This window comes from Hemitrygon akajei, chromosome 3 (assembly GCF_048418815.1).
Source record: "Hemitrygon akajei chromosome 3, sHemAka1.3, whole genome shotgun sequence".
Taxonomy (NCBI): domain Eukaryota; kingdom Metazoa; phylum Chordata; class Chondrichthyes; order Myliobatiformes; family Dasyatidae; genus Hemitrygon; species Hemitrygon akajei.
Window position 1 is genome coordinate 57,733,879 of NC_133126.1, and position 72,089 is coordinate 57,805,967.

Below are 72,089 nucleotides of genomic sequence, written 5' to 3' on the forward strand. Positions count from 1 at the left end.
GAAACAAATATAGAGATATAAAATTATCTGAATTACAGAAAACAGTTGTAGTAAACTGCTACATTTAAACATAATGGAAGTAAAATAAGATAGAGCATTCAGCTTAGGCCACTCAGTGCCCTGATATATTGTAAAATCTCTCCCAACCAGGCTGACTCTACAAAGTCTTCCGTAGAAGTACCTGGGAACTGGGTGCAAAATAAAAGAGTGTCTCACAAGTTTCACCAAACAACTACCTAATGCAGTCTACTCATAGGATAATAGTTAAAGGGGCCCAATACTGCTTGCTCATAATGCACCAAGTGAGGCCTCTCCAGTGCTTTAAAAGCCTCAGTATTGCATCTTTGCTTTTTATTCTAGTCCTCTTGAAACAAATGATAACATTACATTTGCCTTACTCATCACCAACTCAACCTGCAAATTAACCTTTAGAGAATCCTGCACATGGACTCTTAAGTCCTTTTGTACCTAAGATTTTTGATTTTTCTCTCTATTTAGAAAATTGTCTACACTTTTATTTTTTCTCATGAAGTATATGACCATACATTTCCCGACACTGTATTCCATCTGCCACTTCTTTGCCCATTGTCTTAATCTGTCTAAGTCCTTCTGTAGCCTCTCTGCTTCCTCAAAACTACCTGCCCCTCCACCTATCTTCATATTGTCTGCAAACTTGGCCACAAAGCGTTCAATTCCATCGTCCAAATCATTGACATATAATGTAAAAAGAAGCAGTCCAAACTCAGACTCATGTGGAACACCACTGCTCACCTGAAGTTAAGCAGAAAAGGCTCACTTTATTCCTACTTACTGCTTCCTGCTAAATAGCCAACGCTCTATCCATGCTGGTATCTTTCCTGTAATGCCATGGGCTCTTGTTCAGTAGCTTCATGTGCGGTACTTTGTCGAGCACCTTCTGAAAATCCAAGTACATAGCATCCACTGATTCTCTTTTGTCTATCCCACTTGTTATTTCTTCAAAGAATTCCAATAGGTTTTTCAGGCACAATTTTCCCTTAAGGAAACAATGCTGACTTCGGCCTATTTTATTATGTGCCTCCAAGTATCCAAAACCATATCCTTAACAATTGACTCTAACATCACCCCAGCCACTGAGGTCAGAGTAACTGCCCTATAATTTCCTTTCTTCTGCCTCTCTTCATTCTTGAAGAGTGGAATGACAGTTGCAATTTTTCAGTCCTTCGGAACCATGTCAGAATCTATTGATTCTTGAAAGATCATTATTAAAGCTTAAACAATCTCTTCAGCCACCTATTTCAGAAACTTTGATTGGAGACCATCTGGTCCAGGTGACTTATCTACCTTTGGACCTTTCAGTTTCCCAATGACCTTCACTCATCTCTGCCTAGTTTCTTCCATAATGAAGACTGATGCAATATACTTACTCAGTTCATCCACTATATCCTTATCTCCCATTACTACCTCTCCTGAGCCATCTCGCAGTGGTCCGATATCTACTCTCACCTCTCTTTTACACTTCAGATATCTGCAGAAACTTTCATCATTTTATTTAATATTATTGCTTTTGTATTCCACCTTTTCCCTCTTTATAACTTTTTTAGTTGCCTTGTGTTTTTTATAAGCTCCCCACCCTCTAACTTCCCATTATTTTTTTCATTACTATATGCCCTCTCTTTAGCTTTCATGTTAGCTCTGACTTTCCTTTTCAGCCATAGTTGCATCATCCTGCCTTTAGAATACTTTTTCTTTGGGATGGACCTACCCTCCACCTTCCGGATTGCTCACAGATATTCCAGCTATTGCAGTTCGACCATTATCCCTGCTAGTGTCTCCTTACAATCAAGTTTGGCCAGCTCCTCTCTCTTGCCTCTGTAATTCCCTTTACTCTACGGCAATACTGATACATCTGACTTTAGCTTCTCCATCTCAAATTGCAGGGTGAATTCTATCATATTATGATCACATGAGGATCCCTTACCTCAAACTCTCTCATCATTACTGGTTCTTTGCACAACACTGAATCTGGAATAGAAGACCCTCTAGTGGGCTCAACCACAAGCTGCTCTAAAAAGCTATCTGGTAGGCACTCTACAAATTCTCTCTCCTGGAATCCAGCAACAACCTGATTTTCCCAATCTACCTGCATATTGAAATCCTTCATGACTATCATAACATTGTTTTTTTAACATCTTCAGTCCCTTATTCATCACCATTTTCTATCTCCTGTTTTAATTTGTAGCCCACACCTTTGCTGTTGTTTGAAGGCCTGTATATAACTTCCATCATGGTAATTTTACTCTTGCAGTTCATTAGCTCTACCCACGAGGATTTTATATCTTCCAATCCCATGTCAGCTCTTTCTAAGGAGTTGTTTTCATTTTTTACCAACAGAGTCACCAGATCCCCTCTGCCTGCCTGCCTGTCCTTTCAATAAAATGAGTATCCTTGGATGTTAAGCACCCAGCTATAATCTTCCCTCAGCCATGATTCACAGATGCCCACAATGTCATAACAGCCAATCTCTAATTCATCTGCTTTATTCCATATACTGTGTGTATTCACATTGAACACCTTCAGTCCTATATTTATCACCCTTTTCGAATTTGTCCATCTTTTACTTTGCAACTCAACACGCTGACTGCAATTTTGCCCTGTCATCGGCCTGTCCTTGCTAGCAGTCTCACTACACACTGCTTATGCTTGTATACCAACTGCCCCACCCTCAGCCCAATCACTCCAGTTCCCATCCCCCTGCCAAATTAATTTAAGCCCTTCTGAACAGCTCGAGCAAACCTGCCTGCAAAGATATTGGTCTACCTCGGGTAAAGGTATAAATTGTCCCTTTTGTACAAGAACATGAAGAGGTTCCAATGATCCAGGGATCTGGACCCCTGCTCCCTGAACCAGTTCCTCAGCCACACATTTATCTGCCAAATGTTCCTATTCTTACCCTCACTGGTGCGTGGTACAGGCAGTGATCCCAGAGATTACTATTCTGGCAGTCCTGCCTTTCAGCTTTCTACCTAGCTCCCTAAAATCTCTCTTCAGCACCTCCCCAACTTTCCTACCTACAACACAAGTGCCAATATTTACCAAGATTTCTCTTTGTTCACCCTCCCCCTTTAGAATGCCATGGACCTGATCCAAAACATTTCTAACTATGGTACTGGGGAGGCAACATACCATCCAGGTGTCTCTATTGAATCCACAGAATATCTTCTCTATTCCTCCAACTATGGAACTACATGTCACTACTGGAAACCTCTTCAGCTCACTTCTCTTCTGAGCCAAAACTCCAGACTCTTTGACAGAGACCCAGCCGCTGTGGCTCCCCCCAGTAGGTTGTCCCCCTCAGCAGTATCCAAAACGGTATACTTATTATTGAGGGGAATGGTCACAGGGTACTCTGTAGTGGCTGCCCATTTCCCCTTCTTCTCTGACAGTTACCCAATTACCTGTCTCTTGCAAGCTAGGGGTGACTACTTCCCTGTAGTTGTTATCTATCACTTTCTCAGTTTACTGTATGATCCAGTTCCTTAACACGTTCTCTCAGGAGCTCAGCTCAATGCACCTGGTGCATATGTGGTTATCTGAGGGGCTGAGGCTTTTCCAGAGTTCTCACATTTAACACAAAGAACATAACACACCCCTTGGAGTTATTCTCATTATTCTCTAACATACATGGAATGAAAAATAAAAAGGACAAAGTTTACCAGAGCCAAGATTTATCTCAAACAAGCTTAAGTGCACCTAAGCCTGATGAGCCAAAACCAAAGCCTCTTTACTCTAAGAGTGGCCCACTCCAACAATGGACACTTCACTTGCCCCTGCCTTATGCTTATTTGCACTTGCTAATGAATCCCTTTCACTGATTGGCACCGTTCAAGCTCTGTAAACTGCCCTGAAACACTGCTTTTTTAATCTTCCATTGCAAACCTGAGAGAAGCTGTGTCTTCTTCTCGTGCTTCTGTTCAGTGGCTGCAGTTCAAGCTCCTGTATGTCCTGTACCATCAGCAGGACAGATGCAAGAAAGGTTTCAGTCCCCTGGTGTACAATCAAGTTGCTGGAGTCAGAGACCAAATCTCAGATTCCTATGATATCTCCTGGCAGAAGTACAAACATGTGTGAGGGAATAGCCAACTGATTGCTTTCTACAGTGCTATCATTTTAAGGACTGGGTACACCTCCAATTTGAACATTACTTGGAAAAAATACTCATGAAGCCTGACAAACAAACTATATGAAATGGATCTCATTGACCATATTAAAGTTCATGTTCTCCTCTATCTATACATTATGAATACAATCTCAGACATTTACAAAATGGATGGCAGCGATTTGCAAAGTTTTCTACAACAATCCCTCCTACCAAAGTTAACTGCAGGCAATACATGAAAACATCACTTCCTGCAAGTTCCCCTCTAATTTACACATTAAAGTTGACATAAAAATACATTGCCATTTACTTTAGAGAATGTAAAACAGTACGGCACAAAAACAGGCCCTTCAGCCCACAATATTGGCTAAACTAATTAAATTAGTAATTAAATGCCCAACTATACTAATCTCTCTGCCTAGACTTAAGGTCCATATCCTTCTATTTCCAGTGCATTCATGTCCTTACCTAAGATCTTCTTGAATGCCTCTATATATTTCCCTCCACCATCATCCTATGCAGTACAGTCCAGGAACCCACCGCTCTCTGTGTAAAATACTTGCTCCACAAATCTCCTCCGAAGTTACCACTTCACATCTTAAATGCATGCCCTCTGGTATTGGACATTTCAACACTGGGAAAAAGATATTGGCTGTCTATTCTTTCAATGCATCTCATAATCATATAAAATGTCCCAGCCACTCAAATCAATCTAAGTCTGTCCAACCTTTTATTATAGTACATGCTCTCTAATCCAGGCAGTATCCTGGTAAACTTCTCCTGCACCACCTTCAAGACTCATCATCCTTCCTACAATGGATTTGGAATTGCAATTGGATAAAGAGCTAAAGAGAAAGTGTACATAAACAATTATAACAAGATAGCTTGTTAGGTTAAGAATACATTTTTTGTAGTAGGGAATCATTTGATAGCTTATACGTCAGGTAGATACTGTCCTTGAGCCTGGTGGTACATGCTTTCAGGCTTTTGTATCCCCTGCCTCGTGGCAGCGGGGCAAAGACTGAATGTTTGATATGGGTGAGGTTTTTTGTTATGTTGGCTGCTTTACTGAAGTAGTGAGAAGTACAGACAGAGTCTATAGAAGGGATGTTGTGTTCTGTAATGTGTTGAGCTATGCTCATAACTCTGCAGTTTCTTGTGGCCATGAGCTCAGCATCCAGTTAGGATTCTCTCTCTGTGGTGCATTGATAAAAATTGTTAAGCATTGACGGATACATGCCATATTTCTTTAGCCTTCTGAGGAAGTAGAGGCATTGATGAACTTCGTAGGTCATTGCAGCTACATGGTTGGACCAGGATAGGCTATTGATGATGTTCACGTGTGACCCTCTGAAGCTCAAAACCATTGATGTAGACAAGAGCTGTACAGTACACTGTCCTCCTTCTTGAAGACAATGACAGGCTCTTTTGTTTTGTTGACATAAAGGGAAAGGATCCTTTCATGTTTGAATTCTAAAACTCATGAATCAGCATACTTTGTCACCTCCACATGAAATTAGATTTTGTCCTTGCTGATAATGTGCATGCTCTGTAAATGATGCAAACTGATGCTCTGTTATATTATGGACAGGAAAGGAATGGAGGGTTATGGGCTGAGTGCGGGCCAGTGGGACTAGGTGAGAGTAAGTGTTCGGCATGGACTAGAAGGGCCGAGATGGCCTGTTTCCGTGCTGTAATTGTTATAGGGTATACATTTGGAATACTTTACCATATTTCCTGATGACTGCTTTATATTGGTGGTTATTGTTTTTATAACATTTCCCCTGGCTTCAAGCTGTCAAAGATTCTCTTGATTTCATAGCATTCTACTAGATCAGTGTTCAACCTTCTTTCTTGAAGAGAAGGGAAAACACATATTCAACTTCCTTCATGGGTGTTTTGTCTTCAATCAGTTTTCATATCTGCATATCTTTCTTGTACCCTTTCCAGTGTCTCTATATTCATTATAAATATTGTAACCAGAATTGCTCATGGTATTCCTTAATATCTAAAGAAGATTCAATATAATTTTATATAAACTTTTCATCATTTCAGTGTATTTCAGTATTTTAAAAAAGTGTTGTGACGGTCCGTTATAAAAACTTATTAGTGAGTACTTCTATCATTATTCTTGGCTTCTGCAAACTCTTAACCAATTAATGAAGCAGTTGGATGAGGGTGTGGAGATCTGTGTTTGTGTTCTCACCTAAGCTGCATCTACAATATAAATCTGGCCATTGTGCTTGACAGCTACCTGCAACACATTGGTAGTACACTATAATTGCAGTGCTTGTCTGCAGCAACTGCTGTACTGTCAGTATGTGCCTGCCATACAATGAAAGTGAATTTCTTCCACTTGGACAGACCTAACAAATATTGGATACATATTATAGAAGTGTCCACCCATGGATTGTGATTATCCTTTATAAAAAATGCATTTAAAATCTCTCTAACTTTCTCTGAGACATATTTCTGGCATTATATATTGGGAAGACCATGGGAAAACTCCTCTCCTGGAATATCACCTTTGCATATTCTATTCAGTGCTCTTAGGAATTAATAATAATTTCCTGAATGAAGCAGGGAAACATTGATTTTACTCCCTGTGTAATTTTACAATTAAACAGAGGAACAGGAGTGGACTATTTAACCCCTTGGTTTGCCAGTTAATGAGACATGGGTGATTACTAATCAAACTCTACATCCAATTACGCTTCTGCTAGACAAAAATCCATCAATTTCTGATTAAAATTAACAAGTATGCTACCATCAATGGAATTGGCATCCTAAATTGGGAACCATGGTAACGTAATGGTTCGTGCAGCAGTATTCCAGAGCTCAATTCTGATGCCGTCTGTAAAGAGTCTGTACGTCCTCTCTGTGGGACACATGGGTTTTCTCTAGGTGCTCCAGTTTCCTCCCATAGATCAAAGTTGCACTGGGTAGGTTAATTGGTCATTGTAAATGGTCCCTGTATAACTTAGACTAAATTAGGTTTGCCAGGGGTTTCTGAGACAGCATGACCCAAAGAGATTTAAAGAGCAGCTCTGTACTTATAACCATATCACAATTACAGCACAGAAACAGGCCATCTCAGCCCTTCTAGTCCATGCCAAATGCTTACTCTCACCTAATCCCACTGACCTGCACTCAGCCCATAACTCTCCATTCCTTTCCTGTCGATATACCTATCCAGTTTTACTTTAAATGACAATATTGAACCTGCCTCTACCACTTCTACTGGAAGCTCGTTCCACACAGCTATCACTCTGAGTAAAGAAGTTCCCCCTCGTGTTACCACTAAACTTTTGCCCCCTAACTCTCAACTCATGTCCTCTTTTTTGAATCTCCCCTACTCTCAATGGAAAAAGCCTATCCAAGTCAACTCTATCTATCCCGCTCATAATTTTAAATACCTCTATCAAGTCCCCCCTCAAACTTCTACACTCATTGTTCTGCTTCTGCTCATTCAGCCACAACTTTCTAAGTTTGATTGAATATTACCCTTTGTGTAATCTCGCTATGTAATTTAACCATTAGAATCCTGGTACAGACAGAGCCATAATAAAAGCTGCAGTATCCTGTTACAAAGATATTATAACTGAAATAGGAATTCATCGTATTTATGTTTAACTATTACATTAAATCTAAATGACAGAGTTAATAGGAAATCCTTGATACTTTGAATTTTCTTTAATAAATTTTTAAAAATGTCACTGTATGGTTAGGAAACAAAATGCACTTACGGTACTTAAAGTTTATGGTGCCTCAGAAATCTAATGGCATTACATAGTAACTCTGGCAATACATTGATATGTGTTGGCAGCTTTGTGCAACAAGGCCAAACTGATGACATCCTGAGAGAGTCAATGCACGATCTAATTTTCCTGGAAGTCTGCTAACTTTATATTTTTTTAATTCAACACAGTACTTCGTGCTAAGGGTACTAAAACCTAATGAAATGTTTGCAATATTTACAAATTCTGCCATGATTCATTCCCTTTGAGCTCATTAAAGTGAAGCAGAGAAAGTACGCTGAATACATAATATTTATTCTGTTATATGTTTTCTGACAGACTAATATGGTTGATCATTCTGTGTTTGGAAAGTCACAAACAAAACTGAATTTCAGTTATTTGGTGGATGAAACTTTCAACACCAAGCACCCTTGTTTCCAATATCATACAGGGAACTCTTCTACCTGATAAATGTGAGTTCAGATTCATTTGGTGGTCCCATCAAAACATAAAATAGTAAAATCAAATTGCAAGTACCTTTATAATTACATCCAATAACCATCCAAACAGCTTCAAAAGATTATCTCGCTCTTTGTGCACAGGGCATTTCTAGAAAATTTCTGAGAAGGGATATCCAACATGGAGTAATTTGTTAAAGACAGAGGTAAGTAGAGTTGTTTCAGACTGGAATATGTGGAATCAGGCAACCCCAGTGACAGTCTTACAAAGTAATGAGTGATTACATTCCACCTTTGCATTGATCTTACTGCTTATCAAAATAATCTCTTTGAGGAATTATAATACATGGGCTTGTTCTTTATAATGTAAAGATAACTATCTCACATTAAGCATCATTGGTAGAAAGAATCATTGGGATGTGACATGTATCAATGGCTAAAAAAATTACATTGGTCATATCTCAATATTCTATTATTGACATGCTTCATAGTTAACCTACTGCAGATGAGATCATATATGAAATAATGGTTACGTTTTCTGATATCCATTTGGTTTCAGATCCATTTATATCTAAAGTAGTTCTTACTGGCAATGGACAGCACTATGATTTGAAGTCAAGGACAATACATTAACGACCAACAAGCCTACAATTAAAAACAAAGATTTAGTGCTGTTAGTGACATAGAGAACATGGGGAAAGATTTGCAGTGTGCTGCATACATTTTTGTGTAGTAGGATAGGTGTAACATTTCACAGTGGGAAATTCTGCATCTTTCGTGTAAGCATTAGTTCTATTTTAAAATTTGTGTGTTAGCTCTATTAATTAGGTTAATGTCAGAGCACTTCATGATGATGGAATCCTTATGAACAGGGCAGGCATTGGGTCTGGATCTTCAGAAGTCTCCACAGTTACTGTCACAAATTTGGAAGTTGGGATTTTTGAAATAATAGTCATAGTCATAGAGCTCAACAGCAAAGAAGAGAGCCCTTTGGCCCATCGAGTCCATGCTAAACCATTACTCTGCCTAGTTCCATCAACCTGCACCTGGAGCAAAGCCCTCACAGCCCTCCCGTCCATGTACTTTTCCAAATTTCTCTTAAGTGTTAAAATCGAACACACATCCACCAATTCCGCTGGCACTTTGTTCCACACTCTCACTGCCTCTGAGTGAAGAAGATCCCCCTCATGTTCCCCATAAACATTTTATCTTCTACTCTTAACCCATGAGCTCTAGTTCTAGTCTCACCCAATTTCAGTGGAAATAGCCCACTTGCACTTACCTATTCATGCCCTACATAAATCTGCTTGAAGGAGTAAAGTACTAACTTATTCAACCTTTCCCTATAACGCAGGTTGTGAAATCCTGGAAACACCCTTGTAAGTTTTTATTTTCATTCTTTCAATTTTATTATTATCTTTCCTGTAGGTAAGTGAGCAGAACAGGACACAATACTCCAAATTAGGCCTCACCAACATCTTATACAACTTCACATAACATCCCATCTCCTGCAGTCAATTCATTGATTTATGAAGGCCAATATGCCAGAAGCTTTCTTTATGACTCTATCTACCTGTGCTGCTACTTTCAAAGGCTTATGAATCTGTGTTCTCAGATCCCTCTGTTCTACCACACTCCTCAGTACCCAATCATTCGCAATGTAAATCCTACCCTATTTTGTCCTCCCAAAATGCAACACCTCAGACTTGACTGCATTAAATTCCATCTGCCAGTTTTAGTCCATTTCTTTAGCTGGCCCAGATCCCGCTGCAAGATTTGAAAGCCTTCCTTGAAATCCACTACACCCCCAATCTTAGCGTCATCCACAAATTTGCTGATTCAGTTAACTACATTAAAATCCAGATCATTGATATAATAATGGCTGGCTCTCGGGGTCCGAGGAGGACTACATTGTGCAGGGTGGCAGTGTTTTTTACGAGGCCAAATTGTGAGCTCAATATCAACCCAGCACGGATGGAGATCACGCTTGGAGGCAGCCTGTCACTGGATCGAACTCGGATACCTCCATTCTCAAGCCCGGCGCTGATCTCACTGCACCACCAGCTGACCTTTTGCATGATCTAACCAGTGCGTGAAAGCTATTAAAGTGGAAAAGCCTTGAACAGAGACGGTCCCACTCTCTCAGCCTCAAGAGTCAGGATCCAGTGGCACGAAAAATCATTACGTCTGGCAACTTCCTTGGCTGCATTGGATGGTCACATCTTCTTAAGTGCTCTGCCGCATCCTACGCACTCCACAATGCGCTGCAGCAACGCCTTCTGAGCCGTTGAACCCCTGGAGTTTCCTCCGTCTGATCCACCGAAGCAGTCTTCGCATGCTGGGATGAGCAAGTTCCCATCTCACCAAGGGTTTCAGACCCGTTGGCTACCCTCACCTGGTTTAGCCAGCCTGACAAAGCCATTGACCGGGGTGTGGCTGCTGTCGCATGCAAACAGCTACGAGGAGCTACAGGTGAGAGCTGGGCGTTGGTGGGGACCAATAGATGACATGTCACTCCAAGGAGTGCCACAAGCCCCTCATCTAGAGGTGCTACCCCCCCATGCACCTCATTGATATAGATAGCCAACAACAACACACCCAGCACTGATCCCTGTGGCACCCCAGAAGTCACAAGCCTCCAGTCAGAGACAGAACCATCTACTACAACTCCCTGGCTTCTCCCACTAGCCAGTGTCTGATCCAATTTACTACCACATCTTCAATGCCAAGCAACAGAACCTTTTCAACCAACCTCCCATGCGGGAGGGACCTCGTTTAAGGCTTTGCTAAAGTCTATGTACATAACATCCTCTGCCTCACCTTCATCCACTTTCCTGGTAACTTACTCGAAAAACATTAAGATCGGTTGGACACAACCTACCATGCACAAAATTATGTCAGCTATCCTGAATTCTCCTTGTCTATCCAAATACGTATATAACCAGTCCTTCAGAATATCACCCAATAACTTACCCACTACAGACTTCAGGTTACCACCTATAATTTCCTGGCTTATTCATGGAGCCTTTCTGAAACAACAAAACAATATTAGGTATCCTCCAATCCTCTGACACCTTAAACATTCCTAAGTATGTTGTAAATACTTCTGCTACAAGGACCCACAAGGTCTGATGGAACTACATGTAAGACCAAGGGGTTTATCCACCCTAATTTTTCTTAAGATAGCATAAGATTATAAAATCATAAGATTTAGGAGCATAATTTGGCCAAAACGATCCAAAGATATAAAGCCGTCCCTCCTGAACATATTCCTTAGCCACACGTTGAACTGTATGATCTTCCTATTTTACTAGCATGTGGCATAGGTAGCAATCCTGAGATCGCAACCCTGGAAATCCCGTCCTTTAACTTAGCAGCTATCTCCTTAAACTCACAGAGGTCCTTGTTACCTTCCTACCCACGTCATTGGTACCTACATCCTATGGCTGCTCACTCATTCTCATGCTTGATCCGAGATGTCCATAACCCTAGCACTCAGGAGGCAACATACCATTTGGGAATCCCATTTCTGTCCACAGAACCTCCTATCCATTCCCTTAACCACTGAATCCCCTCTCACTACAGCTCAACTCTGCATTCCCACTGCTCTAATTGTGCAATAAGATAGAAAAATTAAAGAAAAAAATCTTCCTACAGTCTTTCTCTCTCCTCTCTAAAGCCTCCAAACACCAAAGCCTCAACTACCCACCCTAATTATGGCCCACTCCCAGAATGGCCACTCTGCTTAAAACAAACCTTGTTTCATTGACCCTTGCCAAGTGCCTAATTTTGCAAAATCCAACACCTCCTTGTCATGGTGATACACAAAGTGTCCTGACTACTCCTACTTGCTTCTTTTCTCTCTCCCACTATGCAAAATTCAATGTCACCAAGAAATATATGGCACACAGAGTCTATTATGTGTAAGTTAAACAAAGGAAATCCTTCTCCTGCCTTCCTGTTCTGAAGGTCAACAGTCTGAAACTTTAGTGCCATTTTTCTCTCTCCACAGATTGTGCCTAACCTGTTGAATACATCCAGCTGTTTCTGTATTCTTCAGTTAATAAATCAAATTTATTGTCATATACACATGTAAGCACAAGTGCAATAGAAAACGCACTTTAACAACAGCATCACATTTGCATAGCATCACAGGTTCAGCATTCACATGAAAAGTATCAGTTATGCAAAATCTTCACAGAAACATAATTAGAGCAAAAATAAAACAAAGTCCATTTTAGTGTAAAGTAGTCACAGTGTTGTCAAATTAGTGTTTAGTATTTTGCTGGTTGGTTCATGAACTCCTAGTTATTAGTTTGAAGGTCAGACCAGAGCAGAACTGTGTTTGCTACACCAATATTGTCCTTATTTGGAGGCACTTGATGCCGGATATGTGGGTTCAGCCTATCTCTAGGTTCCTGTCATTATATATGTCAGATTGGTGGTCAGCAACAGTTGACAAACAGGGAAATTAAATTAACTTGCTTTCAATGCCGTGATAGTCTCTGTTCTTTTCCCATCAATTCATACTTCTTTTAATGATTACCTCCTACTGGACCAAAAATCTTGACCTATCTATCCAGAGCTTGTGCTTCTGAACTTGTGTGTTACCTACCTCAAACGTAACCTCTGTAGCAATGTCCGTTACGGTCATAATCCAGTCAACCTGTTGCTGAAATACTTAATCATATCGTGCTCAAGTTTTCCAAAGTCCATTGGACTTCTATACTCCAAGAACTGAGCTCTAAGTAAAGTTCAAAGTTCAAAGTAAATTTATTATCAAAGTACATACACAATGTGTCACTATATGCTACCCTGGGATTCATTTTCTTGTGGGCATTCACAGTAAACACAAATGAATCAATGAAAAACTGCACACAAGATGAATAAACAACCAATGTACAAAAGACAAAAAAACTGCAAATACAAAAAAAACAATAATAATAATAATAATAATAATAAATAAAGGCAATAGAACACAAATCAAGGGAGTTTGACAGACAGACATTTATTCCTCATCACCAAGATGAAATTTTGCTCCCACTTTGAAAAATTGAAGGTTAATATGGTTTATTTGTTATGTATTGTGTTACATGACCAGGAGTATTCGTGACAATCTTTTCTATAAAAGTGGCATCTTATAAAGACACTGCCTTCTTCTGGGCAGTGTCTTTACAAGATGCATGACCCCAACCATTAACAACCATTATCTGTCTGGCATCAGAAGTTGCATAACCAGGACTTGCAATATGCACCAGCCGGTCATATGACTATGTCCCCATGGCTTCACGTGACTCTGATCGGGGTGCTAAACAGATGCTACACATCACCCAAGGGTGACCTGTAGAGAAGGAGCACTTTACACCTCCTTTGGTAAAGACTTATCTGCACCCCACCAACCAGAAGGTTAATATATTGCAGTAAATAAATATTCAATATAAAGAATGGAAAGGTTTACCATATATATTAATATATTAATAATTTACAGCAACTCTACATTATAGCAGGTACTTGTCTCAGTGCACAGTGAATAAGGTACTCTGTAGGTGAAGTGGAAGGCACAGAGTTAACTTACACTGCTTCCTGACATTCATCCCCTTGAATAACTTTAAGAAATGTCAAAAGCAGCATTGCCACTTCCTAAAGTTCTCTAAATAGCACCAATTATTTTTATCATTCTTGATAAGGTTAGAGGATTGCTGACATTCCTACAATGTTACAAATGGAGCATAATGTACATAGATTAATGAGTCTTCTGTGTAACTTAGTGTGCTGCCTTAATTGGCCATTGGTAGGATCCACTAAAATGGTTATAGTTGGTTCTGCTTTGTCTTCTGACATTTGGAAAGAGTTAAAACCCCCTTTAATTTTTCTAAACATTTATTTATCTACTTACCATCTAGTGCATATTTGGTCTGTGTTCTTCTTGAAAGACATCAATTTACATTTCTGTTATGAATTTCACTTGGCATCCATTTGCTTCAGTCATTCATCTGGCTGTATCTTTCCGTGATCACAAATAATTGTTTTCAGGTTCAGGTGCATCTTATTTTAATTTTGTCTGTAAACATAGCTAAGGTAACTTCTTTATCAAAGTCTATATCACTTATCTTAAGAAAAAGACATCTATCACTCATCACAGGGATATAGAGGTCTGAATCTCTTTAGCTTCAATAATATTAATCAATCACAACTTTCTCTTTGTTCTCATTAAAACTCATTTTGGTGGTAATAGATTAATACTTGCAAGAGGAGCAGTTTTTTTTTCACTGTTCTTCTTTTACTTAAATATCCAGATCTGTGGTATGCAATTGAAAAGTTAAGCAGGACCTTGGATTAATCTGCATCAAAAAGTGTCTCATTCTGAATGTCAAATTGATAATGATCTTGAAATCTAAGTGCAGGATTGTTTCTCATAAACTACTGATCTGGAAGTCACACACACGTTAAATGTTTCAGGTAACAATTACATCTTCAAATATATGCCCAGGAAGCAGGCAACGCTCTCCATGCACTACTCTCATGGTCCCAGATGGAGTATTTGGATCATTAGTGCAGAGTCTTCATTCAAGGGAGGCAGGCAGACAGAATATCTACAATACTCATTGGCTGCAGTTATCTTTGCACGGGACATTGGATGTCCATTAACTGACACACCCTAAAGGTGACATAAGTGCTTAAAGAGGAGATGAAACCTGGCATAGACTGGAGGAAAACAGCAGTAAGGAGTATACCAGACTCATAATCTGCATGGAAAACAAAGAAGCATCAGGGCTGATGAAGCACCTTTGACTTGAAAGATTTTTCCACAGACGTTGTGTGACAGGCTGAGTTTTTTTTTGTAATTTATTTTTTATTGAAGTTCATCATCAAACAAAGGTTTCCATAAGATGTATTTCAGATACTATACATATATATCATATAGTCATATTTGCCACAAATCTCCAATTAATATTTATCTGAGGTATACACTTACTGAAAGAAGAGGAAAGAAAGGACAAGCAAAAGGAGAAAACTATGTACAAGTAGGGAGTGAAGGCTGAGTTCTTTTAACGTTACTGCTTGCGCTGAAACTGTACATAATGAGCTTGCCACCCTTCAGATGCTATTTGTGCCTGATCTCATCTTTGCCCAAAAGAATATAGAAGATAGAGACCTACAGCACATTACAGGGTCTTTGGCCAGCGATGTTTTGCCGACCATGTAACCTACTCTGGAAATTGCCCAGAATTACCCTACCGCATAGCCCTCTAATTTTCTAAGCTCCATGTACCTATCTAAGAGTCTCTTAAAAGATCCTATTATATCCACGTCTACCACTGTTGCCAGCAGTGCATTCCTCACACTCACCACAATCGGTGTAAAAAACTTACCCCTGACATCTCCTCTGTACCTACTTCCAAGCACCTTAAAATTATGCTCCCTCATGTCAGCCATTTCAGCCCTGGGAAAAAAGCCTCTGGCTATCCACATGATCAATGCCTCTCATCATCTTCCATACCTCTATCAGGTCACCTCTCATCCTCTGTCGCTCCAAGGAGAAAGGCCAAGTTCACTCAATCTATTCTCGTAACACCCACTCTTCAATCCAGGCAAAAAGAGTTTCATGAATTTCACTAGTCTCAGCTCTGTGATTGACACAACATGCAGGATAGGCTTGGAGACAGATAGACCCAGTTTAAATTCCATGTGTCTTAATAGAATGAAAATGTTGTTGGTTGTCAACAGGTAAGTGATCCACTGAAAATGGAATTGGAACTGGTTTATTATTGTCACATGTACTGAGATACAGTGAAAATTTTGTCTTACTATTCATTCAAATCAAATCATTACACACTGCATTGAAGTAGAATGCATAGTAGACTGTAACAGTAACAGAGAAAAAGGCAGGTAGTTAATAACAAGATGGTCTGTGAGGTTAAGCGTTCATCTTATCGTACTAGGAACCATTCAATAATCTTACATCAGCAAGGTGGAAGCTGTCATTGAGTCTGTTTGTTAAGTGTTTTCAGGGTTTTGTATCTTCTGCCAACAGGAAAATGGGAGAAGAGACAATGACAAGGGTGCGTGGAATATTTGTTTTTGCCATCTGCTTTACCGAGAGAAATTTAGAGAGACTCCATTGTCGGAGGTTGGCTTCGATGATGTGCTGAACTGTGTCTACAACTCTCTCCAGTTTCTTGTGGTCACATGCAGAGCAGCTGCCATGCCAAGCTATTATGCATCCAGATAGAATGCTTTCTATGGTGCATTGATAAAAATCGGGAGGGTCAGAAGTAAAGGAGTTGGTGAGTTTTCTTGTCCAAGATATCAATGTAGCTGAACCTGGACAGGCTATTGAGAACGTCAAGCTCTCAAACATCTCAAACTTTTATATAAAGAAGAGTGAGCTCTGCTTCTCTTCCTGAAGTTAATGACCAGCTCTTTTATCTTCCTGTCATTGAGACAGATGTTGTTGTCATGGCACCACATTATTAAGCTATTTCCTTCATGTACTCTAACTCGTCATTATTTAAGATACAACCCACTATGGTGGTATCATCTGTAAGCTTGCAGATGGAGTTCGAACATAATCTGGCCACACAGTCTTTAAGGTGTACAGTAGGGGGGCTAAGGATGCAACCTTGTGGAGCCCCAGTGTTTAGAATATTTGTGCCAGAGATGTTGCTGCCTCTTCTTCTCTCCTTACTTATTGTTGCTCTGTTGGTCAAGGCCCTAATTATAGAGGGGGGAGTTGACTTTCAGGGTCCAGAGTTTGCTGATGAGCTTGCTCAGAGTTAAAGTATGAAGGTGGATCTGTGTTCAATAAACAACCATCTGACAGAGGTTTCTTTGCTGTTTAGATTATTTACTTGCTTCGAAGGTGAAAATTTATTCTGGTACTTCAAAACCTCTCTTCGCATTTCTACTGAAATAATTCCTTGAACAGCTTATCTAGTTACTTACATTCCACCTCAATCTGCCATACTTATTTCTAATAGACTTAATTTGCACATAATTTACTTCATACTACATTTTCTTGACACCGTTCATGCCTTACTTTGTTGTTTTTTTTGTTCTCATTTTAAATTTTCCAGTTATTCTTTACTTTAGGAAGTGAATTTCTTCTTCAGTGTCACTCTGTAGCAAATTTATGCATCAGTACACATCGTAATTGGTGAATTGTCATCATAATAAAGGACTTTTAGGTGTGGCAGAAAAAACTTGTACAAAGTAAGAATGGTGGGGCATAATGCTCCCAAATAGCTTCAGTTCATTTAATTCAAGAAGTATTTCAATACCTATGCACCACAGGGAGAAGGCATTAGCTTTTCTATTGTATGTATACAGGCAATGTTCTTTAAACTGATTTCGCAGGAGGTACCATGAGCAATTGCAGAACAAAAATCATGCCTGGATCTCCTCAGTGAGGATGCAAATATGAAATTAAAGACAAGAATTTGATGTTTTTGTTGGACTTGCAGGAATAGTTTAACTCTATATAATCACTTCATTATACCATAGTGGTGTAATACAAGTTATCTGTCTCTGCAAGTAAAGCTTGCAGGAAACAAAAAATAATAGTCTTTCAGTTTTCTTACATTAGTGAATTTATTACCCCTTCTCACTTCGGAGATGGTATCAAAAACAACATCAGAAACCTAAAAAAAAATCCCCTTTAAATCTTTGTCAACAACATTAGGAATTTGAAAAAAAATATTCTAATTAGGAATCCGGTTCGATGACTTTGATTTTAGAAGACATATGTGGATTAATAACAGATTGTCTAAAATTCCTTTCTAATTTTCCTACCAGCAACATAGTAATATTACAGTGCTATCTAGTGCATGTACATTAATTGTATTAGATATATTGTACTTAATGCATTCATTCCTGATATAGTGAAAATGAGCATTAAGGCTATGATTGTAAAAGCACAACTTTGGTGTACAGGGAATGCCATATGTCTGCTGAGTGGGAGATCGCAGAGAGAGTTGAAGACAGTTCCTGTGGAGTTTATGCACTTGTTTTAAAACGTGAACAGAGCCTGTCGGGAGTTGTCCACTGAGCATGAAACTGCTCGTGTTATTCATAACTTAGCAAGCACCACTCAAGAGAAGTGAGGTGTAAGCAGAGTGGCCATTGTGGGAGTGGATCAGGGTTAGAGTGGGAGGATTTGTCTGAACAGGCTTTGATGAGAACAGGCGGAGGCTCTGAGTAATTTATGAGCAAATTCTTTTTCTCTCTTTCTTTGTTTAGTTGTACATAGCTAATGCATTGACAATGGATTCAGAGGTAGTGGCATGTTCTATATGTGAGATATGTGAACTCTGGGAGATCTCCAATCTCCCTGATAATTACATCTACACAAAGTGCATTGAGATGAGCTCCTTAGAGACCATGCTAAGTTACTGAAGTTGCTGCTCGATAACCTTCAGCTCATACGGGAGAATGAGGAGGTAACAGAAAAGCACTATAGGGAGATAGTCACCCCTAAGTTGCAGAAGGCATGCAGCTGAGTGACTGTCAAGAGAGGGAGAGTGAATAGGTATCCAGTGCAGAGTAGCTATGTTTTCGTTCCACTCAAGTACATAACTTTGAATACAGCTGAGAGGGACAAACTACCAAAAGAAAGATGGAGCGAGTGGGTCCCTGGAACTGAGTCTGGCACTGTGGCTCAGAAGAGAAGGGGGAAAAGAAGACTGCAGCAGTGACAGGGGAATCCATAGTTAGATTCTACTCCTCTAACTGTAGATTCCGTGGACGTGAAAGAGTACCCAAATAGTATCTTGCCTTCCAGTTTTCTAAGGTCAGGGATTGGGTCGACAGCATTCTCAAGGAGGACAGTAGGCATCTGAAAGTCAAGTTATGTATTTGTGCCAATGACAGAAGGAGGAAAAGGGATGAGGTCCTGAAGAGCCAATATAGGTAGTTGGGTAGAAAGCTGAAGAGTAGGACATCAAAGGTAGTAATCTCTGGATTGCTGCCTGTGTCACACACCACTGTGAGTAAAAATAGGATGATCTGGCAAACAAATGCGTGCCTGAGAAATTGGTGCAGGTGGCAGGGTTTCAGATTGCTGGATGACTGGGATCTCCTCTGGGGAAATAATGACCTGTACAAAAAGGATGGGTTACACCCGAACTTGAGGGGCATCAAACTCCTTGTGGCAAGGTTTTCTCAAACCTGTTGTTGGGGAGAATTTAAGCAAATTTGACAGGGGGATGGGAACTGGAGTGACAGAGCTGAGGCTGGGCTAGTCGGTGTCCAAATCAACGAAGTGTGTATTGAAACTATGAGGGAAGAGAGGCAGATGACAGGGCAAAATTGCAGTCAACTGTTTGAGTTGCAATGTAAAATACGGACAAAATCGATAAGGGTGAAGGTGTTATATTTGAATGCGTGCAGTATACGGAATAAGGTATCTTGTAGTGCAGTTATAGATGGGCAATTATTTATTGTGGGCATCACTGAATAGTGACAGAGGTGCATTTGATGGTGTTGAAACTGTACTCACTGGAGTTTATAAGATGAGGGGGAGCTCATTGAAATCTACTGAATATTGAAAGACCGAGATAGAATGAAAGTAGAGAGAATATTTGCTATAGTAGGGGAGTCCAGCATCAGAAACCACAATCTCATAATAGAGGGATGTTAATTTAGAACAGTGATGAGGAGGATTTTCTTTTACTGGAGGGTGGTGAATCTGTGGAATTCATTGTCACAAATACCTATAGAGATCCCCCAGGTCATTGAAATCATTCTTATGAACATTCTCTGGACCCTCTCCAATGCCAGCACATCTTTTCAGATAACTGGCCTATAATTTCCTTCCTTCCACCTCCCTCCCTTCTTAAAGATTGCAAATTTTCGGTCTTCTGGAACTATTCCAGAATCTACTGATGCTTGAAAGGACTCAACTAATGCCTTCACAATCTCTTCAGTTACCTCTTCCATTTCCCTGAGGTATAGTCCATCTGGTCCAGTTGACTAAATTACCTTCAAACCATTCAGCTTCCCAAACACCTTTTCCTTAGTAATAGTAACTGCAGTCACTTTGGCCCTTTGACACTCTGCTGGCATAGTAGTGGTATCTTCCATGGCGAATAATAATGCAAAATACTTTTTAAGTTTGTCCATCATTTTATTGTCCTCCATTACTACCAATCCAGCAACATTTTCCAGTGGTCCAATATCCACTCTCTCCTCTCTTTTACTCTATAAATCTGTAAAAAAGATAGTTTCATGGATGATGGTTGAAGGGTAATAACTATTCTTGAACCTGGTAGTGTGGGACCTAAGGCTCCTGTATCTCTTTATGGCTATAACTACCACAACCAGCATAGTTTCCATATCCTTACTGCAGCCACCTTTGAATGCACAACGGAAGTATTGCACAAATCCCACTGTCATCGTTGGATAAGACAGACAACCAATCACAATCAATCAGGTAAAAACCTAGACTAAGGAGAATTTTCCTAATGACTGCTTTGCATTGTAGTTCATTCTCTGTTATACTTGCTCTCTTATGTTGGCCTGAATCCATCTGGCTAGGGTAAAACCAGCCAAGATTAACACAGCAAAAAAAAACTTATTAAAATATGTAAGAAAAAACAATTATATACATCTCTGCACATCTAGTATAGAATATTGCAAGAAACTATAGCAGAATTTTTCAATGAAATACTACAGTATACCATGCACCAATAGCCTGTCTGCTCTAACAGTATCACACAGCTGTAGCTCTTAAATTATATCTGTAACTTTACCTTGCATGCATTTCTCCTGAAGTAAGAAAACAATTCATTCCAGAAATTATGTGCAGCATCTTGTTCCTACATGTACAGATGATCAATTCTGTCCACAGTCACTTTGAATACTCTGAGCTTGCACCTGTAAAGCTATTTTTACACTACAAGAAACACACACGTGGCAGTTGATTGATGCAAATGCTTCCCTTATTGGAACCATCTACATCCAAGTAAGTGTACTTAAGCCCTCAGTTGTTTGATTTAATTAGACGATGTCATCTTTTTTTTCCTGATAAGTTGTCTATAGAGGAAGATCTCTGAAGTTATTTTGGAAAGTTCTTACTTGCTCAAGTGACTGTTAAAAGTTGAACATTATCTCACAGAAGCAGTTCAGAGAAAGCACATACACTTAGCAGACACATTAATAGGTATCTGTGGAACCTAATTAGGAGGGCACAGTGTGTATATTCATGTTCTTAGGCTGCTGTAACCCATCCACTTCAAGGTTCAACATTCTGTGCATTCAGATTTGCTTCTCTGTATACCACTGTTGTAATGCATGGTTATTTGAGTTCAAAAAGTTCAAAGTAAATACATTATCAAAGTATTTATACAATGTGCAGATTCATTTTCTTGTGGGCGATCACAGTAAATACAAGAAATATAACAGCATCAATGAAGGACCACATCCAACAGGATGGACAACAACCAATGTGCAAAAAATACAAGCTGTAAAAATATAAAAAGAGAAACTAATTATAATAATAAAGCAATAAATATCAAGAACATGGTGACAAAGATGACAAGTCCATGTAAGTGAGCCCATTGGTAGTGGGGAGAGTTCAGTGATGGAGTCAATGAAGCTAACTGAACTTATCCCCTCTGGTTCAAGAGCCTAATGATTGAGGGGTAATAACTGCTCCTGAATCTGATAGCATAGGTTCTGAGGATCCTGTACCTTCTTTCTGATCCAGCAATGAGAAAAGAGAATGAACTGGGTGGTGGGCGTCCTTGGTGATGGATGCAGCTTTTGTCATAGGTAGACTGGAGGCTGGACCCAAGTGCAGGCCGCAGGCACTGAAGTACTAGAGGCAGGACAGGAACATCTAAACGAGAGACAAGATATGGAGACCATGGTGTGCGTGAGGGACGTGACATTCAAGGTGATGCTGGGGATCCGGGAGAGTCTTAGAGTTCAGGCAGGCAGAAAGATCCCAGAGTTCAGGCAAGGCAGGATCCCAGAGTTTACTGGGCAGGCCGCATAACTCCTAGGTGGGGCCCAGACATCCCAGTCAGGAACACAGGGGCCTGAGCAGGTCACAGGACACCTGGGTAGGTTGTAGGGCACAACCCATCAGCAGCAAGGGATAGGTAGGGGCAGAGACCTCTGCGCAGGTCACAAAACTCCTAGGCAGGGCCCAGCCCTCCCAGGAAGGAACACAGGGGCCTGAGCAGGTCACAGGGCACCTGGGTAGATTGCAGGGCACAACCCATCAGCAGCAAGGGATGGAAAGGGGCAGAGTCCCCCACCAGGCAACAGCGGTCCAGCCAGGCTTGTCCAACAAAGGCAAGGGATAGGAAGGGACTAGGTCCAGGGTGACTGCCAGATTTACTCAAAGAACTCATCTTTAAGAAGGGGAACTCCAACCCAGGGCCACCAGAGGAACAGAATAAGCAGGACAACCCCCCAACTCCACTCAGTCCCAGAGGCCCCTATTTACACCGCCAGCCGATGGGCATCAGGTGTGCCTCCTCGAGCCCCAACAAGCCACGATGATCCACAGATGTGACTAATTGGGCTCAAGGGTGAAAGGAGGGACGGCTACAGGACCCAGAGTCCGGATTCCGTGAACCGGATCAAGACTCGGAATGCGGGCTCCGGACCGGACCGTAATAGCTTTCCTGTGACAGCATTCTGTGCAGATGTGCTCAGTGGTACAGAGGGACCCACAATGGACAGGGCTGTACCACCATTTTTGTAGGCTTTTCCATACCAGGGCATGATGCAACCAGTCTATATATCCTCCATCACACACCTATAGAAATTTGTTAAAATGTTAAATGACATGCTAAATCTTTGATAACTTCTAAGAAAGTAGAGGCACTGCCATACTTCCTTCATAATAACACTCACATACTGGACCCAGGATCCTCTGAAATAATAACACAGAGGAACTTACAGTGGCTCACACTCTCCGCCTTTGATTCCCCAATGAGGACTGGCTCAAGTACCTCTGGTCTCCTTCTCTTGAAGTCAATAATCATCTCCTTGGTCTTCCTGACAATGAGTGAGAGTTTGTTGTTGTGGCACCATAGAACCATAGAGCATTACAGCACAGAAACAGGCCTTTTGGCCCTTCTTGGCTGTGCCGAACCATTTTTCTGCCTAGTCCCACTGACCTGCACCTGACCCATATCCCTCCATACACCTCTCATCCATGTATCTGTCCAAGTTTTTCTTAAACGTTAAAAGTGAGCCTGCATTTAACACTTCATCTGGCAGCTCATTCCACACTCCCACCACTCTCTGTGTGAAGAAGCCCCCCCCAATTTTCCCTTTAAACTTTCCCCCCTTCCCCCATAACCCATGTCCTCTGTTTTTTTTTTCTCCCCTAGCCTCAGTGGAAAAAGCCTGCTTGCATTCACTCTATTGATACCCATCATAATTTTATATACCTCTATCAAGTCTCCCCTCATTCTTTTACGCTCCAATGAATAAGGTCCAAACTTACTGAACCTTTCTCTGTAACTCAGTTTCTCAGGTCCCAGTAACATCCTTGTAAACCTTCTCTACACTATTTCAACTTTATTAATATCCTTCCTGTAATTTGGTGACCAAAACTGCTCACAATACTCCAAATTTGTCCTCACCAATGACTCATACAATCTCACTATAACATTCCAACTCTTATACTCAATACTTTGATTTATAAAGGCCAATGTACCAAAAGCTCTCTTTACAACCTTATCGACCTGTGACGCCACTTTTAGGGAATTTTGTATCTGTATTCCCAGATTCCTCTGTTCTACTGTACTCCTCAGTGCCCTACCATTTACCTTGTATGTTCTACCTTGGTTTTTCCTTCCAAACTGCAATACCTCACACTTGTCTGTATTTGACTCCATCTGCCAATTTTCAGCCCATTTTTCCAGCTGGTCCAAATCCCTCTGCAAGCTTTGAAAGCCTTCCTCACTGTCCACCACGCCTCCAATCTTTGTATCATCAGCAAACTTGCTGATCCAATTTACCACATTATCATCCAGATCATTGATATAGATGACAAATAACAATGGACCCAGCACTGCTCCCTGTGGCACACCACTAGTCACAGGCCTCCACTCAGAAAAGCAATCCTCCACTACCATTCTCTGACTTCTCCCATTGAGTCAATGTCTAATCCAATTTACTATCTCACCTTGTATACTTGGCGACTGAATCTTCCTAACTAACCTCCCATGTGGGACCTTGTCAAAGGCCTTACTGAAGTCCATGAAGACAATATCCACTGCCTTCCCTTCATCCACTTTTCTTGTAACCTCCTCGAAAAACTCTAATAGATTTGTTAAACATGATCTACCACTCACAAAGCCGTGTTGACTCTCCCTAATATGTCCCTGTCTATCTAAATACTTGAAGATCCTACCTCTTAGTAGTTCTTCCAATAATTTACCTACTACGGACGTCAAACTTACCGGCCTATAATTTCCTGGATTACTTTTAGAGCCCTTTTGAAACAATGGAACAACATGAGCTATCCTCCAATCCTCCAGCTTTGCACCTGCAGTTACCAACATTTTAAATATATCTGCCAGGGCCCCTGCACTTTCAATGCTAGTCTCCTTCAAGGTCCGAGGGAATACCCTGTCAGGTCCTGGGGATTTATCTACTCTGATTTGCCTCAAGATAGCAAGCACCTCCTCCTCTTCAATCTGTATAGGTTCCATGACCTCACTACTTGTTTGCCTTATTTCCATTGACTCCATGCCAGTTTCCTTAGTAAATACAGATGCAAACATCCCATTTAAGATCTCCCCCATTTCTTTTGGTTCCATACATAGCTGACCACTCTGATCTTCAAGAGGACCAATTTTATCCCTTACTATCCTTTTGCTATTAATATACCCATGGAAGCTCTTTGGATTATCCTTCACTTTGATTGCCAAAGCTACCCCTCATGTCTTCTTTTAGCCCTCCTGATTTCTTTCTTAAGTATTTTTTGCACTTTTTATACTCCTCAAGTACCTTATTTGCTCCCTGTTGCCTATACATGTTATACATCTCTCTCTTCTTCTTTATCAGAATTCTAGTATCCCTAGAGAACCAAGGTTCCTTATTCTTATTCTCTTTGCCTTTAATCCTGACAGGAACATACAAACTCTGCACTCTCAAAATTTCTCCTTTGAAGGCCTCCCACTTACCAACGACATCCTTGCCAGAGAACAACCTGTCCCAATCTACACTTTTTAGATCCTTTCTCATTTCTTCAAATTTGGCCTTTTTCCAGTTTAGAACCTCAACCTGTGGACCAGATCTATCTTTATCCATGATCAAGTTGAAACTAATAGTGTTATGATCACTGGAACCAAAGTGTTCTCTTACACACACTTCCGTCACCTATCCTAACTCGTTTCCTAATAGGAGATCTAATATTGCATCCTCTCTAGTCGGTACCTTTGTATATTGATTTACTAAACTGTCCTGAACTCATTTTACAAACTCTAATCCACCTAGACCTTTAACAGTATGGAAGTCCCAATCAATATGTGGAAAATTAAAATCCCCTACTATCACAGCTTTATGTTCCCTGCAGTTGTCTGATATCTCTCTGCAGATTTGCTCCTCCATTTCTCACTGACTATTGGGTGGTCTATAATACAACCCCATTAATGTGGTCATACCTTTCCAGTTTCTCAGCTCCAGCCATATGACCTCAGTAAACAATCCCTCTAATCTGTCCTGCCTGAGCACTGCTGTAACATTTTCCCTGACTAGCAATGCCATCTCCCCATGCCACTCTACATCCCTCTCCCTCTATCACGTCTGAAACATTGGAACCCTGGAATATTAAGCTGCCAGTCCTGCCCCTCCTGTAGCCAAGTTTCACCAATGTCATAATTCCAAGTGTCAATCCACACCCTCAGACAGACATACTTTATTGATCCCAAGGGAAATTGGGTTTTGTTACAGCCACACCAACCAAGAGTAGTGAAGAAATATAGCAATATAAAACCATAAATAATAATAAGTTAATCATAACCAGTGGAAATAAGTCCAGGACCAGCCTATTGGCTCAGGGTGTCTGACACTCCTAGGGAGGAGTTATAAAGTTTGATGGCCACAGGTAAGAATGACTTCCTATGACGCTCAGTGTTGCATCTCGGTGGAGTGAGTCTCTGGCTGAATGTACTCCTGTGCCTAACCAGTACATTATGGAGTGAATGGGAGTCATTGTCCAAGATGGCAAGCAACTTGGACAGCATCCTCTGTCCAGCCTTCCCCACAATACTCCTTGCATTGAAATAGACACACCTCAGTATATTATTACCACCACTCAGCAAGATTTTCAATCTCACTCCTATATGCTGATTCGTCACCACCTTTGATTCGGCCAGTGACGGTGGTGTCATCAGCAAACTCAAATATGGCATTGGGGCTGTGCTTAGCCTCACAGTCATATGTATAAAGCAAGAAGAGGAAATGGCTAAGTACACAGTCTTGTGGTGCATTGTGCTGAGTGAGATTGTAGAGGAATCTGAACTGCCTGGGGTTTGCAAATAAGGAATTTGAGGATCTAGGTGCACAAGGAGGTATTGAGGATTGGATTTGAACCTTATTGAAAAGTTTTGAGGCCTTGATAGCATTGAATGCCATGACCTAGTCAATGAAGTACATTCTGATGTATGCACTTTTGCTGTCTAGATGTTACAGGATTGAGTGAGGAACTAATAAAATGGCATTTGTTAACTGAGCTGTCACCTTCTCTGTCAGCTTGAACCAGTCTAGCCATTCTTTTCTAACTTCTCTCATTAACAAGGCCCTTTGACTCATGGAACTGCCTTTCACTGGATCTTTTTTTTTCGCATCATTCTCTGTAAAATCTAGAGACTATTATGGGTGAAAATCCCAAGAAATCAGCAGTTTCAGAGATGCTCATACCACCTCATTAGGCACCAACAAACATTCTGTGGTCTAAATAACTTACTTAGATCACAGTTGTTCCCCATTCTGATGTTTGGTCTGAACAACTATTGAACGTTATGACACTCTCCCCTTTCCCTCTTCTTCCATTCCCCACTCTGACTCCCCTCTTACCTCTTTTCTTCTCACCTGTCTATCACTTCACTGAGATGCCCCTCCTCCTTCTCTTTCTCACAATCCGCTCTTCTTCAGCTGTTCACCTTTTCCACCAATCACCTCCCAGCTTCTCACTTCATCCCATCTCCCCCATCCACCTGGCTTCCCCTATCACCATCTAACTCGTACTCTTTTCCCTCCCCTCACCTTCTTATAATGGCTTCTTCACCCTTCCATTCCAGTCTTGATAAAAAGTTTCAGCCTGAAATGTTGACTGTTTATTCTTTTCCATTGATGCTGTCTGATCCGCTGAGTTCCTCTGGTATTTTGTATGTGTTGCTCTGAATTTCCAGCATCTACAGAATCTCTTGTGTTTAGAATATTTTGTTCTTTATTTCGTCATCAATAGTTAATGCTGATTCCCAATGAGTTAAGTGCCTTTGTGCTGCATGGTTTGCTACATACTGCATCTCCAAAGTATTTGACAAGAATGTAATATGTTTAAGTTCTGCAGTTGATTTGCACCCAGCTTTGTGCTAAAGACAACAATGAGATAAATAAACAGTTGTCTGAATTAAAGTATGTTAGATAAGTGTTAAGAGTAGTCCATTAACTTGGAAGAAATCCCAGCTTTTCTTTCCCTCAAACTATTTACAGGATCTGTTGTGACTGCTGAACTGAGCCACGGAGACTGTAGCTAGAAGATACAAAAGGTTTTTTATTCGACACAGCAGATCTTCTGGAGAGAATCTAGTTCTCCTTTTGCAATACAATGTTTTATACCTTTGGAACACAAAAACAATAAACAGTTTCAATGGCTATAATTACCTACTTAACTTCTACATTTTGAATGAAGGCAGGTGACTTTGCAGAATTACATATTTACAGTAGTTGCACATCCCAATTAATAGAAATTATTTAAATATTCAATACTGATGGCTGGCACCAAAGCTTCAGAAGACAAACTCCAAACACTCAAAATATATCCTTTTTATTATCTCTATGAATATTCAGATAGACAGAATATTTTGTGACAAAACTGCGCATTAAGTATCAGGGATATGTCTTTAACAGTATGTTACTACAGGAGATGGCAACTTCATGCCATCCCCATTATTCTTAACGATTTCTCTTTCAGCTCCTTCCATTTTCTGCAAACCAAATGTGTAGTCATGGGCATCCGCATGGGTGCCAGCTATACCTGCCTTTCCACTGACTATGTTGAGCAGTACATGTTCCAAGCCTACATTGGTAATGTTGTTTAGCTTTTTCTCATTGATGACTATATCAGTGCTACTTCATGTGCACCCATGCTGAGCTTGTCAATTTCATCAATTTAGCCTCCAGCTTCCACCCTACCATTAAATTTACTTGGTCTATCTCTAACACCTCTCTCTCCTTTTCTCGATTTCTCTGTCTCCATCTCTGAAGACCGAGTATCTACTGATATATTTTATAAACCTACTGACTATCACAGCTATCTTGACTATATCACTTCCCACCCAATCACTTGTAAAAATGTTGATGCCTTCTTTCAGTTCCTTCATCCATCCATTCTCAGGATGACGCTTTCTATTCTTGAACATCTAAAAGGTCCTCTTTTAGTCAGAAAACAGTTTCCCTTTCACTGTCATCAATGCTGTCCTCACTCACATCTTCTCCATTTGTCCATAATCCTCCCCTCATCTGCACCAACATAACAGGCATAGAGTTCCCCTTGATCTAACCTACCACCCAATGGGCCTCTGCATCCAGTATGTTATTCTGTGTAACTTCTGCTAACAATGGGATCCCACCATCAGGTGCACCTTTCCCTCCCTTTCCCCTCTCTATTTTCTGCAGGGATTACTCTCTGCACAACTCCCTTGTCCACCTGCCCCTCCACAGATCTCCCTCCTGAACTTACCCTTGCAACCAAGACAAGTGCTACGTTTGCTCCTTCATCTCCTCTCTTACCACTATTCAGGGCCCCAAACAGTTTTCCAGGTGAGGCAGCGAATCTGATAGGAGTTCTCTGGTGTCATTTATTGTATCTGGTGCCCACAGTGCGGTCCTCTGTACACTGGTGAGATGTAACACAGACTGGAGGAATTGTTTCATTGAACACCATTGCTCTGTCTGCCACAGCAGCCAGGATCTCCCTGTGGCCACTCATTTTCATTTACTTTCCTGTTTCCACACAGACATGCCTGTCCGTGGCCTCCTCAACTGCCATGATAAGGCCAAATGCAGTTTGGAGAAAGAATACCTCATATTACATTTGGTATGAACATTGATTTTTCTAACTTCCGCAACTACTCCACTCTGTCTCCCCCCCCCCCAATTCCTTTTGTTTTCCCCCATTCTGGTGGCCCTCTCAACCCTTTTCTTTTCCCCAACCCCACATGATCTGCCCATCACCTCCTTCTGGTTGCCCTCCTCCTTCCCTTTCTTTCATGGTCCACCGTCCTTTAGCATCAGTGTCCTTCTCCTTCATCCCTTTACCTCTTCCACCTATCACCCACCCCGGCTCACCAATCACCTGTTGCCTTGTACACCTCCCCCACTCCCACCTTCTTATTCTGTTTTATGTCCTCTTCCTTTCCAGTCCCTGACATAACTCAGCCCAAAACATAGACTATTTATTTCCCTCCATTGATGCTGCCCGATCTGCAGAGTTCCTCCAACATTTTATGTACGCTGTACTTAATGTCTTCTCTGATCTCATCATGAAAGTTTCAATGACTGACTAACAGTTAACCCACAGCATATCCTCAGCTTGTGTTGGTTGTTGCGCAAACGATCCATTTCACAGTATGCATTTGTGATAAATAAATGAATCTGAACCTTCTGTTTTCTTCTTTATGTAGTTTCCATAAGATCATAAGACATAGGAGCAGATTTAGACCATCTGGTCTATCGAGTGTTTCAATGGTACAGAATCAGAGCATCCTGTGTACGATTGAGTTAAAGTTGAATTGTAAATTGATTTTATTACCTGGAGACTGTTTCTCATTTTAATCAGTATCTGCTGTCTTTAATTTCTTAACTCTGGAATAATTCCTAACAGGATCATTCATATCCACATGGAAAGGAAGCTAGGACACTGTTTTAATACTGATCTTCAGGCCATCAACATTAACATTACCATGCTCCCTCAATACAAGATCGAAACATCACTCTAATTACACAATCAGGTACCCACAGAAAGTCATGAAGGTGAGACTTTCCACTGATGACTTAAGAGTGCTAATGTTAAGTGAGAACTGACATTCTTGCCATAATTTGGCACATATTTTAGCATACAGTAAAATTAGTTGTGTACCTGTTTACAATTAGTTTCTGAAATAAAATTTCTTATTAACATTAATTTCTCTTAAAATTAAAAGTCAAATTTAAATTTATTATCATATGCACCTGTACATTTCCACAGTTACAATGAAAAATTGCTTGCAGAAGCATCGCAGGCATCAGACACAAAACCTTCAAAGGAAGAACATGAATTATATATAAATTATAGCAAAATTATACATTAAACTACAGATTTCTTCACTGAGAGATCACAGTCAGTGCAGATCGGAAATAATATCTCCTCCTCATTGGCAATCAATACAAGCACACCTCAGGGGTGTGCACTTTGCCCACTGCTCTACTCTCTCTATACTCATGACTGTGTGGTTAGGTACAGCTCAAACACCATCTATAAATTCACTGATGACACAACTATTGTTGGCAGAAACTCAAATGGTTATGAGGAGGCATATAGGAGTGAGAGAGATTGGCCAGTTGAGTGGTGTTGCAACAACAACCTTTCACTCACTGTCAGTAAGACAAAGGAGTTGATTGTGGTCTTCAGCAAGGGGAAATAGAAGAACACACTGCAGTTCTTGACAATTGGTCCACAATGCTCAAGGTACAGTAATTTGAAGACACACACTCAACACTTTACCAACAACTTCTTCCCCTCTTCCATCAGATTTCTGAATGGTCCATGAACCCATGAACACTACCTCACTATTTTGCTCTCTTTTTTGCAAAACTGATCTATTTCTTTAAAAATATATTCTTATTGTAATTTATAGTAATGTTTATATTTTGCACTGTACTGCTGCTGCTGTTGAAAAAAACTAATTTCATGAATCAGTGATAATTAACCTGTTTCTGTTTTTGAGAATTAGAACAAAAGTCTAAAGTAGTCAAAGTAGGCAATTGTAGTGCAATGTGCAAAATATCATCAAGCATGTGATATTAATAATCTAGAACAAGTTTTAAAATTCCATGATGTGTTTCTGTATTAGCTATCAGGGAGTATAATAACAACATTTAGTTCTTTCATGTTAATTCCTTTCAGCTTTGTGGATTGCACTGTATGAAAAAGTAAGGCACTCTCAACATAAACAGAGGAAAATTCAGTCCTTGCTAGTTTCTCAGTACAAGATGTGAAAACAGTCTCAAGAAGATTAAATTATGTGTTATATTAGTTAAGGAACTCTACTTAATTACTCTTGGCTCCAACAACTGCAATAGAATTTAAATTTGATATAGGAAAGTGCACTTTTTCGGGTGTACATTTTTAACATCTGGAAAGCATACGTATTTATTCATCTACAATATTATTGTCTATTTTATTCTGAATTGATTCCTAGTTCATTGCAGAGGAATTTAGAAGTATAACTCTTATCATATAATCTAGAGAATACATATAGAGTTACTAATTTGGTACTGCAGTCATTCATTTGAAATATTAAACAGAGAGATGTAAAGGAGAGCATTGCACTACCCCAATGAACAGCAGGATCCGTGATAAAATGGAATTACTCCTCAAACAATATCATTAAAACAATTTCCCTGGTCATAATGATATTTTAGATTTGTTGATGGTGTAGAACTATTTCTTCAGCTTGTAGAATCAATAAGAAAATAAGATAATTGTATGCAACAAAAGCAACTCTTGGACTGGCACATTTTATGTAGCAATAGTCAGTGCACTTTAATATTACTGACATCAGTTGTAGCATGTTCTAAAATATACCAAGGACTTAGAGAAAGCTGCACAAATGTAATTACTCATTTAAAATCATGATTTATGGTCCATGTCTTCTGCAGAAAAGCTGGGCGTTCCATGTAGAAATGACAGCATTTACTACTGAATCATGAAAAAGAATTGGAATGTCTGCTCAAACAAGCTGAAACCTATGAATTTATTGCAGGAGAAATAGGGTTAAGCCAGCAGGAGACAGGCAAGCTTGGATAGCTTGTCATTCAGTGAAAGGTTCAACAGGATTTTTATTTCAGTTCCATCCCTCACTGTGCCTGGAGAGTATTCATTGCACACAGCATTGCTTCACCCAGGGAAATGAGCGACTGAGCCATAGCTTTGTTTCTGACTTGCAACTTGAAGGCTATGATAATGATACCACCCATGATTAATTGATAAAAAAAACAAAATGGATTCAGTGAAAATATCATCAGCCCAACTTGATGCATTCCACTTGATACCCACATCTAACAAAAATCTGTCTCACTGGTGAAAGGTCAAATTGTCCTAGCATCCACAATCTTTTAGATGAAGAGCAACATATTTCCCAGGCTTTGCTGGCAGAAGTGTCATAGATTCATAGGGATGTATAGCACAGACACAAGCCTTGCAGCCCAACCCATACATGTTGACCATTATGCCCATCTATGAATACCCTATTTCCCCAAACCACACCTATATCCCTCTAGCCTTTTCCCATCCAAGTACCTGTGCAAATGCCTTTTAAATGTATAATTGTATTTGCCACCACCATTTCTTCTGGCATCTTCTGTGTGTAGAATAGGAAGTGCTCCTTGACCTTACCACTGAGTGGCTCTGGTTTGAGTATATAATTATGTAATTCCTTTTTATTTATTCCACTAGCTAAGGAAATACCTTAATGCTTTAAACCCCATCAAATACATTAGCATTTAGACACCTTAATCAGCTTATTATTTAATGGCTTAACTGCCCTACTCTGAATATCACCCTGATGACTCTCCATGATGCCCCTTCCAAAAATCAACATCCTTGTTAACCCATTGTGGCCAAAACAAAATGCTTGGCTCCAGATATCTCTCACTAAAGTCCTCTAATATTCAGGTTCAGCTTCCTGTCTTTAGCAATCTAGTTGTTAAGGACAACAACATTTTGCCCTTTTCATTTATTTCTGTACCTGTCAAGTAACAAACTTATTACTTTTAACACATTGGAAATGGAATCAGCCAATGATACCACTGTTGTTGGCAGAATCTCAGGTGGCAACAAGGAGGCGTACAAGAGTGCGATAGCTCAGCTGGCTGAGTAGTGCTGCAATAACAACCTCACACTAGCATCAGCAAGAACAAGGATTTGACTGTAGACTTCAGGAGGAAAAACTGGGAGAAGACACACCAGTCCTCATTGAGGGGCCAGCGGTGAAAGGGTGAGCAGCTTTAAGTACTTGGATGTCAACACCTCGGAAGACCTATCCTGGCCCTAACACATTGAGGCAATCATGAAGAAGGGACACCAGTAGCTCTATTTTGCTAAGAGCTTGAGGTGATTTGGTATGTCACCAAAGACTGTTGCAAATGTTTACAGATATACTGTGGAGAGTATTCTAACTGGTTACATCATAGCTTGGTATGGAGCCCCCAATGCACAGGATTGCAAGAGGCTGCAGAGGGCTGTAGACTCAGTCAGTTCCATCATGGGCAAAATACACTCCACAATGAAGGACATCTTCAAGAAGTGGTGCCTCAAAAAGGCAGCATCCATCATTAAAGAACCTCACCACCTAGTACATGCCCTCTCCACCACAGGGGAGGAGCCAAAGACTCACACTTAATATTTTAAGAACAGCTGCTTCCCCTCCGCTATCAGGTTTCCAAATGTTCCATGAAACTATAACTACCTGGCTATTGATCTTTTTCACTATTTATTTATTTTCTAACTCATAGTATTCTTTATGTCTTGCACTGTGCTGCTGCCGTAAAACAAATTTCATGCCACATGTCAATGTTAGTAAACCAGCTTTGGATTGCCCAACCCCACAGTCGGAATTCTGTCTGCAAGCTTCTTGTGATTAAGAAATAATTCTTTGATCCTTCAATGAGAGAACAGAAACCTAATCTCCCCACTCCATACACTGTAGAATAATCTAACTGACCCACATAGACTGTTTGAAAGATGCCAGCATATTCCACTTGGAATTATCTACAAAAGGGATGTTAGGCATTTTTGCCTGATTATAAATTTTAAAATAAATTACAAAGTAAATTTTCAAAGTAAATTTAAATACATGTATGTTTTCATTTTCTGGTTCATTTTCTTGCAGGCATTTACAAAAAATATACAACAGAATGTATAAGAAGCCATATATAAAAAAAAGATTGATGAACAACCTTGGTACAAAAGAAGAGAAACTGCAAGTAAAAAAATAACACTGAGAACATGTGTTGTAAAGAATCCTTGAAAGTGAGTCTCTAGGTCATAGAATTAGTTCACACTAGTGGTGAGTGAAGTTACCCACTGTCATTTGGAGCCTGATAGTTGTATGATAATAACTGTTCCTGATCTTAATGTTGTGGGACCAAAGGCTTCTGTACCTCTTGCCTAATGTTAGTAGTGAGATGAGGGGATGACCTATATAGTGTCTGATAATGGATGCCCTAAAACAGGGGTGTCAAACTCATTTTAGGTCACGGGCCGGATTGAGTAAAATGCAGCTTCATGCGGGCCGGATCAGTCGGACGCGTGTGAACGCAGCTTTTGTTGCCTCCGTTTTTTCAACCTGCTCTCATGTGTCTCAGTCTCTGCTATAACTACAAAGTGTTTCACTTTACAAATTCTGTTTCTTATGACTGCCGAATAAACACTAAAAACCCTGAAAACCTGGTACCTGAATAAACTCAGCATTAGCCATATCATACGCCATAGGCGCTTCGATTACTGGGGCCAGCTTTAATAGTAATTAGATATTATCTCGCAGGCCAAAGATAATTCCACCGCGGGCCGGATTTGGCCCGCGGGCCTTGAGTTTGACATATATGCCCTAAAATAAATAGATCTATACATTACACTTCCTCCCCCTCTAGATTAATGCAACATAAAACTATACATGTACAAAGCATTCAATTTCCCTTTCTCAACCCATATTCCAAATAAACATGTTTTCACAATAACAGTCCATCACTAACTTCACAGTTCTAAAGTTACAACTCTGATTCTTTCAGGATAACGCCTCTGGACCTGCGGAGTGGTATCAGGTTTGGCAGGTGGCTTGTCCAAGACAATTGTCTTGGTTTCCGGTGTCACATTTCTGTCAGTGATATCATCACTGAGAGTTAAGTCTGGTGACTGTAATATGTCCATCTTGTTGGATGCCATTGACTCAGGTGTGTTCTTCAGTTGAGCATCCAGTATCTAGTCCACATGACATCTCCATGTCTGATCTCCAATATCCACTGTGTGTATCAGTAGTCTAGTTCTTAAAGCTATCCAACCGGGTGTCCATTTGTTTTCTTGGTAATAACGCACTAGGACTTCCTGTCCAATCTCGAAGCTCCTTGCTGCTTCCCTTGCCAACTGGATGAACTGCTTATTCTGCACTTCCCTCCATAGGTCTGGTTTCAGGAGGTCTATGCGAGATCTCAGATTCCTGCTCATGATCAGCATTTCAGGTATTTGATTTGTTGTTGCATGAACAGAGTTATTATATACAAAATGGAAGTTGTCCATCTTGAGCTGTAGAGGAATGTCCTCCTTGTCTATAGCTTTAATGACTTCTTGAAGGTTTGGATGAACCTTTCAGCTAACCCATTCATTGCTGGGTAGCGAGGAGCTGACTTGAAATATCTGATGCCATTTGTCTTCATGAACAGTTGAAATTCTTCTGATATGTATTCTGGTCTGTTGTTACTCACAATTTGCTCTGGTAAGCCATTTCTGGTGAAGATAGTGCTCAGAGCGGAAACAGACTTTGTTCACGTGTCTGTCCCTCCTGATTGGTTAGTCTTGAACCGATCAGGTTCCTGCTGTTCCACCTTGTTTATGATCTAATTCCAGGTCTTTCTTAGAGCGATGCCATCATCCTTGTTAAAATTCCTTTTCTCTACTTTTACTTCAATGGCTTCCTTCACCAGACAGTCCCAAAAGCCATTGATGAGGCACAGTAGTTTTGTGCTGTCAAACTCAATCCTATGGCCATTGTGAATGCAATGTTCTGCTAATGTCAATTTCTCCGGGTAACTGAAATGAGTACAACTCCTATGCTCCTTAGCAGTAGACAAAGAAAATGTGATGGTCCTGACTTCCTTGGAGGAATACCACAGGAAAGTCCAGCAGTTTCTGGAAGATACTACCTACTGAGTTCTATAGCAGGATTGCACACATTCTATTGTTAGGCTGATCTCCACTTCAGTGAAGAAATCTGGTCTGCCATTAGACATATGCAAGACACTTCTACCTCATGCTCAGTTACCACCAAGACTTTAAGAGCTCCCTAAGATACACAAGGAGGGATCCCCTGAGGCCCATCATCAGTGCAATAGATTCTCCAACTTACTAGCTTGCACAGCATTTAACAACCATGCTGTCTCCCTTTGTTGGGGCATCACAATTCAACTGACTTCATAAAAATTATAAAGAACATCCAGCTGACCCCAGAGGACATATTGTTTCACTGTTCACGAGAGTTTCCATTGAGGACTGCTTTGTCCTCTTGTGGTCAAAGTTTGATAAGGGTACCATTGACCTTTTTGAACACTCCCTTACATTGATGTACTTCCTCTATAAGAGGAACTATGAACAAAAGGATGTAGTGGCCATGGGATTACCCTCATTGCTAGCTATTGATTATTTTTACATGAAAGACTTTGAGGAGATGGTGGAGATCTCATCGCCCTTATGTACCAAATGCTTCTTCGGACACATTGATGACACCTTCTTAGTGTGGCCTCATGGACTCCATCCAGGCTCTCCAACATTTCCATGACCATCTGAACTGTATACATCCAAACATTCAGTTTACAATGGAAATGGAGAAGAATGGTTGTCTCCCATTCCTGGACAGTCTAATACAATGGAAACCAGATGGTAGCCTTGAGCAAGATGTCTATCAGAAACCCATTCACATGGACTTGTACCTCAACAATAACAGCCACTATCATGCCTCCCAAAAAAGAATGGTTCTTGCTACTTTCATTAACTGGGCAAAAACTATTTAGGACCCGGAGAGCTTCCAAAAGGAAATAAGATGATTACACATGACATTCTTACAGAACGGCTACAAGGTAAAATAAATCAATCGAGCCCTTTAAAGGGCCGATGGAAAAAAAACAAGAAACCTAACAACAAAGATGAACCCTTTGCTACCGCCTGTCTTCCCTGTCTTTCCACTGTTTCTGGAAGGATCACCAGGATCCTGAAGAAATAATGGATTAATACCATCCACAAACCTGTAAGAAAGTTCGAATCACAATTTATGTAGATCAAAAATGCCCTGAGACTCAGGAAGGTTGGTGTGTTTACAGAGCAGCGTATATTGGCCAGATGGGTTGCATGGTGGAATCTTTCATCAAGGGCACAGGATGTGTATCTGTCTGGGTTACTTGGAGAATCGGCAGTAGCAGAACATTGCTTTCGCAGTGGTGATAGGATTGACTTCAGTGGCAAAAAACTACTGTGTTGTGCCAATGGCTTTTGGGACTTCCTGGTGAAGGAAGCCATTGAAATAAAACCAAATAAAAAGAATTTTAATAAAGATGAAGTAAGAACTAAGTAAGAACTGGAATTTGATAGTAAAAAAGGTGGGACAATGGAACCCTGATGGTTGAGGACTAACCAGTCTGAAGGGTCAGATGATGGGGTGTATATACCTCCAGACTAGACATGCTTAGGCATCATCCGTGATGAAGATGATGAAGTTTGTCATGGAATCATCAGTTAAAATTGATATCTGTACCCAAATGGAAGCCTGAGAAGTATTTATTAATCTGCTCTTTTATTTTACTGATATTGAGTGAGAAATTGTGGTGCCACTCAATGAGATTTTCAATCTTCCTCCTTTATACTGATTCATTACCACTTTTGATTTGGACAACAAAGTGGAGTGTCAGCAACCTTAAATATGACATTCTAATTGCCACACAATGATAGGTATAAAGCAAAAAGGAAGCGTGGATAACCACGTAGATTTATGATGCATCTGGCATGCTGATAATGTGGATATGTTGTTGCCAATCTGTACTTACAGGGGTCTGTCAGTGAGGTAATCAAGGATCCAGTTTCACAGAGATACCGAGGCCCAGTTCTTGGTGCTTAGTGATGAGTTTTGAGGTTATGATAGCATTGAATGTTGAGCTGTGTTAATAAAGAATACCCTGATGTATGCATCTTCACTGTCTAGATGTTCCAGAGGTAAGTGAAGAGCCAATGAAGTGGCATCTATGGTTGATAGATAGGCAAATTGGATTAGATACACATCGCTCCTCAGACAGGAGTTGATATGCTTCATGACCAACTTGTCAAAGCACTTCATCACAGTGGATGCATGTGCTACTGGACAAAAGTTATTGAGACAAGTTATCATGTTCTTCTTGGGAAGCAATATGATTGAAGCCTGCTTGAAGCAGAGGGATACCTCAGACTGCCGACATGAAAGTTTGAAGATACACTTAAACACTCCTGCTGGCTGATTAGTGCAGATTTTCAGTACTTGGCCAGATACACCATCTGGATCAGGTGTTCTCTCTGGATTCACCGTCCTGTAGGATACTCTCATGCCAGCCTCAGAGGCTGAAATCACAGAGCTAATGTTGGCTGTGGAGGTTTGTGAAGCTGCCTCCATATTCTGTTGGTCAAAGTGCTCATAAAATGAGATGAATTCATCTGGGAGGTACAATCTACAGAACTAAGTTCAAATCCCATCACAACAGCTGTGAAACTAAAATTAAGTTCATTAAATAACCTGATAACCATGAGTGTATGAAACTCCTACAAAGTGTCAGTGAGTGCACTCCAGAGAAGGAAATTTGCCTCCGGATCTGGCCTGTGTTACTCAGGATCTCCACTAATACAGTTTAAGTATTGACTGCCACTAAAATGACCTGGTAAGTGTATTATGTAACTATACTTGAAAACCAGATGGAGTCCTGCTGAAGGGTCTCAGCCAGAAACATCAACGGTACTCTTTTCCCTCAATACTGTCTGGCCTGATGAGTTCCTCCAGAATTTTGTGCATTTTGCTTGAATTTCCAGCACCTGCAGATTTTCTCTTGTTTGCAACGGTATCTTTCTGTTGTCTCAGGGTAATCCGATTCTCAGAAGTATATTGTCCAGTTGAATGAGAGCACAGTTTTAGGGTGAGAAGTAGGAGATTCAAAGGAAGTTTACGGGTAAATTATTTTTAAACACCGAGGTTCATATCTGGTATTCACTACCACAGGTGGTGGTTGAATCAGGTGCTATTGCAATATTTGATTGTAATTTAGATAGGCACTTAAATAGGCAAAACATAGAATGATACATTTGTAATGTGGGCAAATGGGATCAGTGTAGATGGGTCAAATATTTGGCACAGACTTTGTCAGCCAAAGGCCATTTCTGTTTTGCTCAGCTCCATGATTCCACGACCTTTTGATGCTTGAAAGAAACCTATGTCTTGAGGGATTCTTCAGTCATTTGATTTTCCCTTAACACTGTGCAAGTCCTGAAGTGGGAAATGTTCAAAGTCTGCCACAACGATCAAAGCACAGGTATCGAATGTGCCATGTACACTTTTAAAAGAATCTCAAAACTCACAGGGAATAGTAACTCGAGTGAACCATTGAATGTAGTATGAATTATTCAAATCCCTCACTGTAACAATGAACTCAGGCTAGCGAATCCAGGCACGGAGTAACTGGGGATTGAGTATAAACACTGACGAGAGTTTAGTCAGGAAGAATCAATGAAGATACACAGGTCACTTGGAATGAACGTCACTATGGAAAGACTAGGTCAAGACTGAGTGATGAGTGCTCAGCACCCAAAAGTTAAATAAACAGCACGATAAAACTTCAGGGAGTAATTAACAGGTAAAACAAGCCACAATTAGGTAAATTAATGATATTAAGGCATTGTGTAAACTCTGGGGCCCATGGGGGCCTTCTGCTGATCCAAAGGATTCATGACATTTCCTATTGCTGGCTCCTGATGGTCCAAGGCAATCAGAATAGTAGTGAAAATCTGTGATCAATTCAAGGTCCAAACTGCCCCGAAAAGGAACCCAGTACCAACAGGAGTCACAGATGACTGAATAAATCCAGACCTCAGTTCACCCTGAATGTACCCCTCAGTAGCTTTTCTCTCAGGGAGAAAGTCTTTCCCCAAGGGGACAAGTGCCAGTTAGCAAATTGATAACACAATCATAATCCAAATGATGTGGGAGCATGGTGGCCCTCTTTTCACTAAGTACCTCCAGCGAGTCAAAATAATCAGAGAGCACTTGAGACAATTCAGGTGAAATAAGATTTGGCTTGGAGGAATCTGGAGAGGATTTAGGAAAATTAGGAAGTGACTCGAAAGATCTTACAGGCAACTCAGAAGATCTTGCAAGTAACTCGGCAAGTAACTCAGGAGATCCTGCAGGCAACTCGGAAGACTTTATAGGGAGCTCGGGAGATCTTCCAGGCAACTCAACTCAGAGATTTGCAAGTGACTTGAGAGAGCTGGCAAGCAACCTGGGAGATCTTGTTGGCAACTTGGGAGTTTTTGGAAGCAACTTGGAAAGTCCTGAAGGCAACTTTTAAGGTGAGCAATAGGTCAGACATGAAGTTGACCAACCTTGGATGGTGCCAGTGGACTAATAGACTAGAGGGTGTGTAAAGGCAGGGAAGGAATACAAAGAATGAGTGGAACCTCAGGGGAGTTAATAAGATAAAACTGAATAGATTTCACAAGTTGGCCAATAGTAAGTTTGAAAGGAGAGGTAAGAAAACAAATTTGTCTTGGACCCAATGGTTTCCTGTCCAGAGCCATGGTGAAGAGTGGCTGATCTAGATGGCAATAGTGCACTTTAAGTCATCTGACAAGCCCAAGGTCTAGGAAATTGCCACAGCACAGGAGTCAATGAAAGCTCTATTGGTGTGCTGATATTCCTTCCAAGATAAGAGAGAGATAAGAGAGAAACCACTCCAGAAATTGCAGGGCTGAGAGAAAAATTAGACTATCACAGTCCTCGCCTTACTGGATGGTTTTGGAAGTTTTCCTGATAATTTGGGGAAAGAAGAGGATATTTACCAGGATGTTGCCTGGATTGGAGGACAAGTCATATGAAGCAAGGTTAGCAGAGCTGGGATTTTTCTCTTTGGAGCATAGAAGAATGAGAGGGGACTTGATAGAGGTCTACAAGATTATGAGAGGCATGGATAGGGTGGATAGTCAGTACCTGTTTCCCAGGGCACCAATAATAAAAACCAGAGGGCATAGGTACAAAATTAAGGGAGGGAAGTTTAGGGGAGACATCTGGGGTAAGTTTTTTACACAGAGGGTTGTGAGTGTCTGGAATGACTTGCCAGGGATGGTGGTGGAGGTTAAAACATTGGGGGTATTTAAGAGCCTCTTGGACAGGCACATGGATGAAAGAAAAATGGAGGGTTATGGGGTAGTGTGGGTTTAGTACTTTTTTTAAGGATTATATGGGTCGGCACAACAAGGAGGGCTGAAGGGCCTGTACTGTGTCATAGTGCTCTATGGTTCTAAGAGCCATAGTGGCTAGCCTCTCTGCAATAAACATGGCACTTCTCCCTTCTCAGATGGAGAGAGTGTGATTCTGCCTATTTGCATTGGCTCCTCAGAGGTCTGGGTAGACTCCTTGAACACGGGGTTGAAGAAGACGTCAAATGCACGTGAAGGAATGTTCACCACATCTTTCTTGCCTCCTCACAGATAGTCAGTTATCAATCCGGTTTGCCAGGCTTATAAGAATCTCCATAGCTGGTCACTAAAACATCCTCATGATCGTTACTAAGACCTTGACAAAATATGGTGGTCTGTGCATTCATGTTCCAATCACCCTCTGCAGCCAAAGTGCAGAATTATATAGAGCAGTCCACTTTCGACCTGGCGCCATGATATAGATCAAGGAACCTGTTGGCTGTCACCTGATCTCCGGTGGTGTAATTGAATAGCCTTCTCGTTGTTCTAGTAAAGATATCTGCATTGAAGCAGGTAAGTGAATCCTTCTCCCTTAGAGCCAGTGGCCAATAGAGGCCCCTGTCCAAAAGGAGGAAGATAATGTATGCCACCTTACTTCAATTTCAAGGGAACTTGGAAGGCTGTAACTCAAACGTTAAGGAGTTTTATATCTAAAACCTGTAGCGAGGTTCAGAGTTACCAACAAAACACTCAAGGGTCAGTAGGTTTAATGATCCTTCATGAAGTTAAGGAAATCATTGGCAGAATGCACAGCAGAGTGCTCGGAACTAAAACCAAACTCAGGAGGACGTAAGTCTCGCCCACCAGGCTATTACAACTTCTGCAGTAAGGTTAGTGTCTCCTGGAGCATGGGTTCATGTCTCCCAACAGCTCTCCTTTACAGGCCAATGCCTTACGCAGCTGTCCACACTCTGCTGTATCCATGTCAGTTCAGTCTTGCTGTAATAATCAACTTAGGCTACAGAACCCAGGCACGGAGTAACTGGGGACTCGGGTAGAAAACACCAACAAGAGATTATTCACAGAAGATTCATCAAAGATACACAGGTCACTCAAAATGAACGTCAGTAGAGAAAGGCTAATTCAAGACTGAGCAATGAGCACTCAGCACACGTACCTTATATAGTAGAAGATCATACAAGGACCATCAGTTCAATGGTTCAATTGTTCAATTTAATATTGGAGAATATATACAATATACAACCTGAAGCTCTCACTCCCTGCAGACACCCTCAAAACAGAGGAAAAGCCCCAAAGAATGAATGACAGGAAAAAAAATCGAAGAACCCAGAAGACCCCTCCCTCCCATGTACAAGCAGCAGCAGCATACAGAAACAACCCTCCTCCCTCCCCCTACCCCCACTTACTTTAGCATAACACATCAGCATTCCCATCACCCACCAGCAACAGCAAAGCCCCCTAAGAGAGACCATGACCTACAAAACAAAAATTAACTGTCACTCTAACACTTCAACATCCCACAGGCGGTTTCTCTCAGTAACAAGGAAGAGACAGATAAGACTCCTTCCACAGTGAATTGAGAGACAGGTAGTTGCTGTTTCAATGTTACAGACAGTCTGAATCATTGCTTTTATTTCAAGTTCCCTGACTCAGGAATCAGCAGCAAGCTCTCACTCACCATCAAGAGAGAGAGAGCGAGAGAGAAAGAGAGAGAGTGGGCGATCACCGATTGCAGAGGCCTCCGACAGCTGTTCTTACTGTTTTGATGTTCCAGATCCCACTACGCTTCAGTTTCCAACACCAGTGAGAATTCGTATCCACAGGGTCACACAAAGCCACACCCTGAAGGCACCCAATTTCAGACCGAACCTGGAAATATAGAAAACATGGCCGATTGGCAAGCTCCAAGAATAGGAACACGTCACCATGCAGAACTGCAGGTTGAGTGCCACTGTAGATCAAAGACCCTGACAAGACCCCAGCCACACAGAAAAAGAAAATAGAGACATTAGAAGAGGGAGAATTTAACTGTTTCACTGATGGGCTGACAGAAGTCACCCCCAGCACCATCTTTAGCTTCACTCCAGTTACCAATAAACAACATGAAAAATCTTCAGGTAAAACAAATATGTTTAGGTAAATTAATGATATTTAGCTGAAGTAGTGTGTCGAGGTCTTGGGCTCTTGGTGGGGGGGGGGGGGCTCCATCTGATCCAAAGGGCTCATGACGGTCACCTTCTTCATGTAGTACAGTACTGCTTTTTTATCACCTCTACTTTGGCATGATTTGCTCGTGTGTACATTTGTTAGTGTGTAAATAATATTCCCATTTCTAAATGAGTGTTCTGAATTTGGTTTGAGGTGCAAATTCTGTTAACCAATTCAGCTTTACTTTTCAGTTTTTCTTTGGAGACTGTAACAATATATTCACTGTAGTAAATCCATACTGGTTTTGAGAAAGGGCTGAAATTTGAGAAAGTGAAGGTCAAGATGCGGATTTTGTGTTTGCTGCCTTACGCTGCTGACCTGTGATGCAGAAATGGTTGTCTGGCTTTCCACACAACACAACCAGTAATAGCTTTAGGAGAGCCAGGAGAGATCACTTTTGCAAAGCAGAAGGAATGTCATATTAACAGGTGTGAAGCAATGCATTTCAATGAAACTGCTGAAGACGTCTGGTTCATGGTGGCATTGTCAAATGAGCTTTTTGTCTGATGCAATTAAAACTCCTCCTGCAGGGTGCAAGTGTTTTCATTAACATTGTGTGGGTCTCTGATATGAAGAAGTGGAAATGTGAGCAGTGAATAATAAGTATCAAAAATACTGACGGCACAAACCATGACATAGTGGCATCTGATGAGGCAGGGAAATTATATTAAGGGCATTCCTTTTAACAGTAGAAATATAAACACATTAAAAGCCTTGAACATATGTTGTGAAGTTATTTTTTTCATCTAAATTTGGAATTTTCTAATTATGGTATTGTGTTAGATAAATAATATGACACGAATTGCGGTGTGCAGTAGGAGGTAAGGGAGGTTAAATTTGAAGCTACTGAAATCAGGCATGAGGAACATGCTACATGATTAACCCCACCTATTGATTCTAATGCAGAGAGCTTGGCATTGTCACTTTGTCCTCTTCTCATTGTTACCATCAGATATGAGATACAGAAGCCTAAAGGCATGCTCTTTGTGATTCAGGAACAGATTCCTCTCCTCTGATATCCAATTTCTGACTGGACACTGAACCCATAAATACTACCTCGCTATTTTTTAAAATGTCTGTTTTTACACTTCTTAGTTCAATTTAATTATTTAATATACATATATAGATACACTTACTGTAATTCAGTTTTTGTTCCATATTTATCATGTATTGCATTGTAGTATTGACACCAATTAAACAAATTTCATGACACATGCTGGTGATATGAAACCTGATTCTGATTCTGATACATGACAAATCTGTTGGAATGCTTTGAAGAAATAACAAGCAGGATAGAGAAAGGAGAAATGGTTGATGTTGTGCACTTAGATATTGAGAAGGCCTTTGAAAAAGTTTGCTACATGAAGCTGCTTAACAAGTTATAAGCCTATGGTGTTACAGGAAAGATACTACCAAGGATAAAGCAGTGGCTGATTGGCAGGAGGAAAAGAACTGGAATAAAGGGAGCCTTTTACGGTTGGCCGCTAGGGGTTTATGTTGGGACTACTTCTTTATATGTTATATGTCAATGACTTGAATGGTGGAATTGACGGCTTTGTTGCAAAGTTGTGGATGATACAAAGACAGATGGAGGGGTAGCTAGGGGTACTTCTGAGAAAGTAGAAAGGCTACAGAAGGATTTAGACAGATTAGGAGAATGGGCCAAGAAATGGCAGATGGAATACAGTGTCAGGATATATATGGTCATGCACTTTGGTAGACAAAATAAAAGGATGGAGAAAATTCAAAAATATGAGGCACAAAGGGACTTGGGAGTCTTTGTGCAGTGTTCTCTAAAGTTTAATTTGCAGGTTGAATAAGTGTTGCGGAAGGCAAATGCGATGTTAGCATTCATTTCAAGAGGACTATAATATAAAAATAAGGATGTGGTATTGAAACTTTATAAATCTCTGAAGTATTGTGAGTAGGTCTGGGCCCCTTATTTTAGAAAGGATGTGCTGACACTGGAGAGGGTTCAAAGGAAGTTCATGAAGATGATTCCAGAATTGAACGGTTTGTCATATGAGGGAATTTGATAGCTCTGGGCCTGTATTTACTGGAATTCAAAAGAATGAGGGTAACAGCGAAACTTATCAAATGTTGAAAGGCCTCAATAGAATGAAGGAGGAGAGGATGTTTCCTTTGGAGGAAGAGTGTAGGACCAGAGGAGATAGCCTCAGATTAGAGGGACATCCTTTTAGAACAAAGATGAGGAGGAATTTCTTATAGGGAGCTTGGGAGATCTTGCAGGCATCTCAACAGCCAACTCAAGAAATCTTCCAGGTGACTCAGGAGGAATTTCTTTAGCCAGAGAGTGGTGAATCTTTGGGATTCGTTAGCACAGGTGGCTATGGAGGCCAACTCTTTATATATATTTAAAGCAGAGGGTGATAGATTCTTGATTAGTCAGGGTATGAAGGGATATGGGTAGAAAGCAGAAGAGTGGGGCTGAGAGGGAAAATAGAACAGCCATAATTAAATGGTGGAGTAAACTTGATGTGTCAAATGGTCTAAGTGATATGTACGCACTCACTTAAAGAGACAAAGCTGGACTCACTTATTGGGCTCCTATATTTTCCAATAAATTCAATGTTTGGGAGTTACAAAACATTACAGTGGAGGTGAGGCAGTCTTACAACAAAACCGAGATGACTACCTACCTGTTAAAGTCTAGTGAGACATTTGAGTTTAAACAAAAATGCAGCAAGAAATGGTTGAATTAAAAAAAAATGTGGTATGATTTTTTTCTTCAGAGCAGCACATTTTTTTTGCAAAAGAAATGATGATTGAGTAAAATAAAAGGGAGAAAATGGAAGAATTCACGGGGTCATAAACAGTGAGTATCAAGTAATAGCAATCATTGAAAAAAGAATAGAAATGGCTGGCTACATCAGACAGAATGATGTGTCTGATTACACAAAAGTTAACTGGAATATGTATACTGAATGAATTGAACAACATGTCTACTGAATGGTGTGAGCTATATGTGTTAAGAAATTTAACTGCTCCAATTAAAGCAGCTGAAATTAGCTTAATATATATTATGGAAATAATGCAGGAGCATTTAGAACCAATATTATTGTTGATTGCAGAATGCTTTCAGTTTCATAAGCAGAATCAAAAGAAAGGAATGTCCGGTTCAATGTAAGTAGATAAATTGAAGAAGTGGTCTGAGCATTGTCAGTTTGGTAATGGGCTTAATGCATTGAGAGATTGTTCAGCTTGTGGAATCAGCTTGTGCATTCAGAACAGCTTCAAACTGAAGCACAGCATCCATTTAAATAAATGTTGAAATAGCTGTACCAATGGAAATAGCAGATAGAGACGGAGCCCTGTCTAACCAAAAAAAAATGCACCCTTGTGGCGGGGGCTCCATACAAATGCAATTTTAAAGGTGAAACTTGCAGAAAATGCAAAAAAGTAGGATACATACAAAGAGTACCTCGGGCAGACAAGAATAAATAGACTGCACAGGTTAGAGAAAATGATAAAAAGTAAAGTTACAGTTTCAAAAAGAGCACTAATCTGCATGCTGTTAATGAAAACTCTGATAGTGATGGGAGGGACACAGGACAGGTAGTCTTGAGACTTACAATGTAAAAGCTAACAAGAAACAAGCAATATGCTTATACTAGAAATGAACAGCTAATTAATTAAAATGGAATTGGATACTAGCTTCGATGTTTCAGTCATTCCAAAATACGAGTTTGAATAGCATTTCAAAGATACTAAAATAAGGCATGCAAATATTCAGCTAAAAACTTGTACTGGAGAAATGATTAACTCCTGTGGGAATAACAATTGTCACCATAAATTACAACCAACCAGCCACATTCGGTTGTTTGTAGTGAAAACAGGAGGGCCAATGCTATAAGTCTGTGATTGGATGAGACAACTAAACCTGACTTAAGATCCAGCCACCACTTGTGTGCCACATCTCTGGCAATAAAGCCAAATGAAAGCGAATTAAGGGTTCTGGATGATGTGATAACAGTGTTCAGGTATGTCATTGGAAAACCCAAACATATCAATGGTGAAATAATGTTGAGTGAAAATGCAACACCCATGTTTTGCAAAGCCTGTCTGGTTCCTTAAATCGTCCGTGTTAATGTAGCCAGTGAACTAGGCTGCATGAAGGCTGAAGGAATTCTTTCCAAATCTGAGTGGAGCCCATGAGTAATGCCAGTAGTCCCAGTGGCCAGGAATAATGGGTCTGTAAGGAGCTGTAGTGATTTTAAGGTCACCATCAACTCAGTACTGAGAGTAGATGAATGCCTCTGGCCAGCACAAAAGATATCTTCAGAATTTTTTTTCTGGAAGGAAACACTTCAGCAAAGTGGACTTAGTTATGACCTATCTGCAGATGGACATGGAAAAAGAGCTCAAAGTGTTTCTTACCATAAGCATTACAAAGGTCTTCATCACTATAAAAGGCTTACTTTTGGAGTAGCATCTCCACTCTGGCAGAAAGCCATGGACCAGCTTTTGCAAGGCTGTTGAGACTCTCAGCTCTACCTGGATGATATCATTGTTAATAGTAAAGGTGAAAAGGAAATCTCCAAAATCTCAAGACAATGTTAAAAAAAATAGAAGATTCTGTGTTCAGAAAACATGAAACAAGTGTGAATTAGTGTGAAAAAACATCTCTTACTGTGGTCATAACATTGATGCCCAAGGACTACACAACTGTGTTGAGAAAATTCAAGCAGTGGTAGATGACCCACGGCCAAAAGATGTGTCACAGTTGCAGACTTTTTTAGGATTTGTCAACTACTATAACAGGTTCCTGCCAAACCTGGCTACTCTACTCCACCCCTTGAACTCATCACTACAGATTGGGAAGCAATAGCAGTGGACAAAGCAGTGTGAGGGAGCTTTCAAAGAGGTAAAGGAAACAGTGATATCAGATCCTCTATTTGCACCTTATGATCTGCATTGTCCAGTGAAGGTTTTCTGTGATGCCTTGCCTTATGTTATAGGTGTTATGTGTTGTGAGAGATGGAAATGAATGCCAGTGCAGAGAAAAATGAAGCACAAGTTGACAGAGAGGCCATGAATCTGGTTTGGGGTGTAAAACATTTCAACCAGTACTTGCAAGGGAGAGAATTTACACTCACTACTGATCATCAACCACTAGTGACCATTTTCAATCCACAGAAGGGTGTTCCACTAACAGCAGCAGAATGAATGCAGAGATGGACATAATTACAAGATTGAATTCAAGAGGATGACTAATCATGGAAATACTGATGAGTTGCCCTGTTTACCCTTGGAAAAGATAATATCTGAAAAATGTTTAAAAGTGGACACTCCTTTTTACATATTCTCTCTAATGCAAATTGAGATCTCCCTACTACAGCAAAGATGATCCAAAAGTAAACCAGAAAAGAGCCCATGTTATCTCAGGTCTACATGGCCACCCAAAATGGCTGGAACGGCAGCAGAAATTCCACTTCCACTATTTTTACCAGCACTGGGATGGAGTTGCTCCTGACAGAGGTTGCCTAATGTGGGGATTGAGAGTTGTTGTACCATCTAAGCTAAGAGTTAAAATATTGGAGGAGCTATATGCTGGTCATCCAGGCATGGTTAAAATTAAAGTGATGGCTCAAAGTTTTGTCCGGTGGACTGGGATAGATCAGCAAATTCGCTAGCTTGCCACGCACTGTTTGGGATGGCAACCCATCCAGAAGATGCCAAGAGCAGCATCTTTCCATCCCTGGAATGGTATGTATTGCCCTGGCAGGGGATGCTAATTCTTCACTATCTTTGAATAGGCATACGTTATTAGCAAATTCAAATATGGCATTGGAGTTATGTTTAGCCATACAGTCATAAGTGTAAAATGAGTAGAACAGAGGGCTAAGCACACAGCCTGTGGTGCCCCTGTGCTGATGGAGATCGTGGAGACGATGTTGTTGCCAATCCAAACTGACTAGGTTCTACAGATGAGGAAATCCAGGATTTAATTGTACAAGGAGGTATTAAGGCCAAGTTCTTGGAGCTTTTTTTGATTAGTTTTGAGGGATGATTGTATTGAATATTAAACTGTCATTGATAAAGAGCATCCTGCTGTATGTACCTTTGTTGTCCAAATATTCAACGGTTGAGTGAAGAGCCAATGAGATGGTATTTGCTGTGGACCTGTTGCTCTGGTAGGCAAACTGGAGCGGATCTAACTCACTTCTCAGGCAGTAGTTGATATGTTTCATCACCAACCTCTCAAAACACTTCATCACTCTCGATGTAAGTTCTACTGGGAGATAGTCTTGGGCACCAGTATAACTGAAGCCTGCTTGAAACAGATTGGTAACCACACACTGCCGAAGCAAGAGGCTAAAGACCTCAGTGAACACATTAGCCAGTTGATCAGCACAGATCTTTAGTACATGGCCAGGTACGTCGTCTGGATCCAAGGCCTTTTGTGGGTTCACCCTCGTGATGACAGCTTGCATGTTGGCTTCAGAGACTGAAATCATGAGATCAACAGGAAAAATGGGAGTTCATGATGGTTCCTCCATGCTTAAATGGTCAAAGTAATCATACAAGGCATTGAGCTCATCTAGAAGCAAAGCTCAACTGTCTCCAATATTGCTTCTTTTAATTTTAAGAGTTGATAATATTCAACTCCTGCTACAACTGTTGAGAATTCTTCATTGATTCAAGTTTGATCCAGAATTTCCACTCTGCCAGTGAGATTGCCCCTCTTGTAACTTACTTAGTCACTGGTCCTGAATGAATCTGATCTGGCTCTCAGCAAATTTTGGATCTCATGGTTCATCCAGGGCTTCTGATTGGGGAAGACATAGAATGATTTTGTGGGGACACACTTATCAACAGCTGTTTTAATTAAATCTGTTACAACTATTATGATTCAGATCCCTAAATGAGTGCTTGGACATGGCCCAGTCCACTGACTTGAAGCAATCCCATAGCTGCTCTTCTGCCTCCCATGGCTACTTCTTTATTGTTCTGAATTTTGAACTTTGCTTTTTAGCCCCTGCTTGTATGCAGGTAGGAGTAGTACAGCCAACTGATCTGATTTACTAAAATGCTATCTAGGCAAGGAACGGTAGGCATTCCTTATCTTAGTACAACAGAGGTCTTGTATGTTGGGACCTCTGGTTCTACAACTTAGAGTATATGCTGATGGTAATTGGGCAGGGTGTCTTCAAAGAAGCCTGGTTAAAGTCTCTGACTATGATTTGAAATGCATCAGGATGGACTGTTTCTTGTTTGGAGACGGCTTCATGCAGTATCGCGGTGCTTGATTATAGTCATCGCTGGTGGAATGCGAACTGCAGTCGGGATTATGGAGAAGAAATCTTGAGGTAAATAGATGGCACTTGACTGTTAGCTGCTCAAGCTCGGGAGAACATGAGTTTGACAAAACTACCACATTGGAGCGACAATGAGAATTTATCATAAAAACACACCTCCTCGTTTTGCCTTTCTCTACTCAGCAGTTTGATCTATTCTGTTAATTGAGAAGCCTTCGAGTGTGATAGCTGTATCTGGCCTGGAGAAAGACATATTCCAATGAAACATACAATAGAGCAGTCTCTGGGTCCAACGTATAATTCTCTGTAACTTCCGCCACCTCCAACAGGATCCCGCTACCAAGCACATCTTTCCCTCCCTCCTTTCTGCTTTCCGTGGGGATCGCTCCCTACGTGACTCCCTTGTCCATTCTTCCCTCCCATCCCTTCCTACTGATCTCCCTCCCGGCACTTACCCTTGTAAGCAGAACAAGTGCTACTCCTGCCCTTACACTTCCTCCCTCACCACCATTCAGGGCCCCAGACAGTCCTTCCAGGTGAGACGATACTTCACCTGTGAGTCGGCTGGTGTGGTATATTGTGTCCAGTGCTCCCGGTGCAGCCTTTTATATATTGGTGAGATCCGACACAGACTGGGAGACCATTTCACTAAACACCTACGCTCTGTCTGCCAGAGAAAGCAGGATCTCCCAGTGGCCACACATTTTAATTCCACGTCCCATTCCCATTCTCATATGTCTATCCATGGCCTCCTCTACTGTCAAGATGAAGTCACACTCAGGTTGAAGGAACAACACCTTATATACCGGCTGGGTAGCCTCCAACCTGATGGCATGAACATTGACTTCTCTAACTTCCGTTAATGCCCCTCCTCCCTTTCTTACCCCATCCCTGAATTATTTATTTCCCCCTCTTTTTTTTCTCTCTGTCCATCACTCTTTGCCTGTTCTCCATCTCCCTCTGGTGCTCCCCTGCCACTTTCTTTCTCCCTAGGCCTCCCGTCCCATGATCCTTTCCCTTCTCCAGCTCTGTATCTCTTTTGCCAATCACCTTTCCAGCTCTTGGCTTCACCCCACCCCCTCCTGTTTTCTCCAATCATTTTGGATTTCCCCCTCCCCCTCCTACTTTCAAATCTCTCACTATCTTTTCTTTCAGTTAGTCCTGACGAAGGGTCTCAGCCCGAAATGTCGACAGTGCTTCTCCCTATAGATGCTGCCTGGCCTGCTGTGTTCCACCAGCATTTTGTGTGTGTTGCTTGAATTTCCAGCATCTGCAGATTTCCTGGTGTTTGCAATAGAGCAGTCCGGAGGCCCAGCCAGTGGTGCAAACAGAGCACTTCGAAGAAAATAACAGTACAGAAGGGACAGTCTGTGCAGCCATGTCGGGGTTGCCAGCAGTGAGAGTGGGAGCATCAGGCTTTGATTCAAGCGGCTTCAACAAGAAGAGGCTGAGGCCAAAGACACAGGTTAGAAGATTTGGTCTTGGTTACCCATTGTACAGTGCAGGCAGGATGGCAGATATGACAGTGGATTGCTCCTCCTGGATGTGGTAATTCATTGAACCTCTTAATTTCCCTGATGACTACACCTGTGGGAAATGTAGCTAACTCCAGTTGATGAAAGACCTTATTAAGGAGCTGGAGCTGGTGTTCAATGAACTTAGGATCATCCAGGATGCTGAGTAATTGATAGATTCGATTTTTGAACAGATAGTTACACCCAGACTGCAGAATTCGGGGAGTAGATGGACAAACACTGAGATAGGTAAAGGAAGTCAGTGCAGGGTCCCCCTGTGGCCATTCCACTCAGCAACAGATACACCCCTTTGGATACTGCTGAGGGGGTTAACCTATCTGAGCAAGGCAAGAGCAGCCAGACCAATAACACTGTGGTCAGCTCTGAGCCTCAAAAGGGTAGGGCGAAGTCAGATGGACCAATAGTCATAGGTTAGGGGACAGGTAGGAGATTCTGTGGCAGCAAAAGAGATGCCAGGATAGTGTGTTGTCTCCCGGGTGCTAGAGTCCAGGTTGTCTCTGAGCGGTTGCTGAATATTTTTGAAGGGGAGGGTGAGCAGGCAGAGGTCGTGATGCATGTTGGTACTGATGACATAGGCAGGAGAGGGTCCTGTGCGGTAAGTTTAGGAAGTTAGAAAGGAGGTTGAAAAGCAGGACCTCCAAGGTGGTAATCTCTGGATTTCACCTGGTTCCATGAGCTGGGGAAGGTCAGAACAGGAAGATAGTGCAGATGAACGTGTGGCTGAGAAGATGGTGCAGGGGGCAGGGTTTCAAATTCTTGGATCATTGGGAACTTCTCTGGGGAAGGAGTGACCTGTACAAGTGGGATGGTGTTGCACTTGAACTGGAGGGGAACCAATATCCTGCGAGAGAGTTTTGCTAATGCTATTGGGGAAGGCTTAAACTAGATTTGAAGCGGGGTGGGAACCAAGTGAAAAGACAGAGGATGGGGAGGTTGGTGCACAAGTAGGCACAGCTTGTGGTATTTCAATAGGTACATTTAATGTCAGAGGAATGTATACAATATACACCCTGAAATTCTTTTTCTTTGCAAACATCCACGAAAACAGAGGAGTGCCCCAAAGAATGAGTGACAGTTAGAACCCCAAAGCCCCCACCCAGCTCCCCCCCACCCAGAAGCAGCGACAAGACAGCAACGGTCCCCCACTAGCAAAAAAGCATCAGCACCCTCCACCGAGCACTCAAACAGGCAGCAAGCTTCAATAAAGACACAGACTTGCAGTATCCCAACGACTACTCATTCACCCAGTAATTCAACATACCACAGGCTCTCTCTCTCCCTAATGAGGGAAAAAGAGGTGTCCCCGTTTCACAGAGAGAGTGGAGACATAAAAAACAATTCACTGATTTATGTTGTTAAAAGTCGGTTGCATCGCTTTTTCCGAGTTCTGCACCCAGAGAGTCTGTCCCGGAAAGGCTCAGGTCTCTGGACACACAACCTTTGGCAGCCAACCCGCTGCTCGATGTTCCATGTTCTCCCGCAATATCTCAGTCAGGAGCACTGGCCTAAAATCAGCACGTCTCCAGAGCCATGAAAATCCCGCACCCTGAAAGCACGCTAGTCTTCCAGGATGCGCTCTTGGGATATGAAAGTGCGGCAGGTCGTCAGGCCCTGAGAGTGGACCGCATTCCCACAAAGAACCGGAGTCAGAGTATAACACCAGGTAAGGGTCTTCAAAAGAACCTTGAAAAGGAAAAAAAAGAGATATCAGAGATAGAAATAGAGCTGTTTCCAAAGATGCAAGCAAAGGAGTTGCTGTTTAGCGTCATCTTGAATTTGCTCCACCCCTCCGAGCTTGTCAGGAAGGATAAGCAGATGATAGAGCAAAGATGCACTCATGCAGATGGTTTGAGATGTGTCTATTTTAATTCAAGAGGTATCATAAACAAGGCATGGATCAATCCATGGACTATGACATTGTGGCCACTACAGAGACTTGGATGTCACAGGGTAAGAATGTCTATTGAATGTGCTGGGCTTTAGATGTTTCAAAAGGGACAAAAAGGGAGGCAAAGGAGGTGTGGGGGAGTGACATTGCTAATCAGGGATAGTATCACGGCTGCAGAAAAGGAGTAACTCATGGAGGGATTATCTACTGAGTCATTGTGGGTGGAAGTCAGAAACAGGAAGGGGACAATAACTCCACTGGATGTTTTATATAGACCACCCAATAGTAACAGAGACATCAAGAAGCAGATGGATGCCAGAATGGTGCAATAATAATAGGGTTGTTGTAATGGGAGTTTTTATGTTTCCTTATATTGACTGGCATCTCCTCAGAGCAAGGGATTTAGGTGGATGGAGTTTGTTAGGTGTATTCAGGAAGGTTTCCTGATGCAGCATGTAGGTAAGCCAACTAGAGCAGAGGCTGATATTGGGAAATGAACCCGGTCAGGTGTCAGATCTCTCAGTGGAAGAGCATGTTAGAGGTAGTTATCACAACTCTATCTCCTTTACCATAGCTGGGGAGAAATAGGAGCAGATAATTTGGAAACATATTTAATTGGGGTAGGGAGATATATGATGCTACTAGGCAGGAACTTAGGAACATAAATTGGGAACAGAAGTTCAGGGAACATTTGCATGGCATTCTGCATAGGTATGTTCCATTGAGGCAGGGAAATAATGGTAGGGTTAAAGAACCATGGTGTAAAAAGGATGTAGAAAACTTAGTAAAGAAGAAAAAATGCATACAAAAGGTTCAAGAAACTAGGTACTGTTAGAGCTCTAGAAAATTACAAGGGTGCCAGGAAGGAGCTCAAGAATGAAATTAGGAGAGCCGGAAGGGGCCATGAGAAAGCTTGGTGAGCGGAGTTACGGAAAACTCCAAGGCATTCTATAAGTATGTGAAGAGCAATAGGATGAGCTGTGTGAGAATAGGACTAATCAGGTGCAATAGTGGAAATATGTACATGGAGCTGGTGGAGATAGAAGAGGTACTTAATGAATACATTGCTTCAGTACTCAGCAGTGAAAAGGACCTTGGCAATTATGGGGATGACTTAAATTGGACTGAAATGCTTGAGTGTGTAGACACTAAGAAAGAGGTCCAGATGAGATATACCACAGGCTTCTGTGGGAAGTGAAGGAAGAGATTCCTGAGCATTTGGCAATGATCTTTACATCATCAATAGGGACTGGAGAAGTACTAGATAATTAGAAAGTTTGCAATGGCATTCCCTTATTCAATAAAGGGAGTAGAGATTAGTCAGAAAATTATGGACAAGTGAGTCTTACTTCAGTGTGGGCAAGTTGTTGGAGAAGATCCTTAGAGGCAGGATTTATGAGCATTTGGAGGGACATAATCTGATCAGGGATAGCCTGCATGGCTTTGTCAAGGGCAGGTCGTGTCTTAAAAGCCTAAAAGAATCTCACCTGGTCCCTCAACACCAGCTCCATAGCAAAGAAAGCCCAGCAGCGTCTCTACTTTTTGCGAAGGCTGAGGAAAGTCCAACTCCCACCCCCAATCCTCATCACATTCTACAGGGGTTGTATTGAGAGCATCCTGAGCAACTGCAGCACTGCCTGGTTCGGAAATTGCACCATCTTGGATCGCGAGACCCTGCAGCGGATAGTGAGGTCAGCTGAGAAGATCATCGGGGTCTCTCTCCCTGCCATCACAGACATTTACAATACACACTGCATCTGCAGAGGAAACAGCATTATGAAGGACCCCATGCACCCCTCATACAATCTCTTCTCCCTCCTGCCTTCTGGGAAAAGGCTCCGAAGCATTCGGGCTCTCACGACCAGACTATGTAACAGTTTCTTCCCCCAAGCTATCAGACTCCTCAATGCCCGAAGCCTGGACTGACACCTTGCCCTACTGTCCTGTTTATTATTTATTGTAATGCCTGCACTGTTTTTGTGCACTTTATGCAGTCCAGTGTAGGTCTGTAGTCTAGTGTAGCTTTCACTGTGTTTTTTTTATTACATAATTCAGTCTAGTTTTTTGTACTGTGTCATGTAACACCATGGTCCTGAAAAATGTTGTCTCGTTTTTACTATGCACTGTACCAGCAGTTATGGTCGAAATGACAATAAAGGATGACTTGACTTGACTTGAATTCTCTGAGGAAGTAACAAAACACATTGATGAAGGTAGAACAGTGGAGGTAGTGTATGTGGATTTCAGTAAGGCATTTGATAAGTTTTCCCATGCAAGGCTCATTCAGAAAATAATGAGGTATGGGATCCAAGGAAACCTTGCTTTGTGGATCCAGAATTGGTTTGCCTACAGAAGGCAAAGGTTGGCTGTAGATGATTCCTATTGTGCAGGGAGGAAGGTGACCAGTGGTGTTCCGCAGTGATCTGTTCTGGGACCCCCTCCTCTTCGTGATTTTTATAAATGACCTGGATGAAGAAAAAGAAGAATGGTTTAGTAAGTTTGTTGATAACACCAAATGTTGGGGGTGTTGTGGACAGTGTGGAAGGTTGTCAGAGATTACAGCAGGACATCAATAGGATGCAGAACTGGGCTGAAAAGTGGCAGATGGAGTTCAACCAAGTCAAGTGTGAAGTGGTTCATTTCAGTAGGTCAAATTTGAAGACAAAATATAATATTACTGTTAAGACTGTTGGCAGTGTGGAGGATCAGCGGGATCTTGGGGTCTATATCCATAGGACACTCAAAGATGCTGCATAGGTTGACAGTGTTGTTAAGAATACATATGATATGATGGCATTCATTAACCATGGGACAGAGTTCAAGAGCCATGAGTTAAGCTATAGAAGACCTTAGTAGATCCCACTTGGAGTATTGTGTTCAGTTCACCTCACTACAGGAAGGATGTGGATACTATTGAGAGTGTGCAGAGGGGATTTACAAGGATGTTGCCTGGATTGGAGAGCATGCCTTATGAGAATAGGTTGAGTGAGCTTGGCCTTTTCACTTTGGAATGACGGAGGATGAGGTGTTTAAGATGATGAGAAACATTGATCGTGTGGATAGGCAGAGGCTGTTTCCCAGGCCTGAAGTGGCTAACACAAGGGTGCACAGTTTTCAGCAGCTTGGAAATAGGTCCAAGGGGGATATCAGAGGTAAGTTTTTTACACAGAGAATGGTGAGTGCGTGGAATGGACTTTCAGCGATGGTTGTAGAGGTGGATACAATGGGGTCTTTTAAGAGACTCTAAGATAGGTACATGGAGCTTTGAAAAATAGCGGGCGATGCAGTTGGGTTTTCTAGGCAGTTTCTAGTTTAGGTTACATGGTTGGCACAACATTGTGGGCCAATAGGCCTGTAAAGAGATGAAAATTTCTATGTTTCTATAATATGCTGGGTAGCAGAAGTCTCATGCCTTTGCATTTCAGCCTGGCTTTGAGACCCCTCCGCTGCCTTGTTCTTAGATATGGTGATGAACCTTCGTTCTTTTAAATGCGCCGTGCCTGTCTGATCTGACGAGTCGTTTGGTCAATCATGAGATCTGAAGATAATTCAGTTGATTTAATAGTCCATTTGCTAATGACAAGTTACATGCTGCAGATTGCAGTGGGTAAAGTTCAAAAAAGATATATTTAAAAGAACTTTTGGAACAATTCTCTGCAGCCCACAGAGCATCACCAATGATTACCACTCTAGCCAATTTTATTCCCATTCCATTGTAATTAACTTTATTTAAATTAAGGTCATGTTTCTTCCATCAAACAGAATACAACATTCATGCACTATCCACTACTGTATGAGATCTTATGTTGTGAAATCTTTTATTAATGCCTAATTGCCAGTTCATTGGATGGCTCCATAACGTATTGCTCTTGGAACCTATCCTGAATGCCCTAAATGAATTTGTTCCAATAACCATCCTTTCAATTTGACTAGCCCAATTTACATGACGGTTAAAATTTCCATGAATGATGAACTGCTCATTTATTGGTTGAGTTCTGGCTTTGCCCACAGCTTTGCTGCTATTTCTGGCTTCATATGTGTTGGAAGCTTTGAGCCTGGACTATCTTCCACAACTTTACCTATTCATCTTTTATTAACCTCAACACTGTATGCTCCTTGCTGTCTTCCTTGCAGGTCAAATATCTCTGAGTATTAAATATTCAGTTCTGCCCTCCTTAGAATAATGTCTTCCTTATGGTTATCAGATTGTTATCATACCTATTTATCTCTTTGTGTGCCATTGATATGTTGACCTAATTACAAATGCTTTGTTCAATGGTTCCATTTACTATCAGAGAATGTATATGATATACAAGCTGAAATTCTTGTTCTTCGCAGACATCCATGAAGATAGAAGAGTGCCTGAAAGAATGAGTGACAGTTGTTATGCCCTTGGCCCCCTCCTTTGTGAGAATCGCAAGAACCCTAGTCAAAGGGGGGTCAACTGACCCAAAAGAGGAAGAGACGTGCTGAATAGACACAGGAAAATGGGAGAGAGAGAGAGAGACCACGTTCTCCCAAGAAGCAGAATAAAGGTGACATTGACTATTGTCTCATGGAGACCACGTGAAAAGCCCTCGGGCAAAGTGTGCTGGTTGAGAGAGAGATCGCATTACCTGCAACTTGATTGACACCTGCGATCCCGTGAAGAAGTATAAGGGAGGGTCTGAGGGGGGGGAACCCTCAGACGCACCCAGGAGACACCAAGGAAGCACGATATCGATTCCCGTGGGAGCGGGAAGCCATTTTGAAGGAAGCCACGTGCGTTAGATTCTGAATTTTGAATCTGTGGCTAGAACCAACGAAAGACTGCTTTTAACTAACAACGGGGAAGCCTGCTCCCCTGATTCCAAGGATTTGCTCTGCAAAGACAACGGGCAAGTGTTCATCTTTTCTAAATCATCTCTTTCTCTCTACAATGTGAAAACCCCAGCGGTTCCCAAAAGGGAAAAGCCTGCAAACTTCTGAGTGACTCTTTATATTTCAATTGGACTCAGTATTACCCCTAGACAACTATAGAGCTTATTTCTGATTGATTATGGTTACACCGGTGTTTTAGATTGAGTTTTGACGATGTATATGATCTGAATGTTTTGTATTAACCATACGTTTGTGCCCTTTTTGAATAAAACGTTTGAAAATAGTAGCATCCGACTCAGCTGATCCATCTATCTTTGCTGGTAAGTTACCTGGTTACGAGGTTACGTAACAAGTGGGGTTCTCGTCCCGGATTTGAAACCAAAGGGGAGGGTCAGTGAATCGGGCTGTAAGTCCAAACTTAAATCTGGTTACGCAGGTAGCCAGACGGGAAACCAGCAAAGATGGATGTGGATGAATTTATGAGAAACCCGACGGTAGAGGCGCTAGGGAAGGCTACAAAATCAGACTTGGTAAATTTGGCGCAGGCGTTAGACCTCACAGCGGTGAAGCCAGCAATGAAAAAGCAGGAAGTGCGAAGGGTCATACAACAGTATTATGTTGGGAAGAAGGTGTTTGCAGCTGAGGATTTGGAAAATATCCCCGAAAAGAGATTAGCGAGTGGGACAGATCAGTTAGAGTTGGAGAAAGCAAGGTTGGACCATGAGCTTAAAGTAAAGCAGCTAGAAGTAGAAGCAGCTGAAAAGGCTGCGGAAAGAGAGCATGTGTTCAGACTAAGGGAATTAGAGATGAAATGGGACCATGAGCTCCAGCTAAAGCAGCTAGAGGTAAAAGCAAGAGAGAAAGAGAAACAAAGGAGCCATGAATTGGAGCTGGACAGGCGAAGGCAAGAGCGAAGAGCTCAAGGGGGAGAGAGAGGAGGGGGGACGATTTAGCCAGAGGTAGGATTTTGGCAGCCAGGATGCCGACCCACTGACCGGCGAGTACGGTCTCCCCGCACCTAGAGTCCCAAAGCTATCGCGCATGCGCGGTCACTCGCAGCCTGTCGAGAAAAGCAGCTGAGAACCAGAGCAGTTTAAATCGGGCCAGTAGTGAATTGGCCAAGACGTTTTTACCGACACTATACCACGAGGGTTCAGAGGGTGGTAAAACAGAAAGGAGTAAAGGGAAAGGGGGTAAGGAGATAGCCCCCCCCCTTAGTGAAGAGAAAGGTCCTAGAGGTAGGAAATAAAAATGAGAAACGGATAAAGCTGTTAAAACGTCCAGAGTTGGACATGGTTGATCTGTCCGGTTTGGCAGAATTGTTTGGAGAAGTTGAGAGTTCTAAAGGTGTTCTTGATGGTCCCGAGAGTGAAATGAGGGCAGTCTTAGAGAGGAAGGGTATCCTTGCTGTGGAGAAGTCAGCTGAAATGGCCGAGGAGGTTGTTTCAGCTCGCAGGGTTGCGCCTTCCCCAACGGGGGGCTGCCTGGAGAGTAGCTAGAAGGATCGGGGGACATTAGAATTTGAAAAAGGTACGGGTGTTGAAAGCCTGGAAGAGACCAATGTCCCGTTTGAATGTGTCCAAGATGGGGATGCACGTGGCGCTGAACCTAGTCACGGAGCTCAGGGAAAAGTGGAGGTATTTGACTCAGCTGGATGGGACGGCCGTCCTTTTGGATCAGATAGACTTGGTTCGGAAAAAAAAGGGTTACCCTTGGGAAGTGAGAGTTCCCAGGTGTTTATGCTCGAAGGTGGGTTACAAGTTGGTGAGGTGAATATTGATATTGAAGGAAAAGGGGAATGTGTAGTTCCCAAATTGAATGAAGAAAATTTAAAGGCTGGACTGATATCAGAAGCAGCAATCAGGCTACAGAGACAATGGCTTGGTACCACAAAGCCTGTGAATCAATTACAGGTTGAGTTGGAAGGTAAAGGGGCCCCACACGCTATTGTTATTCCAGAGTGTGGTGTGAAAAGGCAGAATTTGAAATGCTGTTTGAACAAAGAGTTTAAACTGGAACACATTGTTGATAAAATAGCTCCTATGAAAGGAGCGGGCGAAAGCCTATTTCGCCAAGGTGCCCAAGATCACCACGAGGGAATTAACCGGAAAAGAGGCGAGGGTTAATGGGGACGCGATTTTTAAATAGCAGAAGCCGGTTTTAAGGGATTTTGACAAAGTATGTGAATAATAAAGACAACACCCATGGAAGCTTGACTGTTAAGTTTGAAAGTAACATAAAAATTAGTATTTTGCATGAACCATTGTAGATGTATGTAAGCTAAGATCACCCCTCCTTAGTTATGTTGCTGAAGAAAGCAAATAAATAAGGTGGTTATTGAGCTGAAGTCTGATGCTACCAGGCGTTAGTATGGCACGTGAGGTTAAGGTATTAAAGAAAAGGGGCACTGTACTTGTTACCTGTTTCGATACTGACTTGAATGTATAACAGTAGTACTCTGTGAAGAGAAAAGCTTGTGTAGTATGTAGATTCAAAAAAAAAATCCTGTACCAACCTGTTTTTAACCGCTGGTTAAAAACCCGTTATGGGGGGAGGTGTTATGCCCTTGGCCCCCTCCTTTGTGAGAATCGCAAGAACCCTAGTCAAGGGGGGGTCAACTGACCCAAAAGAGGAAGAGACGTGCTGAATAGACACAGGAAAATGGGAGAGAGAGAGAGAGAGACCACGTTCCCCCAAGAAGCAGAATAAAGGTGACATTGACTATTGTCTCATGGAGACCACGTGAAAAGCCCTCGGGCAAAGTGGGCTGGTTGAGAGAGAGATCGCATTACCTGCAACTTGATTGACACCTGCGATCCCGTGAAGAAGTATAAGGGAGGGTCTGAGGGGGGGACAACCCTCAGACGCACCCAGGAGACACCAAGGAAGCACGATATCGATTCCCGTGGGAGCGGGAAGCCATTTTGAAGGAAGCCACGTGCGTTAGATTCCGAATTTTGAATCTGTGGCTAGAACCAATGAAAGACTGCTTTTAACTAACAATGGGGAAGCCTGCTCCCCTGATTCCAAGGATTTGCTCTGCAAAGACAACGGGCAAGTGTTCATCTTTTCTAAATCATCTCTTTCTCTCTACAACGTGAAAACCCCAGCGGTTCCCAAAAGGGAAAAGCCTGCAAACTTCTGAGTGACTCTTTATATTTCAGTTGGACTCAGTATTAACCCCTAGACAACTATAGAGCTTATTTCTGATTGATTATGGTTACACCGGTGTTTTAGATTGAGTTTTGATGATGTATATGATCTGAATGTTTTGTATTAACCATACGTTTGTGCCCTTTTTGAATAAAACGTTTGAAAATAGTAGCATCTGACTCAGCTGATCCATTTATCTTTGCTGGTAAGTTACCTGGTTATGGGGTTACGTAACACAGTAAAGACATTAGAACCCCAAAACCCTCCCTATTCCCACCAACATACAAGCAGCCACAAAGCTCCCTCTTGACCCCCTCCCTCCTCCACTTACCTCAGCTCAATGCATCAGCTCCATTCACCCACCAACAAGCAATGGAAAAAGTCCCTGAGAAAGACCCTGATCTGTAGTACAAGAAAAAGTAATCGTTCACCCGACAATTCAACATACCACTGGCACTCTCTCTCTAATAAGGGGCAGAGAGGTGTCAATCAGCAAGAGAGACATAAACAAAACAACTCGCTGATTTACAGGGTTAAAGTCTGCCGCGTTGCTTTTTCTCTGAGCTCACTGACTTGATAATTGGCAACAAACTCTTCCCCACCAACGAGAGAAAGTGAGACACCATGTGATTCTCCCAGAGAGCCCTGGACAGCTGATCCGTGATTCCTGATATTCCATTTTCTCTCACGATGCTTCAGTCAGTGGAACCAGCATAGAATTGGCTCATCCCCAGTGCTACATAGCCTCAGAGCACCAAAGGCAAGCTCACCTTCTTTGCCACCTCCTTGGAATATCGAGAAACGGCTGGTCAGTCAACGAGCCCCAAGAGTGGGAACCAACACTGTAAAAGGTTTGGCTGCAGCTCTAGGACAGAGACTTCAACAGAACCCTATCCACCTTGCAAAGGGAACAGAGGCACATTAAAGGTAGAAATTAAGCTGCTTCCACAGAATTCAAAGGAGTAGCTGTCTAGTGCCATAGTAGCTTCAGTAGTTCCCTCTGAACTGCTTTGTGCATTATAATACTGAGTTTTTAGTCCTTTATTGTTTTTGATCATCTTATTATTACTTGTACACTGATTTTCAGCTTCCTGGTTCCTCCATGTTTTGATTTGTTTTACAGTCCACTGTGCTTTCTTTCACTTTTATCCTGTTTCTCTTGCTCTTGTCATCTACCCAGGTTCCCATCAGCTTCCTGTTTAGTTTTAACTCTTTTCTGGCCCGGGATATTCCCCACTGAGGACATTAGTCTCTGTGAGTTTTTTTTGCTCTACTTATTTTTACTTAAATATTTAATAAACATATGGATACTTACTGTAGTTCTGTTTCTTTCTCTATATTTATTTTATAGAGCAATATATTTATTTATCTATCATGTATTTCACTATACTGCTGCTGTAAAGTTAACAAATTCCATGACATTTGCCAGTGATATTCACATTTCACAGCCTGCACACGCCGCTGGCTGTTTAAGTCATATCGCCGACAAACTTGCACAATATTCACTGATACTTATCTAACTGCCATGCAGGAAACATTCCAACAGCTAAGTCACCAGATTTACAAAACCAATTATCAGCATCCTTCTTTAGAATATCAAAGCATCTCAGCCCAGGGTGCTTGATCTTGGCTGTAGGACTTGTTACTAAATTTTCTGCTGCCAAGGCTTTGGGCAAAGTCTGTACACAAAATAAAAGATGAGGTCACCTTTGACTTCTTCTTTCCACAATCCTTTTCAGACTCAAGAACTGCATTTGGTTCAAGCATACTCCTCTTACACTCTACCCCCTCCCCTCACAATAACCTTGTCCTTTCGGTATTTGGCCGTGTGAATGAGGAATGGCAAAATTGTTAGAAAAAGGAGAAGAAGGTGAATGCACGCTGTCACTGATGATTAATCCATTAGCAGCATCTCTGATAATGAAAGTGTGTTATTCCAGAGCAATGTTTCTCAACCGGTGTTCTGCGACAGATTGCGATGAAAAGAAATCTTGTTTTTTGAACTTTGCGTGACATGCAATGCTAGCACTCTCAGTGGTGCGCAGTGACCAAGCAGCCCTGTCAGCCATCTTGTTAGATGTCTCTCAGCCCAGTAGGACCACATTTATTTAGTTGAGTCCAGTTTCAGTTTTTGACGCGAGATAGGGGAGGTTGTTGATAATTTGTGAGCGCTGTATTGCATGAAGGTGAGGACGGTAGGCTAATGAGAAGTGTGAAGTGTATTTTCTGAGCACTGGATGGACTCACCCAACCTGGGCTGTGATGTCAGCCTCTCCCTCCCGAATTATCTCCCCCAACTTCCCCTTATGTGCCGTAGACTGACTTATGGGAGCAACAAACTCTGCTGGTGTACTAAAAAATTGGAAGGAAATTTTCATTCCAAAGAAGGATTTTTTTTACGACTCTCGACTCAGCAGAACTTATTACCCAGAAAAGGAAAATTCACACAGTTGGTGAGAACCTAATATTGCCAGTGGGTAAAATAAAATTATAGTGGGTAAAATGCGAGGACGAGATGGTGTACAAGAAACTGAAAGGGTGTCACTCTAAAACAGTATATTGCTGAAGAGGTTTTGGGTGATAAACTGAAGAACAACAGCTTCTCTATCCAGGCTGATGAGTCAACTGATTACACAATAAATGTCATGTTGTAGCATTTGTAAGATTTATAAATGATGGTGAAATTCAAGAAAACTTTTCCTGTCGCAAAGAACTACCCAAAACAAGCAAAGGCCAAGATGTATTTAATGTTTTGTCTTCATATCTGGAAACAAAAGATCTGTCTTGGAGGAGCTGTGTTGGCATCTGTACTGATGGTGCCCCATCAACGGCTGGCTCCGTGAGAGGTTTTGTTTCTCTTGTAAAAATGAAAGTCCTGATGTTGTCACAACGCACCGCTTTCTTCACGGAGAGGTACAGATGTCAAAAACTTCTGGAGATGAAACGAAAAATGCTCTGAAAATGGTACAAGAATGGTTAACTGTATTAAACACAAACCTGTTCACTCAAAAATGTTTTTAAAAAAACTGAGTGAAAACCTGAACAAAGAACACACCAATCTCATGCTATGTACAGTCGGCCCTCCTTATCCGCGAATTCAACCAACCACGAATCGCGAAAACCCGGAAGTGCTCTTCCAGCACTTGTTGTTCGAGCATGTACAGACTTTTTTTCTTGTCATCATTCCTTAAACAATGCAGTATAACAACTATTTTACATAGCATTTACATTGTATTAGGTATTATAAGTAATCTAGAGATGATTTAAAGTATACGGGAGCATGTGCGTGGGTTATTGTGGATCGGGACCGAAAAAAAATCTGAAGTTCTCTTACTCAGTAAGTCGGAACAGGTACATCCGGTATTATTTAGCGGCAGTTAGTCAAACATTTGCATTCGTATATAGTATTTATTTTACCGTTCTATGCAAATAAAACACTTAAGAACGTATGTTTCAGCGCCAGGCTCGGGAAGTTCCCGAGTTTGATCTAGTGACTGATCACTGTTGAGTGCGATCTCCACCATGCTGGCTTGATGTGGAGGATCAAAAACCCAAAACCCAATAATTAAACCACTGCGTTGCTTAGTAATAATTGTAGCTTTCATCGGGGCAGGGCCTTTCACATGCTCCATTAAAATTGTTTCGATCATTACCTGTCTGTAGCCTAACGCTTTTCCAATGACCGATGGCGTTTCACCCCTTTCCGATCGCTTTATTACTTCCACCTTATTTTCAATCGCGATCATGATTATTTTCGTGAACAGATTCAGAGCTACGCCGGGTTCTAATCCCCACCACTCTGAACATGTTAAATAAAGTCCAGGGTTCCACTTGGTCCTAAAGACCACCTACTGATGCTGGTTAAATAAGGGTCTTGAACATCTGTGATTTTTGATATCCGCGGGGGGTCTCGGAACCAATCCCCCGCGGATAAGGAGGGCTGACTGTACTGAAATCCAGTGGCTTAGAAGAGGAAGAGCTCTTAACAGGGTGTTTGAGCTGAAAGGTGAATTGCAGGAGTACTTTCAAGAAAATAGTATGCCAGATTTTGCAGAGTGCTTTGAAGATGAAGAATGGCTGCAGAAACTAGCCTAATTAGCAGACATTTTTTATCATATGAGCCAGTTGAACAAGTCTCTGTAAGGCCCTGGAGAAAATGTTTGGACTTCAAGTGAAAATATTCTAAGATTTAAAAGTAAACTGAATCTTTGGAAAAATCATGTTGGAAAACAAAATTTTGAAATATTTCCTCTGCTGCTTGAGCTTGAGAGCGAGGAAGAGTATCAGAAAGTCTCAAGTCTTATTGAAAACCACCTGGAAGAATGAAAATTGAACAGTATTTTTTCTCCCTTTCAACACAAGTGTGAGGGACTCTTTCTCTGAAACTTCTGCTCAGCCTCAGAACTTGATTTTGAGATAAGAGGGAGAACGTTGTGAGCTACAGTCTGATCAAGCACTAAAGATGAGATTTATTGATCTGCCCCTGGACAAGTTCTGGATTTCTGTGAAGAAAAAAAATGCTGCTATTCATAGGAATGCAATGAATATTTTGCTGCAGTTTTTAACTTCTGACATGTGTGAGCAAGTTTTTTCTCATTTAACAGGCACCAAGAGTAATTTCAATTGAAGGTGAAATCTGTGTGTGCTTATTATGTTTGCCTTTTGAGTTTTAAAAATTTATGCAAGGGTTCCTCCAGGGCAAAAATGGTTGAGGAAGGCTGTTCTGGAGGATGGTTTAACAGTGGGATCTACACATGCTGAGAGACCAGAGTAGGCCGCCAACTAGACAAGTGGCAGAGATTAGGTCAGCTCTCATGTAAACTGTGAATATGGATAAATCTACAGTATATTTATTGTCAACCTCTATTCACCCTCAGAGTTCAGCAATGGTCATGCATTTTTTTTCTTGAATTCAAGTGGCTAAGTTCAATACTCCATTCACTAAAAAGACAGGCAATAGTGTGCTAAATGGGAAATCGACTTGTCATAAATTGCACGATGTTGATTCAATGATATGGAGGGAATGACTGCATTAGGTTTAGTTGCATCTGATTACTTCCAAAGCTTCTCATAAAAAAAAAGGCAGTTGCCAGATTTCCCTCCTTTATCACAGTTCATATAAACTATGCTCCATCACTCAAGAACTTCACAACATTATGGCAGCATTCCTTTGCAACCATACATTTTAATACACCACATTATTCAAACCATTAACTGATGTGACAAACAAAGACACCTTCTTAGTGAAAAGATACAAAAGGAAACACATCAGACATTTATTCATGGTTTACCATTTCTATTGCAATCGACAATTTTAAAATTCACAGTATGACAGAAAAACTTGCAAAATTTAAAAGAAAAAGATATATATATTTTACAAGTAACATTTATACGGTCTATATGCCAAGAGGAAAAACACTAACATGTAAACTAAAATCATGGAATGTTAAAGATGAGCTGAAAAAATCTTATAAGGCAAATACAACACAAAAAGAGCTTCATTGTTACAAAAGTAAATGTAATCAAATCATATATTAAGTACAGTACAAGACATTAGTCCTAAAAATCCTGAGCTCCTTTGATGGATGCCATGTGGTCCAGCATATGGGCAGACATGTACATTAAAGAGAACAGACCATTTGGCCCATCATGTATTTGCCAGCATGATAGCAATCGATAATAATCCTACCTGTCTGCACAATGTCAATATCCCTATTTTCTACCTGTTATGTGTCTATGTAAACAGTGCTGTCATTTACAGCTTCCCTGTCAACATGTTGTTGGCACCTACCACTCTCTGGGTAAAAAAGAAGTTGCCTCTTAAGTGTCCTTAAAAAAAAGTATTTATCTATTTATTGGCCTACAGCGCGGAAAAAGCCCTTCCAATCCTTCAAGCCACACCACCCAGCAATTCCCCAATTTAATCCTAGCCTAATCACAGAGCAATTTACATTGAGCAATTAACCTATCAACCGACGCATCTTTGGACTGTGGAAGGAAACTCAGGTACCCAGAGAAAATCCTTGAGTTCATGGAGAGAATGGAAAAGAACTCCTTACAGCCATTTGATTGGACAGTAGCGAAGATGGAGTAGAAGCTTTCCTACGCAGGTCCAGAGCGGAGCTGGAAAGAGCAGCCAGATTTCAGTGGGGGTCTTTGATTGGACAGCAGCACAGGGGCAGCAGAAATGTTCCTGCACAGGTTTGGAATGGAGCTTGATAAACCCAGTCTCTATAAATAAGAGGTAGCATCTAGCAGAGCGATCACCAGAGTGGTTAGGGTTTGGCTCAACAGGCTTCGGCAAGGACAGGCAGAGGCAAGGTAAGTAGGTAAGTTTATTTCTTATTTAACTCTTGAAAAAATAGGGGTATGTCTGCAGCACCAGAATTCTAATCTGGGTGTCAGACGTAGGATTTCCAGGAAACTTCCAGCATCCTCATGCCCACATCTGCACAAGGTGCATTGAGATGCAGCTCCGAAGAAACTGTGTTAGTGAGCTGGAGCTGTTGCTTGATGATCTTTGGCTTGGTAGGGAAATTGAGGAGGTGATAGACAGAAGCTACAGGGAGGTAGTCACCCCAAGGCTACAGGAAATAAATAGACTGCCAAGAGAGGGAGCGGAAAACACCAGATAGTGGAGAGTACCCCTGTGGCTGTCCTCCTCAGCAATAAGTACCCCATTTTGAGTAATGTTGGGAGGGGACCTGCCTGGGAGAAGCTACAGTGACCAGTCCTCTGGCACTGAGTCTGGCCCTGTGGCTCAGAAGGGTAGGGAACTGAAGAGGATGACAGCAATAATACAGAAGTCTATAGTTGAGGGGAACAGAGAGCTGATCCTGTGGATGCGAAAAAGAAATATGGATTGTAGTTTGCCTCCCAAGAGCCAAGGTCCACAATGTTTCTGAACGCATCCATAATATCCTGAAAAGGGAGGGTGAGCAGCCAGAAGTCATGGTATATATTGGTACCATTGACGTAGATAGAAAAAGGGAGGAGGTCGTGAAACCAGAGTACAGGGAGTTAGGAAGGATGTTGAGCGGCAGGATCTCAAGGGTAGCAATCTCAGGATTGCTGTCTGTGCCATGCGACAGTGAGGATAGGAACAGAAAGACATGGCAGATAAATGTATGGCTGAAGATTTGGAGCAGGGACAGGGTTTCAGATTTCTGGATAATTGGGACTTCTTCTGGGGCAGGTGTGACCTGTACAAAAGGGATGTGTTCACTTGAATTTGAATATAATTGTGGGCAGGTTTTATAAAGCTGTTGGGAGTACTTTAAACTAATAAGGCAGAGGGATTGAAACCAGTATGATAGAACTGAGAATGAGCCAGCAGACTTACAAGTAGATGATGGGTGTAATATGAATATATGGAACGACAAGCCAATGATTGGTACAAATGCAGACAGTGCAAAGTATTAAATTGTACCACAGAGGCATACTTCAAAAGGGTGAAGAATGCAGGACTGAAGGTGCTGTATTTAAAGTCATGTGGTATTCAAAATAAGGTGGATGAACACATTGCACAATTTGATATTGTATGCATCACTGAGTTGTGGCTGAAAGAAGGTCATAGTTGGGAGCTTAATATCAAAGGAAACACTTTGCATCAAAAGGACAGACAGGAAGGTATAGGCAGTTGATGGCTGTATTGGTAAGAGATGGAATTACATCTTAGGAAGAGAAGAGATGCTGAATCTTTGCGGTTGGAGTTAAGAAACTGCAAGAGTTAAAAAAAAACCACATCATCTGAATCATTTATAGGCCTCCAGATAGTAGCCAGGATGTGGGATTGAGATTGGTAATGGAGCTGGAAATTCATACTGCAATATGAGCGGGAAAAGCATGTCACGTGTATTAGTATTGAAATGGAATGCAAGGAATTACAGAGGCTTGAGAGAGGAGCCTGCCCAGGTGAATTGGAAGGGGATACTGATAGGGGTGCCGATGGAGCAGAGGAGGCTGAAGATTCTGAGAACAGTTTACAAGGCGCAGCATAGATATATCCCACAGAAGAAGTACTTAAATCAGAGGTCTAGGCAACCGTGGCTGATAGGGGACATTAAGGACTACATAAAAGCCAGGGAAGGGACATATAATGTAGCAAAATGAGTGGGAAGTTGGATGATGGGAAGCTTTTAAAATCCAACAAAAAGCAACTAAAAAGCTATAAGAAGGGAAGAGATGAAAAATGAGGGCAAACTAGCCAATAATATAAAGCAGGATACTCAAAGTTTTTTCAGTTATATAAAAATTAAAAGGGAGATGATAGTTGATATTGAACCACTAAAGTGTGTAATGGGGGACAAAGAAATGGCAGATGAACTTAATAAGAACTTTGCATCAGTCTTCATTCTGGAAGACACTAGCAATGTGCCAGATGTCCATGAGTGTCAGGGAGCAGGAGTGAGTGCCATTAGAACTACGGAGGGAAGAAGTGCCAGGCAAACTGAAAGATCTTAAGGTGGATAAGGCACCTGGACCAGATAGACTATATCACAGAGTTCTGAAGGAGGTTGCTGAAGAGATAGAAGATGCATTGGTTATGATCTTTCAACTATCACATGACTCTGGCATGGTTCTGGAAGACTGGAAAATTGCAAATGTTACTCCACTCTATAATAAGGGAGGAAGGCAAAGGAAAGGAAATTATAGGGCCAGTTAGCCTAGCCTCTGGTTGGGGAAATGTTAGAGTCTATTATTAAGGATGAACTTTTGGGGTATTTGGAGACTAATGATAAAATAAGTCAATGGCAGTATGGTTTCTGTGAAGGGAAGTCTTGCCTGACAAATCTGTTAGGTCTGAAGGCAAATATAATGTTGGCATTCATTTCAAGGGGAATAGAATATAAAAACAAGGAGATAATGCTGAGGCTTTATAAGACACTACTCAGGCCAGACTAGGAGTATTGTCAACAGTTTCAGGCCGAATATCTCAGAAAGGATGTGTTGTCATTTGACAGACTCCAGAGGAGGTTCACGAAGGTGATTCCGGGAATTATGGGGCTAACATATGAGAAGTGTTTGGCAGGTTTGGGCCTGTACTCACTACAATTTAGAAGAATGTGGGGAGATCTCATTGAAATGTACTGAATGTTGAAAGGACTAGATAAGATGGATGTGGAGAGGATGTTTCCTCTGGTGGGAGGGTCCAGAACCAAAGGGCAC